Below are 51,893 nucleotides of genomic sequence, written 5' to 3'. Positions count from 1 at the left end.
CTCGAAGTTCTTTACCGAGTCTGGCTCGAGTGAAAAGAACCAATCAAGAGCGCCATCTTTCAAGCTGGCAGGAAACAGACGGCAGTGGATATGAATATATGATCAAACTCTTGGGCACTATAGAGTACGAGGCTCTGAATGTAGCGAGCCACGTGTTGACTGGGATATGTGCTGCCATCGTACATTGCAAAGTTCGGTTGGACAAAATCCGGAGGGGAAGATTTACTAAGTACCTTAGTAGTAAAAGGGGACGCCGGTACGTCTTTAACATCTTCTGAACAATCTGAGTGGCGTCCTTCTTGACTGCACTCTAATCGATTATTTGTGATAGCTCATTAATCTGCTGATTAACTTCGTTGATACCGTCCTCTGCTATGGCACCAGGTGGATTTTGAGCGACCATTTGTGCTCATAATGCAACATTCTCCTACCTGAGCAGGGTGATGTGCTCGTTCATTATACCTAGTTGACTTGTTAAGCCTTGGATTTGAGCTTCGAGGCTTGCCATGCTTTGTGAGCTTGAAGATTTTTGTTTATGTAAAGTGGTTTCTTAAGAAATTAAGACCACGTAAAATGGCGCCAATGTAAAGGTGTGGTTTAGTTCTTCCTTACAAATGTAACAAAAAGGAGAATGGGTTTCGAGATGGAAAAGACCGAGTTCGTTTTGAGCGAACTGCCTACGTATCTATCTTTCACTTCTGGGGGGAGAGTAGAATCAGGTCTGACGTAGTTCATGTAGGGGGTATTTATAGTTGTTGATTGTGAGGATCCACGTAACACGTATACTGACAAGCATAGATGTATGGTTGAGATTGAGAAGGAGTGTGTGAATGGTGTTGGTAGGAATTCTGTAATGATGGGAAGTGGTTACAGTGGTTCGTAATTTGTGGTAATGGATTATGTAAGTATGGCTTCGATAATGATTGCATCTAGAAGATGGATGATGTCATAAGATGAAGCGTTCTGCGTAAGTTCATCCATGCAACCTTATGGAGCGAGCTGGCAGGTCGAACATCTTAGATCGGGAGATGATGTCGTTGCTTGTAGTACGAGCTAAAGTGGACCACCTACATGAGGCGAGTTGCTTATGAAACGAGCTTGGAGGACGAGGACATGAGGTTGATAGGATATTTCTGCTTATGCTGGACGCGCGCCTGATCTTCATTAGATGTGAATATTAGTCCCTCACAACAGGGTTATCAGTTATGTTGCATACTTGTTTGTTCGCTTTCCTTCCCTTGATTTGGCTTATATGGCCACTTGACTCCTGATGCATGTAGTCAGTACTCACTAAGTCAGTAGAGTTGGTTGTGAGCCTGAGCTTGCAGCAATGGCAAAAGGTGCTAAGTATTTAGGACTGAACTGTTTTGTAATACCAAACGGAACTATCTTCTTGAGAAGCCCACAAGCCATAGGGTAGCTAAATATCTTCTTGATCAATCTTTTTAGCTTTTAGATGATAAACACTTTGATTATGCCTCACAGGCCTCACTAGCTATAAGGTCCCCCCCCCCTCCCCCCCGCCCAGATAATTACTAGCTATAAGGTATCAAGGTCATGGTGATTGATCTTTTCACGAGAAACACTACAATGTTTATGTTGGGGTCCCTCACCATAGCTGGAACGACCTCATGGGATCGGCTATCTAAAGCTTAACCGATCTGCACACATCGGTTGAAGAAATTCTCCTGGAATTTAAGCCTCTAATCGATCTGCCTACATTAAACCGAAAAGAAATAGCTCAACACCACTGCGTTGAATGGAAGCCGATATCTTGACACGACCATGTCGGTTGGAACTAAAATTTTGCAAATGCGTCGAAATTTTAGAACACTATAAAACCAAAGTTTGGTTTTGGTGTAACAGAAGTTTTTTTAGAGAAACCAATTTTGAGAGCAACCAAAATTGATAGAAAACACTTACAAAGAGATAAAACTTGTAAGGAGATATTAGTGAAGAAATATCTAGTAAGTTTGGAGAGACTTGAGATGACTGTTGTAATCTTTCTTTCCACACTTATTAAATGATTTGCTCTTGTAGAAGTAGGCATCATTAGCCAACCATGTTACATCTTGTGTCTCATTATGGTAAGTTACATTACATTGCTATTGTTTGTTTGTGATAGTTAATTCCATAGCTTAGGTTGTAGTGAATTAAAAGCTTAGATTTTTCATTGGAGTAGTAGATTGTCCAAGTGCAAACCATCTTAGTGGGATCGATTGGTATTGGTTTCCCCAATAGTTTCAATAATTCTGTTACATCAAGACCAGTTAGACAGATATATGTCAGCTTGGGACTTTTATTGCATTAATTTCATCACCATTTTCATCAAAATATGGAGCTCTAAGCTATTTACAACCCAAAGTCCCAAAAGAAAATAATTAAAAAAAACATAGAAAAGTGGTGATGGTGGTTCCAATCACTTACTTGTTCTTCTGCAAAAAAATAGTCACTTGTTTTCTCTTTGTAGAGAAAAAAGACGTTTTTTTTCTCTTTGGTGTTAGGCACGCCTACGCCCTATGTATGCTTGGACAAGGGCACGCACGCACTCCTCTCTTTGGCGACTTCCAGTATTTTAGGCGCGCCCGCGCTCCACCGTTTTCAACACAAATTTGACTATTTCGGAAGTTTTCATAAACAGTATAAATATAAGTTATTTATGTAAAAACTTAACCAAAACCAAGAAAGAGAGAGATTGTAAGAGAACAATTCTTAGTGAGTTGAGTGTTCATTCTTTGTGAGTGAATTGAGAGATCTTGTAATATGTTACTCTGGACATCTAGTAAAGCTTGGAACTCGTAGTGTGGACGTAGACAAATTGCCGAACCACGATATATCTCGTTTTGTGGTTTGTTCTTCTTTTACATTAATTGTTCTACTTTATATGTTTGTTTATTGACATTAAAAAGTGTTGAGATATTACTTGGAGGGTGTTGAAGTCTTGTTTAGTGAGAAAGATCAATCCTTGTGTAGAATTAATTTATTTGTTGTGGATAATGTTGTTTTGTATTGTTTTATTCACAACAGTTTTCTTTTAGTATTAAGAAGAATTTATAATGCATGAAGTAGAACGAAATCATCCCCCCTTCCCACCACTGCGAACACATTAGTACATTACACACTCAAAAGAAGAAGGAATGAAAGAAAAACTAGTCCATCCAACAAAAAACAACTAGATCGTTGCCATCCATTTATGGTTTGAGACTTTCAAAATACCACGTTCTCTGAAAGAAAAGTAAGAAAGGCCACCATCCTCTTTTGACGTTGCAAACTTGCAATAACCATGCGGTCCTGTGAAATAATTTCAATTAATTAGTGTCTAGTGATCTGTCTTAGTGTTGTGATCAGGCCACCTCTGTTTGTGAGAGATTTAACCTGCACGTATTTTGTAATTAAGACGAATAATGTAATTCCATATACTTGTAACAGCAGAAATTTGCTCATTTATTATTTGTAGCAGTATTTGAGTATGCTTCAATATTTATAAATTTTGTGTTAAAATTTGTTCTTCACTTGCGATTCTGGAATCTGGAGTATCCACATGGATGTACTTAAATCAGGCTTATCAACCAACCACTAATTCCTTATCTACATGCAACTGTACAGTCTACACCAACGAATATAATTAACATCAAGGAACTCCAAGTGCAGTGCTGACAAATATTTGTTAGTTGAAAATGGCATTTTGAATGTTTGGAACTTGATCAAATATTAACTCTTGCAGGCGGGATATGCGGAAAGGAACTTTTCTATGTCAAAGTTTTCATATTCGCTCTTGACGAATTGAATCTCATTTGCTGCATATAAGTATTCAGCCTCGAGTAGATGAGCAAATGAAAATGTCCGAGTTAATGAAAATGCGTGCTCATGGCTAGCATCTGATCCAGTCGTTTCTGTGTTTTCAACATATGAAGCCTTTGTTCCTTCATTTCTTCCCAAATGTCCTTTCTTGTAGATCCTGCAGAGGACCCAGTCATCCAACTGAAACATGCACACAAACATAAGCATACGATCGAGAACATCAAGAACTAGCTAGGTACGCATACTAAATGATTAGATGAGTATGACTAAGAACCATATATATAATTAAGACTTACTCTCATGGATCCATTGTTCAGATTGGTTGGCTGAATTCTTGACTCACCCAACCGATATTCATTCATAATCCAATCTGTTTTAACACCTTTGGGTGGCCGACCCTCATAAAACACAAGAGTTTTCCTCACCCCTACATATTTATTCCCACTATGAATAGCCTTATCTGTGCCTGTGGCTTTCCAATAACCAGATGTAGTTGCTCGATTAGGACGCGCACCATTTGGGTATTTACGATCGCGTGGAGTGAAAAAATACCATTCATTTTCACCAAATTCCGCCTTATCTACAAGGCATGCATAGACAATAATATGAACAATACGCTCAATTTTCGTATTAATTTATTTAAAACAAAATCCAATCGATCATGCATGACTATTGGAAAATATCACACTTACCAGGTAACTCCCACGGGTCGAATTTATAGATATCAACTTCAGATATAACTGAAACCGGACAGGACCTTGTTGTCGACTGGTTTTTGAGATAGTACATGATTAACTCTTCATCAGTGGGATGGAACCTAAACCCAGGAGGAAGATCGTATGTCTTTTTCTTTTTTCCCTCCATTGAAATGTTTGGCAAACAAGCTAGGGAATTATTAGTCCTTATATCATGGCAGCTCTTTATTATCCTCTTCCAAACTTTTGGAAGATGCTAATTGGTTGTTATGATGGTTTTTTTTAATAATATATAGTCCTAGGATTGGAACAGAAGAGCAATTGGTGTGTACAACTTCTAACGTAACTATCAAGACTTATGAGAGCACGTAGCATGCTAAGATTGGGATAAGCTAATAAAATGGAGATAAACATAGAGCATTAATTAATTAATTAATTAGAAAGAATCATTTCAAGGGTTCTTATCTTAACTATTATTACCAAGTGTCAGACGACGCCTTATTCTTTGGGCTTGTGTTAAATTAATATTGGGCCTCCACTTAAGCGGCCCATTTTGACTTGATATTAAAATAGGTCTGGCGTTGTTCATTTCTTTTTAGGGTTTATCTGACTTTCTGTCTATCAAAATTTCAAGGTAATTAATTTAAATCTGAATTGTTTATTTATTTGAATAGAATAATTGCAATGTGGGGGTTGGTTTTGGTTTTTCAGAGAAGGAAACGAATGTATTCTAGAGGGAGTAATAATTCATATGGGCAGCAGGCGTATGCAGGGCAACAGGCATATGGGCAAAGTGTAAGCATAAACTCAATATTCTTTTAAAAATTTGATTGATTTATTATTTGACATGTGATTGCTTTTTTGATTTTGTAGTCTGCAGCTGGTTACTCTGGAACTTCTATTGGAGAGTCTCAGCTTTCGTTGCCTTCTAGGCATTCGTCTATGTTAGCTACTTCTCAAGACACTGATATTGGTAGCTATAGAGCATCAAATGCTCAATATGGAGGCCAATATGGGTCTGTTTATGGATCTGGTACTTTAAGCAGCGCTCAGCAGGTTAGCAGTATGCTGCCTTTTTGTGCTTTTCGGAACTCTTAATAACTTTCACTCGTTAAGTCATGCAGTTTTTTACATCCTTTGTTCTTTATAGTACCCTCATTTGTCTGAGTGCTTTTAACAGCTTCTCATGCATGACCTAGGATTTTTATTCAGGGTATTCAAGACGGTGTTGAATTAATTATACACTTTGTAGAAATCTTTGCGACTTTTTTTTAATCTTATAAGCTTTTTGTAAATAAAAATAATTAGTAATGACCATATTTAACAAATTTACTTGTTGGTAAGTAACACACAAAATTTGTACATATCATACACGTAAATTGGTAAATGACACTAAAAAAATAGATATTCCTCGGTACAATATTTGCATGGTGACATTTGGTGTTTTGAGTGGAAAACGAGTGTTCAGCATGAAATTTGGTGGTATATATGATAGCAAATCACAACCACGAACCACGTTCTCGTTGAGTGCTAGCTATGGTAATGGCCTAATTGTATGAAATGGATTATGGGGTAAGTGATTGAAATCAATACTGGGCCAAGTACTACAGTTTTTATTACAATCTTTTCTTTTGTCAACTTTTTGCAAGTAATTGATGATAACATATGACCTTGATCGTTGAGTTGAGTGGGCTATTTGATAACAAGTTGATTTTATTTTTGCAAAACTTGAGGTATTCAATTGAATTCCTTCAGCACTACCTAGGTCCGTCCCTGCTTGCAACCCACCCCCTCTCCCCTTTTTTATTACTTTGTTCCACTTCTCTTCCTCATTATTTCTTTCTTTCGTCTTCTCTTCCCGCTCCCCATCCCTGCCATCTTCTTATCCTATCTTCTCTTTCTCTCTCCTGTTCCACCCACTGCTTTTTTCGTCAGCAAATATAAATGTGTAACTAATGCTGAATGATGAGACTTTGTGCTTCACCTTCTTTTTTCATTATTAGTGCACTACATTCTCTTCAGATATTGGTGAGATATGATAGGCCAGAAGCATTTCCACTACATTACTAGAATATATTTGCTGTTAAAAATGTTCATTCCTGAATTTGATCTTAAGTGTGAAGCAAAGTTTCTCTTCATCCGTTCATCTCACTCTTAGCATGGTTTGGTCAATGATTTTGATACTCTCCTAGCCTTCCTTGAACTGTTTAAGTATTAAGTTTCAACCCTCAATTTTCTCCCCAGATCTTTTTGCGTATCTAATTATTTAAACTCTTAATCTGAGCCACCCTTAATAACACTTATGTGTGAACTTGTTATTACTTTTCCCTATTCAAAGATTGTCTTTGTCAAATTTCTGCCCCACTCAAGAGAAACATTTTTTCTCAATGAGTGTTAGCAATTTACCTTCATTGTTTCTACATAGCATTTCAACATCTACCCCTCATCTGTGTATTATATTTGTAATCCATCCTTCTTCCTCAAAAATATCTTCTGCTTTGCCCAAATATCTTCTGACATTATCCTATTCAATTTTTTATTTGTAATTGCTCCATTCGTCTTCCTGGAAGTTATCCATTTACTTTTGTTTGGTTTACTTGAGATGCATGTCTGTTAGTAACTTGACCATCTGTTGCTCCTAAAAACACTTCTTTGACAAGATCCAATCAGTTATTTATTTTGGTTTCGAGCTTTCCTTTTTTCCTTACATTGCTTTTACAGTTGTAAACTTTTGACTGCAACTCTTCGCTATTTTGTTGTATAAGTCCAAAATTCTTGAACGGAGGGGTTTTCATTTTCCATCACTGTTGAAGTTCCTTTTGAGTATTTTGTTAATTGCATGTGTAAATTACAGGAGAATCAAATATATTACTGTAATGATAAGCATTTGATAGAATGAACTTTACAACTGGAACACATTTATATTACAGGCCGCCAGCGCAATGAGTAGCAAGGTGGCAGGTTCCTCATCCCTTCAAGGCCGTGCTTTGTATGCCTCAACTGTACCAGAGTCCTCAAACTTTGCTTCTGGTGATTATGTTTCATCTTTGGAAAGAAGAAACTATGCTGATCATCAGAGTGCTTATATAGGGAGGGATTTGCAAAGTGAACCTTCCAGACGTTATACTGATTCTGTGGGTCTGGGTTCTCAACATCAGGTATGGTTATTTCCCTCCTTTTTTTTCTCTTGTTTTTAATTAATTAATTAATTTCAATGCCTACTGTTATTTCATTGACTTGCGTTATTATTGGCCTGACAGTTTGACGTGACTCTGTTTTATTTTGTAACAGCCTGAGATATATGATCACATGGATCAGGTATTTGGTTAAGCACACTTTCTGTCACACTTTCATAATTTATAATGTACTAGTATTTGCCCGTGCCGTACGGCACAGATACACGCGCCTTTGGCCCCCCGACGCATCCGCCTCCCGTACGGCACAGATACGCGCCTTCGACTCTCCCGACGTGCATCCGCCCCCGGTACGGCACAGATACGCGTGCCTTCGGTGCCCCCAACGCGCATCCGCCCCCTGTACAACACAGATACGCGCACCTTAGGCGCATCCAGGCCCCCCCCCCCACTACTCATGTTTCCATAGCCCAACAGCCCAAAAACAGTCCACACTTTTTTTGGGTGGGGTGGGTGAGGTGAGAAAATGTTTTAAACTCACCCCAAAAAACTTGTTAACTCACCCCAGGAAAACAATCTAGTGGCTATGGTGAGGGGGTGGCACGACCAAATATCACCTTATGTGGTGGAATTTGTCGTCCCACCCCACCCTTCCTATTTATATAGATTTTTGTTGCTCGAAGTTATCATTTACATTTATTCTACTCTTCTAACAGGCTTCATTACTTCGTCAACAACAACTGCTTAAGTCTCAATCTTTGCAATCTGTTTCTCTAGATGGCAGTGCTAGGTACGTCTCTAATTTTATACCCAAATTAATGGTCTTGTCTGATAGCATGTTTGCCTTGCGAATAATCTTGTTCTTAAGGCTTAGTTCCTTTTTGCAAGACATTTTTACATGCATAATCATTTGTGTTTGATATGATAGACGGCAACAGTAGGAAATAGTTTTGGGCCTTTGCAAAATTGTATAAGATATCCTATATATCTTAATACACTGAGAAGCAAAATTGTATAAGAGACCCTATATATCATATTACACTGAGAAGCATTCACATTTCTGGCAGACAAGGTGATTATCTTGCAGCAAGAGGTGCTGCTATTCGTCATACAAACCAAGATCTTACTTCCTATGGTGGAAGAATAGATGCCGATCCTCGCAATTTGTCGATGATCAGTGGTGGCTCCTATGCACAACATCAAGCCTCTATACTAGGAGCTGTACCTCGAAGAAATGTTGAGGACCTCATGTATGCCCAAGGTTCTTCTACTGCAGGTTATGGGGTAAGCCTGCCTCCTGGTCGAGACTATGCCGCTGGAAAGGGGCTTCGTGGCACATCACGTGAAAATGACTATCGTGGTGGACATCCAAGTGTCGGGGGATCCAGGATTGATGAACGGAAGGAAGATAGGGGTGGGTTTCGTCGGGAGCTGGATAAAAGAGACGAGGAGCGTCGCCGAGAGCATTTGCGTGAGAGAGAAAAGGAACGAGAAAGGGAGAAGGATCGAGAACGAGAAAGAGAAAGAAAGCGCGAAAGGGAACGCCGAGACAAGGAAAGAGAACGGGAACGTAAGCGCATGCCTGATATTAGGCGTGAGCTGACTCCACCAAGAATTTCCAGAGACCTCCATGGGTCTTCATTGTTGAAGGAGGACAAATCCTTACGTCGAGATTCTCCACGCCGTGATGTTTTGCATAGGTGGATCTTGATTTTCCTTTGTTTTGCGTCCTATACTTCTGAATGGATTGCTGCTTCTGAATGGAGCCCTCTTAACTAACTGTGTATTCTTCTATGCTGAAGGCGGCACTCACCTGTTAGAGAAAAAAGAAGAGAATACATCTGCAAGGTAAAACCATAAAAGAAAAAAGGTCATTGATTGATATTGGAACTGCTTGAGAGGCTTGGACTGGTGGCCTGTCCCATGGAAATATTGTTTCCTTAACTCATCCAAACCTTTCGCTCTGTGATGCAAGATTTCTTCTTTCAATCAATTTTCTTTATCTCTCTTGGTTTTGGTTCAATTTGGGAGGGTAGTACCTCTTTGGACATGTTATTCGGGGTTCACCAAAGTGACCTGATCTAAACCACCATGATGTTTTGTATACTTCTATATCTAGGTTTCTAGATTTTGTAGCTTTGCAGTCCATTGGATATGACTCTGTCGTAATATTAGTTTCTATAGTTTGTTTTCTAATTTCTATAGATGTTGAATGCCATCATTGATTGGAGCTTTCTTCACAAAAGTTCTTTGGAATGAGAAACTGATCAAGGACTTGAAAAATGGAGGAATGGGATTATAATTGTGAAAAATATTAATCCAATATGTTATGAGTACTAATTTAAGTCCCTAGGTTACTTCATTCTTCACCCTTTTTCCGTTTTTTCCAGAAGTTATTGACATAAAATGTCTGTTTTCTTGCAGGTTTATCCATCATCTTTGGTGGAAGTTGAACGAGATTATCTCTCATTAAGTAAACGATATCCGAATCTGTCAATCTCCCCTGAATTCTCTAAGGCATGGCGTTCTGTGTTTCAGAATTGCTAATTATAGCAGTGTTTACCTTAATTTGTTATTGTATTCAGTGGCGTTTTTATTATTTTCAGGTTGTCTTGAACTGGCCAAAGGATAACTTGAAGCTTTCTTTTCACACTCCTGTCAGGTAATTGCTTAGGGTGGTGGTTGTTGTTGTTGTTGTTGTTGTTGTCGTGGATTTTTATTTTATTTTTATATAAATGACCTTTGAAGTTTGACTTCATTTTAGTTTGTGTACTGCGCTAACTTTCCTGTACGCCTATTGGCTACAGGTTTCTACCGTGTTCACAAAAAAATAAATTTTGCTGCAATCTTATTCATAATATTGCCTGGTGTAACAGCTTTGAGCATGATGTTTCTGAGTTAGAGATGAGGGTTGAGCCTGAAGGACCATCCTCTAAACCTTCGTCTGAGGAATCAGGGCCCACAAAAAATGTTGTATGGAATGCAAAGGTAACAAAAAATTCAATTATAGATCATGTTTCTGCTCAAGGGTAAATATTGGTGATGCTACCTCTATGGTGTGGAATTACCTCGACACAGTAAATATATTGACGGGAGTGGGGACTCAATCTCTACATAAAGAATGTTTCTATTCACCAATCTATTCCTTTTGGTGCCATGATAGAGTGATATTTCTGATATATGCCTTAATTATACTTGTGAATGCTTCACACTTCATATGCTTTAGGTGCTCATTGTGGGACTGGGCATTACATGGAAGAAATATGATGGAAATTTAGAGAAGTTTGAAACCTGTCAAATTCTTCAATGTCCATGTGTACGCACTGGGGGGGGGTTATTCTGGATCTGAGGAGAGTGTATCTCTATCTATTTGCAAATTAATCTTTGATTTCCCTTTCTTATTAGCTTATTCCTAGAGGTCCTAACCTATTGTTTTACTTTTTTTTATCTAATTTAACTTATTATAACTTATACTCTGTATTAATAGCTCACTAGTCCTTTTTTTGAAATTTAGAAATTCGCCGTCATCAGTTTTATGTTACAAGTTTTGTTGGGCGCGCTATTGGTCGATCAAGCGTGAAGTCTCTGCTGACTCTCTGAACTTGTGTATCTATGAAGGAATTTGTATAGTGATTATTGTGAATTTAGTAGTCCGCTTTTTATGTGATAGTCCTGCCTAAACCCTCGTTTTTAACCTTTTTTAATCGATAAAATTGAGTTTTACTGGTGAGAAGGAAAATTACAAAATATTTAAGAAGGAAGGGGTCTAGAGACATCTGCTCCGCAGATGATAAGACGCTCACAGCTTAATTGGATGGCTGAGTTACCAAGCAGATGTGTGTGGTTCAATCTCAGCATTTGGTAACTTATCCCCAACATTTACTTGTCTAAAAAACTCTATAGTTTAGTTTCATTTATTGTATTAAACACATTTATATGGGCTTGCATTGTGTTTGCACATCTAATATCATGACAGACTAGACCCAAATATGAAAGTTGTTACTTAGATTATGACATTCATCCTGAATATGTCACTAATTTATTACATTTTTTTTGGAGATCTAATTTGTTTGTGATGTTTAGCTAAGCATGTGCTGGTTGTTATTTCAGGTGATTTTGATGAGTGGAATCAGTAAGAATTCTCATGAAGAGCTTTCCTCTGAGAAAACCTTTGATGATCGCATACCACATATCAACAATATTTTGAGGTTTGCTTTCCTCCGGAAAGATCGGTCTCTTATAGCAATTGGAGGTCCATGGGATGCTGTTGATGGTGGAGATCCATCTGTTGATGATTCCTCATTGCTTCAAACAGCTCTTCGGTAAGTGTTGCTTTATACTTGAGCACTTAATTAACATTTTATTTTTAGCTGACCCAAATTGAAGTTGATATTTTGATTGTTACAGACATGCTAAAGACTTGGTCCGACTTGATTTACGCAGTTGCCAGCAGTGGAATCGTTTCCTTGAGGTAATTCTTTTCATTTCCTAACACTAGGCTATGTCAGTTCTTTTCATTTCCTGTTCAGTAGTTTGAAGTTGTATGGTCCTGTTGATGGACTTAGGCCATGCCAGTAATATCACTTTATTTCTCAGAGGGTCGAAGTTTGCGACTAGTTTGCTCCTAATATTTATTATGCTGTTTATTAAAATGGTGTTGTAGGAGCCATTGTTTCCTTCTGTTCATTATAGAACCGAACAATTATTTGTTTTGCGCAATTGTTTTTCTTCTATTCTTTCCCCTCCTGCTAAGAAGTTAAAGTGGCTATTTCTAAATTCTGAAAAATAATTCATGGCCTTTCTTGTTCTGTGTAGATACACTATGATAGAGTCGGTAAGGATGGACTCTTTAGCCATAAGGAGATCACTGTACTGTTTATCCCTGATTTGTCTGAATGTCTTCCTTCATTAAGTGAATGGAGAGACCAATGGGTTGCACATAGGAAGTCTGTGATTGAGAAAGAGCGGCTAATATCTTTAAAGACGGAGGTTAGTTGCTGACAGTGTTCAGCAATGTTTTTTCCACCAGTTTTTCCTTTAGGTCAGGTTTTAATCTTATCTAACAATTCTCTGTTCATTTATGCAGAAATCTGTTGAGAAAAATACTGCTGTAAAAGGTAACATTTGAAGTTTGATAGATGAAGTACTTTAGTAATTGATTTTAGTTACCAAACGGTTTCTGTTGGGTTATTTTATAGGTGAGCAAAGTAATACCAAGGCTGATAAAGTTGAATCCTTGAAAGATGTTAAAGTGGAAGGGAAGCATGTGAAGATGGAAAAAGAACCACATGGTAAATCCTCTGATCAGACAGTTGATAGTAAAAAGACGGTAAAAGAGCGTGGCAATGAAATTCAGGACAATGGATCTGAGAAACAAATGATTAAGGATGAGATAGAAAGGAGTGTGGATGAGAAAGATGCTGTTGGCAAAGAGGCAAGTGAATCAATTCCTCATGTAACTGAAGCTCAGAAGCCTGGAAAAAGGAAAATCATGAAGAAGGTTCTGAAGCAGAAGGTTGTTGATAAAAAATCTGGTGGAGAGGATTCAGTGAGCAAAGATAATAAGCAGGACAAAACGGATGCTGGAGAAAAACAAGGTCAGGCAGAAAGTAATGTTCAACAGACTGAGGCCTCTGTTGAACCTCCTAGTGCTAAAACATTTGTGAGAAAGAAAATTGTAAAGAAGGTACCTGCGGGAAAGTCAGCTAAGAAAGCAAGCAACGCTGTACAATCTGAGGACATCCAAACTGAGGGAAAACCTGAGGATCAAGAAGATAAAGTAAAGGATAAAAGTGATACTACAACTGCTGTCATTCCAGAAGGTGGTATGAAGACAACTACAAAGAAGAAAGTTATAAAAAGGGTACCGAAAAAGAAGGTTACTGATATTGAGAGCAAAGGTGAACAAGCAGACAGCAAGAACAGTTTAGTTAAAGATGGCAATGGATGTGAAATTGAAAAGACAAAGGAACAATCTGGAGATACGGGTACGCCTGTGCTTGATGTAAAGAAAACGGCGAAAAAGGAAAGTCCCGGGACAGAATCAAAAGTGATGAAAGTGGAGAAGCAAGATGATGGAACCAACAAAAGTGGAGGTACCAAAGATGTAAAGGGCAAGGGGGCCGATGGTAAAAAGGACTCCGAAACTAAATTAGAGACTGAGGCTGCCAAGGGAAAAGGTTCAAACAAGGACAGTCACGATGGCAAGAAAGAAAGGACAAATGATGAGAAAGATAACAAGGACAAGAAAGATGAATCTAAATACAGATCCAGTAAGGATGCAAGAGACAAAGGAAAGTCTGACGAACTTCCACATCACCCTGGCTTTATTTTGCAAACAAAACGAACAAAGGAATCTAAAGTAGGTTCCAACAAGCTTAACTTTAGATGTTAAAACTACATTGCATTTTATCATATGAATCACAAATGCTAGAGGGCCCTAATGTTGAAACATTATCCCTTGCAGATACGCTCTATGTCACTTTCCTTAGATTCGCTCTTGGACTACAATGACAAGGATATTGAAGAATCGACCTTTGAGGTTTGTTTTCGTGTTTATCTATTGCAACTTTATTACATGAGTGATACCAACAAATATGGAGCATATATTACTATTTAGATATTGTTCATTTATGGATTATGTGCAAGTCTCTAGTTCCTTCTATTTCTAACCATACTCCACTATTTGCAGCTCTCTTTATTTGCAGAATCGATGTATGAGTTGCTTCAGTATCAAATGGGATGTCGCCTCCTATCATTTCTTCAGGTTGGTTCCATAATTTCTTTTGACCTGTATATAGCATTCTTTTTCCGGGTTTGCATGTCACTGACCAATTGCTTGCTGCAGAATATACGCATAAGTTTCGTGAACAAAAGAAATCAGCGTAAAAGACAACGTGAAGAAAACCCTAAGAAGGAGATCGAGAAGGAAGACTCTCCAAGGAAGCGTTTGAAGACAAACGAGGAATTGCTGGAGGGAAATGAATCAGCCAAAGCTGAATTGCCTGACACTGCTAATAAAAATCAAGAAGATGCTATGACCAAGGATGACTCAGATCCAGATGAAGATGATGATGATGACTCCAAGATGGGCAATGAAACGGATGATTATGATCCCGAGGAAGAAGTGGATGAAGATCAGGAAATGGATGACGCAAGCAATGAGGGTGATGCATCTAATGAGGCATGGCTTCTTTGTTTTGTTCTTGTCGCTCTTATTTTTAACATCTTACACTTCCCTGACTGTACTTTGAACCAACGCATTTTGGGAGTCATTCTGTTAGATCCTAAAAGTCAGGTCCTAGTACTAGTGAACTTGGTAAATGACCTACAGATAAGATCTGATAGCTAGTGTGTAGTAATTGGCATGATTAGGTGATGAATGTTTTAGGAATCTATTGATTGTTGTTTGTATAGTAGTTCTGGGGGCATATCACGATGTAGTAGGTTAACTCAATATTTTGAATAAAAAGGATGAAATCAAATGATTAGGAGTATGTTTCTCTATGAAATGACACTGGTCTAGACTAATGATCCCATGCAGAAATTAAGTTCTACCTTACTATAAGTCTATAAGCACTGTACATAGGCTTGCGCTGAACATCAAATGATACTTTTGTTGCCCAAGGCTGGACCTATGCACCCATTAGCCACTAGATGATGTAATATTATTAGCTTTACTGTATTGTAGATCTCTAGCAATCTCTAATTATTAAAGTTGCAGGCTGGGAATGATGATAAAGTGACTGGGGAAGAAGCAACGTCAGAAAAGGAAACAACTGATCAGAAGAATACAACAGAAGTTATCACTGAGGCGAAAGAAAGTTCCAATGTGGAAGAGGCCAACAATAAGGCAGCAGAAGTGGAGGTCAAAGACGAACCGAAGTCATCTGTGAAAGATCTTACTGTTGACAAGGAACTATTACAGGTATGCTCAAAGTTTCACTGGATTGTTGCAACTCTGCATTTTATTGAGTGAATGTAGTTCTATGATTTCTTCCTTTGCTAGTAACATTTTTTTTTTATCTGAAATAGGCATTTAGGTTTTTTGATCGAAATCGCGTGGGCTACATCAAGGTACATTTCTATTCTTCTTTTTTTTTGGTCATCTTCTCCTTAACATTTTGTTTTTTTTATTTGTTCACATTTCCTTGTCATCTCATGTCGGAGTATGAGTTTGTACATTTGTTACTGTGCTTGCTTTTGCAGGTGGAAGATATGAGGGTGATTCTTCATAACTTGGGGAAATTTATTTCTCACAGGGATGTCAAGGTATTTTTGTAATATCTAGTTTTCCAATTGTCTGTGGCTTTTGCCTTAAGAAATCGCTTCACTCTTCAAATTGTTTTATGGAACAGGAACTTGTGCAAAGTGCTCTGTTGGAAAGTAACACAGCAAGAGATAATCGTATATTGTATAATAAGCTTGTCAGGTCATGATGAGGCATTGATGTTTTGATTGAGGGTTCTGGTGGGTGTTAACCAAGTTTTCTTTGTTCTAGGTTGCTTTACTCCGGAGATATTTAGTTCTGTTTAGAAAAGCTTGGGACTTGGAATTGTGTGTAAGACAGATTTTTTTTGTTACTGCAACAAATTAAAAGTTACCTTTTCCCTTGTTCTTTTTTGTTGTTCTTCATTTTTTTTCGTTTGGAAATACTTCACACCCTTCATAAGTTCATATATGACATTATGACAAGCTGTGGGTAGGCCAAATACATAGGTCCTAGGTTTGAGTGTGACTCGTCAGTTTATTGATAATATGTAGTTTGTTTAGCTGGGTAGGTCAAATTCCTGGGTCGTAGGTTCCATCCATCAGTTTATTAAATAAATAAATAAATCTGTTTTTGGCAAGTTGTGTACTAGAGTTATTTCACAACTAAGTAGTTTACTATAATTCCGAATTTTCAATTGGGTATATCAATTCAAGTGCTTTATCTAAATCTGCTGGACGTGTTCCGTTGTCTGCAATCCCTATCTCTTATGGACTCACCGAGTGCAAGAAGCCTACAACATTTCCTACATTAGTATCAGTATTCACGAGGTGCCAATCAGTATTTTTCTGATCAAACTGCCAAGTTTAGGGATGTCCCATGTTTCATTGTGGACTCACAAGGTCTGCACTCCCCATCTCTCATTGATTCAGTATTCCACTGGCATGGCTAGAGACTTGCTTTGTAAACTATACACTGTAGCCTGTTACTGTCTACAGAGCACAGCTGGGAGTGCATATTTTCTACTCTGCAAGGAACCCAGCATATATCGTGAGTGCTGCCAGCGTTGCATTAATTTGCTGATTTGTAGGAATTAGGAAACCTCTTTAAGCATTATACAGGAAACCCCTTTGAGCGTTATAGTTCCTTCTGTTAATTCTCCAACAGTCTCCCAAACTAATAACAGTTACAAGATTGCTGAAGACGACATACAGTTACGCAAACGATAATTGAACCATTGAATTTTTGTCTAGAATATTAGCATCCCATGTCAGAAAATGAATTTTGATGAATTATAATCAACAATGTAAGGCGCTAAGCTAGTCCTAATGGCTTTGATGATGACTGCAGAGCTCAAATAGAGCTCTCAATGCTTGTTTCTTCACCACTTTCCCATAAACACCTCGACCCAACTTCATTGCTCTCTCCATTTCCACAATTCCGCCACCACCATTCTTCTTCAACACCTCTAACACCACTTTCAACACCCTCTCGTCCCCACCAACTGCCTGATTGATACTCTCTGCTATAGAGTCCATCGACGGTATCCGCCTTCCCCACTTCCTCATCACCTTTTCTGATCTGAAAGATTCCGAATACAGACTCCAAAACGACGCTCTCAAGTAACCTTTTTCCTTGCCTTTCAACATCCATTTTCTCATTCCTTCCTCTAGTCTGAACACCATATTACCATTATCTAAGCCAAACTCAAGAGCCAATTCAATCTCTTTCAACTCCTCTCTACAACCAAACACCTCCTCAAACCTGCACCTCTTACAGTTGCAATGAAACCCCCATGTCTTACACATCTCTCTTCGCTTCTTCAATGGCAACAGCACGTCGAAATAAGCAAATGTTATCTCTTCTCCTGCCTTAACATCTCCTGAAGTATGGACTAGCACGTGATCACCAATATGCAGCCGCCTTGCATTAGGACTACATGAATGATTAATGAATGAAGCCAATATCCATAACCCAACGCCGTAGTAATCGCCATTTTTTCCAAGAACTTTAGCTGAAATCGCATCTTCGGTTAGAGAGTTCACATCCAAGATGTTTAGAATTCTATCCATTTCAGGTTTCTCCATCATAAAGAATCCCCCCTCAGCTTCAGGCCTAAAAAGTCTAATATCTGAAACTTCTAGGCTCTCTTCATTTGCTCCGGATGATAATGTAGATATCAATCTATGAGTTTTGCTACATTTTGTGCTGGCATCAAAAACTTTATCTACAAAGTCTTTCCACATTACTAATCTCGCAGTTTCACTCGAATCTTCATCTGGTTCTGGCAATATACCTCTACCAGTTGCAATTGCCTTGGTAACCAGCAATACTGTACCAGCTTCCATGTTCTTCGTCGCAAATAGCCCTCGCCCGCAATCCTCAGATTTCTTAATCTGAACTGAACCAATGTATTCAGCCAGTTCTGGCGACTTTCCTCGAAAACCATTCAAGACCCAATCTGACAAATCAAAAACTCCAGTTCTAGACTGAAACTCAAGTTTCTTACAGACTTCCAAATACCCACTAATGGATTCAGAATTCCCAATGTTCTGAATATCACAGAAAGCTAATGTAAAGCAATGCAAAGCATTTGAATACTGGTTAAGACTAAGCAATATTTTACCTTTGCAAACAATTGTCTTCAAATGGGCATTCTCAATTCCCAGTGCTTGATCACAATCTACAATAGCTTCAGTATAATCTCTTAATCTTAAACGTGCTTCAGCTCGATTAGAGTAAGCTAAACAAAGTGATTTTTGAAGCTTGGTTATTTGATCTGAATCAGCTTGTTCTTGGGTGTTGACTAGATATTCTTGGTAGAGAGAAATGAGGTGAGAGTAAACTTGAATGGATTCTTTCCATTCTTCTCTTAAAAGAAGCTCTGTGGCTTTCGATCTAAGTTGTTGTAGCACCTCTTCTTTCAACATTTGAGGTTGTTTCTCTTCTTCCATTTTGATTCTTGTAGACTTGTTTTGTGCTGAAGTAGCTAGAGTAAAGTTTGAAAATGAAGAGTGTAACGGTCAGATTTCTTGCCAATTTTAAGTCTTGTGTTTGTAACTGCAACGGCTACTTTGGGGGGTTGTTTATCAGCTAAATTGTAGATTCAAATAAAGTAATGAAAACTTCGTTTAAAAACACACAAATAAACATAAATAAAATCACAAAATAAAAGCCTTCGGCTAGTGACAAGGATGCTCCTATGATAGGTGGATCAAGAAGCGAGAACAAGTCTTCATAAACAAAATGGAGGCGCATCTGCAAGTGCATTCGGGATATATTCCAATATAAGTGTAAGCCTTCGAGACAGTGTCCCTTCTAGGTTGATGAGCCTTCAGGCTAGGGTCTCTCAATGTAACCGGTGTGGGTCTGCCTTAACCCCTAAAATATTTCAAATTAAAAATGAAAATAAAAATAAAAATGAAACATTTTTTTTTTTTTTCACACGCATTTCATATGTAAAGTCCAATGTAGAAATGAAACAAAAATGCATTCAATATGTTGAAAATACATGAGATGACTCCCAAAATCCACACCAATCTGCAGGTACGGTTACACAAAATATAAAAATGAAACAATTAGAGAAACTGCTTCAAAAACTCAGTGGCCACAAGTTTCCCTCTTGTGTTAACAGACAACTTCAACTCATTAATCTCCTTGTCAATATCCTCCATGAACTGCACAATAAAATCTATAAGTTTATGCTTGTGCATATCCTCACAATGATAATTTGTAACAAGGAAACTAATGTCATAACCCTGCACAGGCTTTCTCCTCAATACTTGAAACGCTTCTGCCCTCATGGACAAAAAGCGTAGAAACCTTTTCGTCAATATGTTCTCCAGCTCATTTGTCTGCTTCACCTTGATACTTATACGAATGGAATTGATAGATGTTTCTATCAAACATTTTTCTGCCTCGTTTCGACAAATAAGGACCGGGTTCAGTAAAAGCTCTGGGGAAGTCTTGAGTTCGACCTCGGGCTTGTTATGCCTTTCAACTTCTTGACATGGAAAATTCTGTAAACACATTGCAGCTTCTAGTGTGTTCCTTATGCATGTCAAATATGAACGCTGTGTGTTGGCCATCTTCAATATTCTACTGTGCCCAACACAATCAAATAAAATTAAAACTAGAAAATGGGGAAAAATAGGATGATGATACCTGTTGACAGTTGCAAAAGAATGTTATATCTGATGTGAAGGTGTTAAAGCCTCCTAGTGAAGAGATCAGCAACTGCTTCAGCTAAGCAAAATATCAATCTCCAGAAGAGAAATAAAATTCCAACAAAGGTTGTTAAAGACGGCATATGCCCTTTTACAATTTTTTTTCCTTTAAAAGCCTTTTTTGTCACACCTACCTCTTTCTATTTCTCTGCTTCCCTTGTTTTAAACAAAAACAGAGAAAATATATTCCTCATTACTTCCAGATGTTGACTGCTTCATCAGGATATTATAATGTGAGATCATGATTAATTTGTTTGATGCTGAGTTGGACTCTTTCTTATCACTTAACAATTGATTTTTCAATTCCAACAGGCACAAGACTTTGGCCACATTTTTATATTGGATTATTAAGATAAGTCTAATACACAGTGGTAGGAATATCAAACTTGACTTTCTCAAGTCTTAACTTGAGTCTTGAATCTTTGATACGTATATTGCAAGGGAAGTATCATTTTTATTAACATGTAGCCTGAGAAACAGTCAGCATAAATCAGTGGAGACGTGCTCCATGCGCCACCACACTAGGCATTGGATGCGATCACCACAACAGTTGCTTTGAGTATAACTTTGACTTCTAGGCTCATCAGCATCGGATTTTTTTTCCCTCTTAATCTGAAGAGTAGTACATAGATACAACCACCGGATGCTACTTTATTTTCAGAGCATGAGACCGAGCTGGAGAATGAAGGTGTGCAGTGAAGAACATCCGTGGCAAAGCTTTAAAGAACTAAATGGACAAAAATTGAAACTGATAAATAATTTTTGGATCATATACACCATTTCCCACATCATAAACTTCATGTCTTCTAGTACAGCTAACACACACAGAGAACATTCCCTTGGATACACCAACATCATTTACAATGATTACAAATAGTACAGGCCAGTCGTTTATATGTTAAAGATGCCCTCCGGATTCATGACCCTTCCCGGAGATGTGTTGAAACTTGAAAGTAAATATGTTCATATAAATACCTCACTTTCTGCAATATTCAAGGAATACAGTAGAAGTACCCGCTGAAAACTGCCTCAGATTTGTTCTTCATAGCATCACACAGTATTTCAATGCAACTCAGCCAAATTATACGGTTCCAGAAATCCAAAAGCAGTAGGATTAAAGGAACTTACAATTGCCAAAGAAGATTATCTCTATCGTAGTCACTAATGATTGGATGGATGATGGTGAGTACATTGATGCCAGTAGGTCAACTTAATCCTGTCATACATGGAAAAGCATGTCTGATCAGGATGAGCTAAAAGAAAACATATTGGAAAAAGACATGACTGGCACATCGGTATAGAATTACTTAAAATCAAGCATCTCTTGCAGTATAGAAGAACTAACTAGATCCATTTCTGAGTGGTCGCTCCTTATATGAGCAATTATCACCTACACATCTTTTGCTACTTTCTCAGATAGTACATTCCATCTCTAATCTCCAACTTCTCTTCTGATACAGGACCGGACAAGAAGCTTTGAAGTTGTTGGAGTGACTTGTCATATGCAGGATCTGCTGAACAGAACATCTGCGATAAAACACTGCTTCTAGTTAGTAATGGTCAACGTAACTTCCTTACACTAACAATAATGAAAGCGTCATTTTACCTTAAGGGTATTGTGAATTTTCTCCAGTGACATGCTTCCAAAATTAGTGAGCATCCCCATGATAAATTTCTGCGAACGAACCAACTTTTAGTTAACACTGAATATATTGATATAAAATGGTTGCTTGCACAAAGTTCACAGACTTCTCATTGCACCGAGAAATTGCCACAAACTATGACTTCCAGTCTGATGTAGTCTTGAGTTTTGACATTTGAACTTCTTCTGCCCACTGCACGGACTTCTAAATTCATGGGGAAATGACAGATAAAGGGGATGGGGGAAGTTATATTGGAGAATTCTCCATGAAAGCTCTTGAAGGTGGTGAAAAGTTCTCTTGTATGCTTCTATATATGTCATGAAGATTTTCCACTAAAATGAGTTTACCATGAAAAGATTCCTTGTGCAATCAAAACATATTTGGTCAATCATAACAACTAGTGGAGTTTTCACAAAGGTCATTAGAAATTTCCAAAACGATGCAGAATTAGCAAGCAGTTGACATGACACTAATCTAATTAGACAACAAGGAGCCCAATCAAAGGATGCTGCTAGACATGCCTTATGATAGCTAAACATAGGAGCATGTTCATTCAACCAAACCTAAACATTTGGGTAAGGTCTTGTTGACGTTCATGACATGAAGCAACAAAAGAGGGAAGGCAATACAAACCTCATACACCGTCATCTCTTTCCTTAGTTGCTCCTCAAGAGACGCAACAGATGTCTCTCCCTCCTCATCAGCTGCTAGGTCTTCAAAGGGAGAATTGGTAACACCATTCCGACTATCAACCATACCATCCACAAGGGAAAATATGTGGTTATCAGCTTCTGTACCAACTGATTCCACAATAACACCCTGGTAACACCGCAGATATATGAATACAATAGACAACTTAAGTATCTTATATAACAAGAGTGGCAGCTAAGTTATGACCTTTGTGAGCGTGTTCTAAAGTCTGCCAAATGAAACTAGAAGACAAATGAACCACCTATATCTGTCTGATTAAATGAAATACAACAATTATGCAAATGAAAGTGTAATGTTCCTAAGTTATGGTCTCTCCCAAAATTTATTGTACCAAGGAAAACATAATACTATGTCAACCGATTATGACAAGCAAATAAAAATATATCTCAGATCTCCTTTTACCAATCAAAAAATTCTATAGCATACTTTACTTATCCAGAAGTTTATCCTCCGATTTAGCACATCTAAGGGAACACCAATGGCAGCTGCAAGGTCCTTTGAGCTCCAACTGAAATTAGAAAAGGAAGACATAGTCATAACCTAATGGATTGGCATTCATGTGGTCAGAATGGTGACATATCCCTTTCAACCTACCCTGCTTGATCTTGAAATTGCATTATGATAGCTGCGTGCACTGGAGCAACTGTAAACTCCACTGCTCGATCTCCGAGCTCTAACTCCAACTGAAACAGAATAAATTGCAATAATTATGGTCAAGCAAACAGAAGGCGACTTTCTGGGAATTTGGCCATAACCAACCATATCGGAGAGGAATCTTGACCACACAGTATAATAGCTATTGTATAAAAGCAGACACCGTGTGATGCCATCACGTTTTGCAAGTGTATCACCTTGACTGTACCGAGGTTTTTCTTCCACAACAACTTGCGCGGAGTCTTAATTTCATTGTATCTTTTCGCATAATCAGAAAGCAATTGATCCATAGCCTCGGGTATGTTGACTGACTCATCCTGCATTTCCAAGTCATTGTAAGAAACATCTCTTTATATTTAGATTGGAAAAGCAACAAGAAAATTTCTCCAGACATTTACAAAAAGCCTAATATGAAGCTTTGAATTGATATTAAAAGCCTAAAGAAATATCACTTTGGGAAAATTTATTGAAACTCGATGGTACCACAGCCAACTTGAGTTCACTCAGATGACATTTATAGCGATCAAGCCTTGGAAGGTAGGGTACAATGTCTTGGGTTCGATTCCCACCTTCACCAGGTAAAATGGAACTTCAGGGATTAGGGAAAAAAGTTCCTATTTAAAATACGTTCTCTCAAAGAAAAAATTGAAAGCCAATATCATAGTATCATCAATTATGAAGAATAAATTTCTCCTTTTCCAATAAAACATTCTTCTCCGAGAACTTTTTGGAAATTCCAAGTATCAGAGTTTAGTAGTTTAGGTCAGTTTATTATGGGTAGTAGCGTTTATGTTGGTTTAGGACTTTGGCCTATAAAAAGTGACATTTATGATTGATTGCACAATAATAAAGTAGCGAATATTCTGGAATACATGGTATCAGTTATCTACACAGTTAAAGGCGTTGGTGCTACCTAGGCAGGAGCGAGGCACTAGGAGTGAACCTAGACAATAGGCCTATGCTATCTTTTGATTTCATCACATTGTAGCAGAGTTGTAATTGGTAACCAATCACTCTTTACTTTTCCCTGAAAGCCAAATCCCTTGAACTTGTATTAGTGGCCAAAAAAATGAACATAAAGATGTCCATTGTTGAGACAGCTAAAATCCATTCATATTTTCAGAAAGTTTCACTACCCTCTGTCCCGTATTAACAATTTCGAGACTTTTATTATATTTTTATCATGAACTACCGGTGCCAATATTGTTCTTATTACCTGTATGGGTGGCCAAAAATTGGAAGAAATGATTGTAGCATCAAGAAGATCTAGAGAAACTCCAGTCTCCCCTTCATCCGCACCTGAAAAATGCATAAATCAAGTAAGACTGTTGAAACCTGCTATAGAAGACTTTTAGAAAAGTTTGCAGGCACAACTGCACAAGCATCTGCATGCACACATAGATATGTATAGAAGAAGTACCTCTCTGAGATGGATGAGCAATTGATACTTTTATATTGGTATTTATCCTTTTGGAATTAATGAGATCATTAAGCATGATTTCACACCTCTGCATACTGCTCTCTCCAAAGTGTATCTGAAAGGTGATAGAAGAAATACATGCATCAAACATAAATGTCTGCCGAAATAAAACAACAGATGTAAAGAGTCCAAACTGATTACTGCAAACAGCATGCCCAGTTAAGACAGCAGCATCACCAAGCAGAGCAAACAATAATAATTATTATTATTATTATAATAATAATAATAATAAAAGGGTCAACAGATGTAGTGCCAATAGTTCAGTACGCTACCTTGAGGAGTTCTAAAGTGCGTATCTCAGAGTCGATGTCATAATCAGATTTGTTGAGAAGCTTTTCTGCAAGCATAACACGATATTCATTAACGAGCTGATCCTTTGAGCCAATTATGCCAACAATCATCCCAAGTATGTCAATTTTCCTTCTATTCCTGCTACCCTTCAATGGGTCAGCCTCTACAGGATCAGGTTCCCAGCTGCAAAAATGACAGCACCAAGTAAAGAAATATTTTCCTTTAAGCAAGAAATATATATCTGAACTCCACTAGGCACACTACTGAAAGCTCGTGACTGACATTAATTTAATTTATTGATCAAATAAATATTTGAAATATATGTACATACCGTTCAGCATTTATCCATGCTTGCTTGTCGTCAGAATTAAAATCATCATCACAACCAGAATTCTCTTGGTTTTCCTCATCTCTATTTAACTCTTCAAGAAGGCTATCCCCAGTGTTTCCAGGTCCATTGGGACTTCCACCTGGTCCATCAGTAAGCATGGTAACAATGCATTTTATAGTGTCTTTTCTCCCTTTCAGATAATCCCTTACTGGTTCGCCTACTGCTTCAAGGAAAACACCTGTTGGGTCTATAATCCTGAGTGCTTTGATAGTTGAAACGTATTGATGCAGTATGTCATTGGTTGAGGCACCAGCAGTTAGCAAACGATAACGCAGAGAAGATATGAATGAATCAACAAGCTTTGAATGTTGCCCAGTATATTCAAGACACTGCTTTAGATCTTGAATAGCAGGAGAACTGCAAGAGTCATAGTGTTCACGTGCAAGCATTTTTTGATATGCGCTTCTCAAAAAAAAAATTATATACATAGATAGATACATATAAAGAAGTGGAAAGGTTCAGAACGAAAACTTTCATGCTTTATTTACAACAATGAACTATATTGTTGGCTCCAAGGGGATGTTGTTTTGTAACAACCCATTCCATACAACTCGTCAACATTATCCCCACTTAGCTACCTAAAGGTCCCAAATCTCATTATGGGTGTGGGGTTTTCCTCAAAAGGCCTCAACTCTCTGGTCAATCACTTATGAAGTCTTGGATGTTCCTATCACATGTAGGACTAAACTCCTGGACTCCTGGCGCAACTTTCACCCTACTGGGCTAGGTGACTTTCCAACAATAACCCCCTTGGGCAATAACAAAGGGGAATCACCTTCTCAGTAGGGTAGTTCATTACAAGATTGCTAGGGAAAGAAAAAACAAGAAATGATTTTGCATATAACTTTCACAAGTTGATTATTCCCATGAAGATGCACATTAAATTCTGATTTCTGAAAGTAACAGATTCTAACAATTTTATTCACAAGGAAACTTTACCTGTCAGGATAGTCGACAATTATCTCAAAGAGCTTGCCTATTCTTAGATCTTGCAATGTTTCATAAGCAAAATATTCAAGGCGCAATTTCCATCTCACAAGTCCTTCAGAGGGAGCATCCATCCCAGGATAGAATGAAGAGGGGCGTGAAGCCAATGGTGATTTGAGACCAGATGAAGGGCTATCATAGCTGACTGATTCACCAAGATAGGCTAGAAGTGCGTATAAGAACTGGAGGGGAACAGCCTATAGAAGCACAAGTATTAGAAAGCATTTTCAAGCATCACTTTGTGTTGCAATTCAAAACAAGATGCAATAACCAGCATCATAGCATTGCGCTTGTTCACATGGTTCTCACAGATCATTATAAAGTACGACTTTTTACAAGTTAAACGCAGATAAAACTAAATGAGACTACTTGTACGGTTTGATGCAAATTTAATGTCTTGGGTAACCAAAGATTCATCCCAACAACAAAGAACCGACTGAATGAGCATATTGCAGTGGTTCAATCTGGAAGGTTCCAGGGTCGTTCCTCTGTGAATGAATATACCCTCAATCCTTCTCAATACTATGATTGATATAGGGTCTTATTTACCTTCCTCAGATTTTCAAAAGACTGTTATCTCCATTCTTAAGTTTATCCTCCTACTACTTCAAGTGATCAAAACAAGTTCCTATTGTGCAACAAGGAGGCCACATTACAAGGATCATCCGTGTCAACTTATATTTTCATCATTAGATATAGTTGATACAAATTCAATTACTTCAAGCCAACAAGAGTCTCTAGGCTAAGAAAATATGTATTTCGAAATCAACATTGGCCATTGAGCCTATATAGGATAAGTACCCAAGAAATTTCAGCATGGACAAAACATTAGAATATATATATATATATATAGTCATTCTCTAAAAAGTAACTACTTAAGTTAACTTAAAATAAGTATGCAAGTAAAATTTCACCTATAAAATGAATTCAAATTTTTTGTGGTTATGATGCACTCACCATAAAGATCATCTCTACAAAATTTCAGCTCATTTGGATACCTCCAACATAGATAAAAATTGTTGTAATCTTTAAAAAGAAATCTAACGGTCGAGAAATGTCGAGTTTTTGCTATAATTTTTTGCCAATGTTGGAGGTTTCCAAATTAGCTGAAATTTTATAGAGATGATTTTTATAGTGAGTATATCATATCCACAAAACATTGGAGTTGAATTCATTTTCTAGGTGAAGTTTTACCTACGTACTTATTTTAAGTTAACTTAAGTAGCTACTTTTTAGAGAAGGACTGTATATATATGTGTGTGTGTGTGCCATACTTCGATTTTTAGAACAAGGAAAAAGAAACTCTGAAGTTCAAGTGCTTCTGTCTAATACTCTAATGCGACATTAAAAGGAATAAAGATCCCTAAATGGACTTCTGTTTAAGGAGGAAGATCTCCATGGTGAATCCATTTATAAACTCCTTGTGTGCAATCAATTGCCAAGAGGGATTTTTGCTGCTGCCTTTTCATTCATCCTTTTAAAACAACAATTATCAACATATAGAAACGATGCACAGACTGACAGACGTGTCAATCTATAGACTTACTGAGATCAGTGTGTGTACTTCATGCTGTGGGCTATGTTTGTCCATGTCTTTCTCCAATACTTTCAAAAAGAAACTCTCCATTAATTTTTATTGCATATCATACAACAAAGTGAAATAAAAGGTAGAATCAAACATGTATGATGTAATGATGTCTCCTGTGGTAAGATACACAGTTGTATAACATGCATAATGAGAAAACAGATATCAATTTATTCATTTAATTACAAAATTAATAATATGCACGTAAACCACACATAATTTAATTATACACAGCAACCAACGCACAATAGTGTGTAGCGGGGTTCGAACCCCAGACCTCTGGTATCATCACCCAAATGTACAAGACAGCTGACGCTATTTGCATTTAACATCAATAATAAATTTTGATCACATGAAACCATGAACAAGCTACCCTTATTTCAACAGAAACCAAATGTTTACCTGAATCCACTCTTTTATGGACTCCAAAACCGAACTCCTGTAATCATCACCAGCCAATTCGTGAACTTCAGTCTGCCACAAAGTAAAGATGTTAAAAGAACTGTTGCAAAAGCGAGACATTAGTAAGAACAACTCATTGTATACAGCTATCATAATGGATAATATACCAGACTTACATTACATGAAATAATTTGGGTTTTAAATTCATCTACTAGGAAACACCAATAAAAGGTATGCTTGAAAAGAAGAGCGTAAGAGACATCCACTCTGTAAAGAAACTCATACCCTCAAAAGAACAAATATAGCAGAAGCATAGGCATCCTCGGTCATAGATGTAAACCCAAGACTTCTAAGATCACGAACGACTTTACCAATGTTTTTCACTAACTTATTGTTCTCTGAAAGTTTTCTTCCATGATAGCTTTCATCAATATCCATTCCATCCCTAGCTTGATATTCATTAACATCTTCATAACTTCCAGACATCATACTACTTAGCTCTTCCAACCTCTCCTTAAAATAAAAGCGGAGCATGTCTACAAAAATATGGTAAACAAGAATAAAACTCATGATTAGAATTCTAATAATGGAAAAGAGAAAAAGAACAAGAACTAGAAGAAAAAAAAAGTAGATGGATGACGTGACCAGTGGACTAAATCTTATTGAGCAACATAATAGGTATCGGGGATATGGTACTAGTGAAGTGGCGCATAACAGAAAGGACATAGTAGGAGCTAGGAAGCATGACTTCATTTCCACTACAAATGGATACATTTATTATCCAATCTTACATGGACAGGCCATAGTGCGATAATTTAAAATAATCTGTGTCGGACATGTGTCAACGTATCCGGCGGCACACACACATATTATAAAAGATGTACCTCAACCTTTGGTAGTTTGCCGTGTTGGACACTTTGTATCTGCTTGGATACGGACACATGTATCTGTGTCAGTGTAACTTAGCTATTATCTGGTAACACTCTCACGACTTCTGGAAGGACCTAGTCATTTGAAAATAAGTTCTAATAACATATGTAACCTATCTATATATAATTCTATGGTGGAACAGAATGCATAACATCTCAAAACAATATCAGCTCATCAGCATTAAAACAGAAGTACTATAATAGCTTATAAGACACAAGCAATGGCAACACATTAATCCAATAAAGTAACACACCAGAGAAATGGTGAGGAAGAGTAGTCATAAGAACCGAAGACACCATCAACCGGTACCTAGTAAACAAACCAACCCTTTCACATTTCCCCTCCGTGACGCTTTCATTATACGACTGTAAAGCATGTACCAGCATTAACAAACACTTTTCCTGATACTGTTTCTCCAAACATATCACTTCCAACGCTTCACACAACACTTCCTGTATATGTAACAAGAACAATTACACTTAGTACAAACATAAAAACACCATAACCGAAACAACAGTTGCTCACATTCAAACCGGAAACTGAAATATCAGTATACGTATCAAAATGCCGCCAAAATATCGTGGCTCCATTTTTCTGAAACGTCTCCTAGAAGAAAAACATGACGTCAGCAAAAAGTTATAACTTGAAAACAAGAGTGTGTAAAAGCTACCTGGAGTGATTTGAAGAAGTGGTCTTGAACGAGAGAAGTGAGACGGTGTTGAATGAGGACGTGGACATGAGAAATGAAATCGGACCCGACTGAAAGGTCACCTTTGTCTTTTAGTAATGATTCAGTGGTGGTACAGAAACCGCTCCAGCTGGTTAATATGTCTTGAATTGATTCGGTGCTTATGGAGTCTAGGATATTTAAGTTGTGGTAATTTGATGTTGCTGCTTCTGTAGACATTGGAAACCCTAACTGCTTACTGTGTTTTCAGTGAGACTTGAGCGGGAATTTTAGGTTGCTTCTATTAAGTGGTTTAGTGTGTTACCAGGTAATGTTTTGTTGATTTGATGAAAAACACCAATAGTATCTAAGTGAGAAAGAAAAAAGAAAAAGAATCAAAACTGTTAAAACTTTTCAACCAATCAGTTATTAAGTTGGATATGAAGTACTAAATATTTACATTTGTTTTAAATTGTAGACATGTGTAGGTTTCACCGAAAATTTGTTACCATCTGAATTGGTTATATTCTGAATTGGATTTTGAATCTGGATTAGAAGTTTGATTAATATTGTTCTAATACTAACAGTATAAACAATGAATAGTAAGAGGATAGACCATTATAACTAAAATAAACAATAAATAGTGAGATAATAGACTATTATAACTAAATATTTTTGGAAGGACCTGAAAATGATCTCCATGCTCATCTGTCTCCCCAGAACAGTCATTACTTCAAACTGTAAATCCCTTTTTAGGGTGTCTTATTGTCTAATGTAGTCAAATTCAAATAACAAGATAATTGGAGTCTCAAGAATAAATACGACAATGTTTTAAAACATATTAACGTTACATTGAGAAATGAAACAGGGAATTGGAGCCCGAGAATGAAATCTGTAATGCAACTTTTGCTATGTTTAAAGCCAATACACAACAGCTCTTGTAAGTATAGAACACTAAAATCATTTGTGATTATGCTGCCACAAGGCCAACAAGTGATACTACATTACTAATTATTAGGCTACTAAAGACCGTTCCCATTACCAACAAACTGGGCTGGAGACTTGATTGAAAGCATCACGGTAGAGAAGATTTGAGACGGTTCAGCCATTGCACCATTTCCATAGTCTCCACAAGCCAATGTCTTTGTGATGGGAGGTATTAGAGTAATACCTAGTCCACTAATTGAATCAAGATGTCGTGCAGTAAAAGGATTGCTCCACATAAACGTGTTCATAGCAGGGGCAACGAAGAGTGGCTTATCAAAGTCCCATGCTCGAACAATGCATGTCAGAAGGTTATCACACAATCCCCCAGCAATCTAGATGAGAACACAATATCAAAGACAAAGTCAGAAAGAAACCTAAAGGAAGCTCGAGCAAGAAGATCATTTATATAATGCAAAGGCCACTGGAGAAATAAACTTCAAAAGAAATGTAACATCTTCATTATCCTTTATTTTCCTTTTTATCTTCTTTGTTATTGTGAAAGTTACTTCAACTTATCCAGTTCAGTTTATAGCTTGGTACTACCATTAAGAATCACACTCCTTTTTGCCTCCCTTCATTTTCAATAATATTCCAGGTGATGTCGTTTCAGAGTTCAACAATCAACTCCTCGAAGGTGAAACTGAAATCAGTAATTCTGTACACTCTACGAAACTTCTAACTTGCCACTGTAACACCTATTGTTCTATCAAACAACACCATCTTCCAGATTCCTCTTATAGTTGATTCTATGACTTCATTATCAAATCTCAAAATCAACAAATCACATGTACATAAGATAAAAACAAAATCTAGACATTAGGTAGGAATACGTATTACATCACCTTACAATCCAAAATCATTAGAGTTGAACTAACGAAAGATTGATATTTAATCAGACTACAAAGACCTTAAGGTTCTTATATCTACACAATTCACAATTTTAAAAGACAGTCTTTTCATCCAATTAGATGTCGTGATTCCAACGGAAGTTATTGTCACTAGTGCATTGTTATCAATCAAACCAATCTAACATTTCTATATCCTCCCCCACCTAGCTTCAGCAGTTTCCATTACCATTTAACCTTGCCATCTACTATGTCAGAGAGACAGTACCTTGCCAAGAGTATTTGCAGAAAGCGGTGCAATGACCATGACATCAGCCCATTTACGAAGCTCAATATGAATCACACTATCTCCAATTTTCTTCCAACTGGACCATTCATCCTCATCAGTGTAAAGAACAACATCCCTAGGAAGAGATGTTTTGTCAATGAAATGTAGAGAAGACGACGTGGCAACGGCTTTAACTTGTGCCCATTCAGAAAAACTATGGCACAAATTCCCAAACTTAATAGCAGCTACACTTCCACTAGCTGCTAGCAGAATACGAGGTTTTCTTGGTGCTGTAACATTCTCTGTCTGCTCTTTTTCCAACTTAACTGACTCTGAATATGCCATATAACCTAATAATATCCAAGTTTAGAGCCAATCTTTATTACTTCTCTATAGGATTAAATTTTAACTGAATATTAAAAATCTTCAACAGTTTCAGACAATTACTCAACAACACATTGATTACAACAACAAATTTCGGCTTTAAAATAATAGATAATTTTTTTTTTTAAATAAATGAAATATCACTGATTAATATAAAGATATGGATCTCACCTGAGTAAAAGAAATCACACGTCTTGTATTCGGGTTCGGGTTGTGTAGTGGGAAGTGGGGTGAGACGATAGACTATTATAACTAAATATTTTTAGGTAAAACGGGCATATAAATAAAACTTTACGAATATTGAATAATCAATACCATACTAAATAGGGGTTAAGAATATCACTTAAAGAAGGCAACCCTTATATACATGGGGTATTGTGAGAAATGAGTTGGTTCAGGTACTTCAAAGTTACTATTTATCTGGCAGTTCAATTAGGTTGAACATTTGGTTAGATAAACGGCATGTTCCGAAATATACATTTCGAAATTCCGCGGCAACAAAAAGACCAATAACTAGTCTACTCCCGGGAGTACATTAGCGAGAGTCGTGTGAGTTTCCGCCATGAAAACAAGTACAGCAAAGAAAAATGAAAAAACAAGAACAAAAATCTTACTAACATCAGTATCCGCAATGTTAGCAGAATCGACAACATTCCCACTAGACATAACGAAAACAAGACTCCAACTCCACGGTGAATCATCATCAACTCGTGGTCCAACCAATGCATTTCGAGTTGCTTCAGAGATTGTTAAAACAGATGGCCTCTTTGGTCTTTACATGGGCTTATCTCCTGCTGTTCTACGTCATATGTTTTATACTCCTATAAGAATAGTTGGGTACGAGTATTTGAGAAATAATTATGTGGGAAATGATTCTGTTTTGGGTAAAGCTTTTATTGGTGGAACTTCTGGTGTTATTGCCCAGGTAAAGTTTATATATATATATTCATTTGATCTGTTTACAAACTCTTGAATGTTATGTTTTAGATATTCATTTGTTTCATGTTGTTTTGAAACATGGATATAAAAGAATAAAAGATAATGACATTTAGAAAGATGCTTGCAGTGGGAGGTCGTGTGCTGCCATTTAAGTCCACCTAGAATAATTGACAATCCGCCTACTATTACACTTACACCACCACTTGGTGGAAGCACCAGATGTTAAACTTATACATGAGCATCATACTAGAAAGATGATTGATTCCTATCACTGGAGACCCCTTTACTCCATATACTTTATTGTGTGGCTATATCTTGTTTCTGTTAAAATTAATTTTAAGCATTACATTTAGAAAAATGACAAAAATAAAAATAAATTAAGCATTACTAGTTCCAATTCTAATGTTTCTGAGCTTATCGTATATTATTAATATTAGTGATTCATCCTTTTTTCCTGCTGTTATCCCAGAAAATCCTCATTTCATCTAAATCATTCTGTGAATGTAATTCCCCGACCCACCTGATATGCACTTTTACTAAAAAAAATTCTTTCCCTCAAGATATAGGTTGTGGCGAGCCCTGCTGATCTGGTAAAGGTGAGGATGCAAGCGGATGGTCGCCTGGTTAGCAAAGGTTTCCGTCCCAGGTACACTGGACCATTTGATGCTTTAAAAAAGATTGTGAGAGTAGAAGGTCTTGTGGGCCTTTGGCAAGGGGTTCTTCCTAATGTCCAGAGAGCATTTTTGGTAAACATGGGGGAACTAGCTTGCTATGATCAAGCAAAGCGTTTTGTTGTTCAAAACCATGTTTGTGATGATAATGTTTATGCTCATACCTTAGCATCTATAATGTCCGGTCTATCAGCAACTGCTTTGAGTTGTCCTGCTGATGTGGTGAAAACAAGAATGATGAATCAGGCTTCAGGCCAAGAAGTTACTTATAGGAACTCTTATGACTGTCTGGTGAAGACAATCAGATATGAAGGTTTGAGGGCGTTGTGGAAGGGTTTCTTCCCTACATGGGCAAGACTTGGTCCTTGGCAGTTCGTGTTCTGGGTATCTTATGAGAAATTACGCAGAATAGTAGGTTTCTCTTCCTTCTGATTTATGTTATTCCTTCGCCGTCTTTGAGGTGGTCTAAAACTAATATACTCATATGCTTAGCATTTCTGAACTATAGATGGAACTTCTTCTGAAGCACAGACACTTATGACTTATTTTTAGTTACATTATGCAATTTAAGGACAAGTATTTTTATTATGATTAGTATTGTTGTTTGCTTGTTTGCTTGTTTTTTTATATTAAAGGACACGATGTGGTTTGTTGTAAGGAACCTGAGAAACACATTTTCAACAGTTATAATTGTCTTGTGATGGTTAGAGTTTCCGGGTTTCGGAAGAAAAAGAAATCTGCAGATTGAGCAGGCCTGATTTGATAGAACAAACTCATAAGAAGTTCTGACTGGAATTTGTTAGAACTTTGGTATGTTTTGTTTCCCTAAAAATCAAATTCAAAGATATATATGCTTCGAACTTGCTGCCAGTGCCAAACTGAAACCAGAATTGCTGTTCTTTTAAATGTGATATTTCTCCTCGGACTTGTGTTTAGTCCGAAAAAAGTAATGGGTTGATTTGGTTTCTCGGTTGGTTGGAACTTGGAAGACAATGGTTTGACTCCATGCAAATTGGCATATTTTCGACCATGTCTCAAGTCTCAAGACAAGGGCTGTAGAAGAGGTAGTGCAACGTCGTAGGAAACCGTTTAAGTGTTTACCTCAGAACATTTTAAGATCATACTTTGTTATTGTGTTTACATCAGAACACGTTAAGATCATACTTTGTTTTTGACAGTTTGATACTGATCAAAACTGCTCTGTCAATATGCCATACGTCCCTAAGTTTACTCAAACCTTAAGGAGTATAGATTGACTACAGCTCTACAACTAATATCCCTCACGGGCTTTATTAACTGAACTCTCTATATCTAAACATGAAATTAAAAGAAACCCAATCAAATTCCTCAGAAAGACCATGGAGCATAACGAGGTTAACTGGATTGACCTTCCAAGCCATATTCTACTTCTCATCGCCGAGAAGCTTGTTGACATCAAGGACTACATTCGGTTTGGCGTCGTGTGTTTGTTTTGGAGATCTGTTTATATTGAAAATCACAAGTTTAAGCACATCATACCCCGTCAACTTCCTTTGCTAATGCTGCCTGCTAAACATAACAATGATAAGCGTAGCTTTTACAGTCTGTCTGAGAAACGTGTGAGCAAATTCCAGCTGCGAATTCCCCATGATAGGTACTGCTACAGCTCCAGCCATGGATGGTTGGTTACTGGGCGCCAAACTTTGAAGTCTCTCTGTTTAATCCTTTTTTGTCAGTTGGCAATGAAATCCAACTCCCCCCTCTGACAACTTTTGAAGTAGCGGAAGGTGATAAAATTAGGGATGTTCACTACGTTTGCAAGGCGTTTCTATCTGCAAACCCGGCATTGAATCCCAATTACGCAGTCATAGCTGTTTATAGTTTTTATAGAAGATTGGCCTATTTTAAGCCTGGTGACCAAGTATGGACTTCCCTAGATCCCAAATACCAGGGGATTCTGAATGTTCTGTATTGTAATGACCAGTTTTATGCTCTAGACCACGTGGGAACAGTTTTTGCATTTGATCTAAATCATTATATTTTCCCCAAGGTATCAGTAGTCTCACCAACACCACCTAGAAGTAGTGCTGGTCATAGAAAGTACATCGCCGAACTGTCTGGGGACCTGTTGCAAATTGTAAGGAAACGCGATTGGAAGAAAGATGGGCCAGCTTTCTTCACTGTTGTATTCGAAGTCTTCAAGCTAGATCCCATTAGCGGTGAGTGGGTTGAGGTAAAGAGCTTAGACGGACGTACGCTGTTTCTTGGTAATAATTCAACGGTGACTCTCTTGGCTTCAGATTTTCCTGAATGCAAGCCAAACCGTATCTACTTTACAAACGACTACTTGGAAGCATATCCTTATCGAAAACCGGGTGATCCTGAACCACATGACATGGGAGTCTTCAACTTGGAAGATGGTAGTACTGAACTTCAATACTCAATGAAGGAATTTGAGTTGATCCATCCGCGTGCCATGTGGATCGAGCCATCAATATAGCACAGGCTATGACAATGGAAACACCTTTTCATCTCCACACCCGGCGGAGAACAAGTTGTATTTGGAAGATTTCTTATTAGTTTAATTCAACATCATGTGTTTATATACTGAATTCTTTAGTAGTTTTATACTCTAGCTAAAGTGAAGAATTGGATATTTTATCCGTCATGGTTTCTTCTTTCAAAAGTTTTATTTAGGCAAAATTGCAATAAGAACTACTTTTCGCCCAAGGAAAAATTCAGATGTTCTCTGTTCACAAAATAGAGAATTCAACAAAGGGTGGTGTACATACGCGTAGTTTGAACTTTGAACTAGTAATGGCAGATACTGATAAGCTGAGTAGCTGACACTACAAAGCTGAAAAATCAGCACACTGTTTCATATATATTTCAGATTTTCAGCAGAGTGATATTTGTGGCATTCTGTACTATAAATTCAGCATTCAGATTTCTGAAAATCTGAAACCACGGGACACGGGAGAACATTGCATGCGGAGGTTGAGCTCCACATCTCCACGCCGCAGAAGCAAGTTATCACATTCTCCTCCTCGTCAACAAATTCAAAACGCAGTGTTGCATGGTTTCTTCAAGTTCACTGATTATATATCCTCTGTTGGTATGTTGGCCTGTTGCTCCAGTTTCCACCGTTTGGGTGCTTTTATTTGAGATTCGTATTACTAGTGCTAGCTTTACTTCTGCTTGTATTACCTTATTTATTTATGTACTAAGTCTTGAGTAGGTCAGGAGCTATGGAGAATAAAGATGTCGACTGGCTGGAGACGTTCAGGATGCAGCATGTCCGGTGATCTGTTTATATTGAAAATCACAAGTTTAAGCACCTGATACCACCTCCATTCCTTCTCTATTACCAGACCCCAAGTTTATACAGTCAGTCGAAGCAAAGGATCTGCAGTTCCCAATTGCGCACAACAGATACTGCAAGGGTTTACCCCACGGATGGCTTCTTACAGCAGATGAAACAAATTATGACATCTTGCTCCCTACTAAATCTTTTCTTGTCATCCAAAAACAAAATTCAACTCCCCCCTCTGACAGTTTTTGACGTTGATGAAGATTATGAAATTAGTGATGTTAACTACCTCAACAAGGCATGTCTTTCTGCAAGTCAACGCCCATTTATGCAGCCTTGGCAATGTATGGCAGACGTGGGAGATTGACCTATTTCGTGTCCAACAACCGTTATAGATAACACAAAAACTTAAGTGCAAGAACTTCAGTAATCTTACCTGGTATATTATTTCTAAAGATTGAGGAGTAAAATCTCCAATAAATATGGCTAATACTTTGCGAGAGTCCCCAATGTCAGAAAGGTTGCAAAAACTGTTACATGGTTCTTTTTTGAATAAGAAGCTGATGAAAACGAAACTTTTCCAGTTCAAATGTACATATTTTTTCACTCCAAATGTCTAACCACTTGGAAGTCTAATTCAACTGTCAGCTTCCCGGAATTGAGTTGCCTCCGCCTTATCAAAACAATATCTATGAGCCCAGACCTAATCCACATTATTGCCTGCATTCAAATAGATTCACAGGGAGGTAATAAGTTTTCTTATAAAATGGAGTTTGCGCATGAGCTGTCAGTATTATACCATGCTATATTATAAATGAAATTCTAATTTTGTTAAAAAGAAATATACCATGAAGTTGCTTCATGTTTAACTGGAATTTACAGTGAGACAACAAAGACATGCTATATTCCCCAAAACTACGTAGTTAGGGACTATGATAATAGAACTTAACACAGTCTAACAAGTAACTTACTGTGCTCTCAAGGCTTTGATCCAATCCATTTCCAGTTTAAAATCACCAGGACCAGATTTAGCACCAGCAAAACCACCTCCGGCGTTCACAGAGAGAGACATGCCAACTATTCGTGACGGATTCATTTCCATCTTCGCATCTATAACGTTCCCTCTCCACGTTGGTAAATATCGCTCGAGAGGAATCTGATAGTTTTTGTATCAGCCAGCAAACAAAAATTGAAGCACATTACTTCACTCATAATGGACATTAATTAAAGGGTTAACTAGTATTACCCCTGCACTAGATGAGCCAAATAGGACTCTCCCCCCTACCCTACACATCCAACACATCCAAGTCAACTTGAGTGTGGAAGAGGATGATGTTGTCAATTTCAAACTTGTCTTTTCTCACAAACACCTTATGAGATGACAAGCTTTATTGTTTCCTGTCTAGTAACAAAATAAATAGTCACCTAAAACTCTGAAAGGCTAAGAGTGTTAAATGACTATGGCTAATTTTAGCACCAAAGAAACCATAGTTCATGATATCTTACTTACTTAGTTACTTAGTATAGATAACACGTAACAAAAGTGTAAGGATATAATGTCTGATGGCATCTTATAATTTGCAACTATTTACAAAGATGTTAGTAATTTAATGCATGTAACAAGTCATTGATCAGCAAAGTTTGGAGCTTGCCTTTGTAATATACCAGTTGTCTTTAGGTACAAAAACAAAAGCTTGCCATGAATTGTCTTCCTCCTGCCCCGGGGAATTTACCCAATTCTCTGTGTATATCTGCATTTTATGAAAGGTGCAAATATTTTAGAGCTTACAAGTTCCGCATTCTATACTGCGTATCTACCTTTCATTTTTTTTTTTATTAAGTCATGAAGAAAGAGGGCCGTGGAGATATCTGGAACTTACCATCTTTTCCTTTACTTATCCTTTCTACACTTGTTATTTTCTTTTCCCTCTTTTTTTTCTAATTTTCTTTTGCATTTCTTATTTGTTTAATATTCTTGTGACGAGAAAAGAAGCTCACTGTAGATATGTAGCATCTTCCATCTCCTTTAAGCTTTAATGCTATTGTATCATATGAATCCAAGTCAATGAAGCCATCGAACTGCACATAAGATACACACGAAAGAAGAAAGAAGATCTGTCATTTGTAATGATTATAGTACCATAATACATACTTAAATATATGGAGAGGCTGATGAAAATTATAGTACTATTCCAAATGCTACTCCATAATCAACATAATAGAGTGACAGACCCAAAGAACAATAGAGCATACAGCATACAGCATACAGCATACAGCATACAGCATACAACATCTATTTAGCGATGCCATCTAAAACACCTGCAACAACATTTGATGCACCACTTCATGCCCTCAAATAAGGGAGGGGTAAACTCAATCGACATTATTCTTCCCTATGCAGTTTCTATTTGCAACTCCCATGTGGGAAAATAAGTAGGACCTTTCCTATAAACACATTTACGTAAATAGAAAATAGAAAATAGAAGATATTAATGTAAATTTGCAGTAAACATTTAATGAAATCTAAGACAGCTTGGTCACTCGTTCAAGTCAAGACCACAATGAAGGTCTACCATCGCTTAGCAGTTTACATGACTCATATGTAGCGGGAGTCAGAACTCTAATTCCATATATCAAACCCAGATTTATATGTGAATCAGGTGAGTGAAACAATAAGGCTCACCCTCTTGGACCGCATTCCACAAAAGCCGCTACGGTTTATTCTCCATTTCGAATCCTCAGTTACATCCATAGAAAGGTTACCAGAGAAGATCCCTACAACGTAACATTTGTTTTCCCATGTGGAACACAAATTAGTTATAAACTAAATTTAGCTAACACTTGAGTTATAAAATTATATTACCTCTTGGTTCCCTCTCAGTATCATCAATCTCCAAGGACGCAGTTGACAACCCTGAAAAGAAAACAAATAAAACATTACAAAACTTTGACTTAAACAATAGGCAGAGGCAGTATATTTAAAACAATACCTCCGTACTCGGAATCAGAATAAAGATGCCACCTTTTAACCTCCTCCTTGGAATTAAAATTGAATATATATCTTTCACTTGGTGGCATTAAATCATCAACATTCCAAGTAAGAGCTACATGTAAATGTGAACAGCAACCCAACATTATAATAAATCAAATAAATAATCAAGGATGGGCTTCTTAAGAATACCTTTTTTAGTTGCATCAATTGTTGTTCGTAAGAGGGATCGAAACCTGGACATCTTTGTTTCTTTGCCCCTCAATTTTGGAAAGCTTGCAATTGAGTGACACAGAGAGACTGAAATGTCAGCTACTTGGGCTGTCTGAAGTAAAGCCCAATCCACTAACCCAGCCCAATATTTAGCCCATCCATCAACTGCTACTTATGGTTTTTGAAGATGGACCCTAAACAGTTAAAATCGGTTTTATATCCAATTAATCCGGGATTTAATCGGTTTTATATTAAAATATACAAATATATAATTATACCTTCAAAATATAAAATACCAACAACATAGAGTCTAATAATACTTTCAAAATACATCACAATATTTGTTTTGTGTTTATTTTTATTCTAGAGTAAAAAATGCATACAAATGGAAAAAATAAAATTAGAAGACTACCATTACCAGAAAGATGGGCTTTTCCTATTTGTTTTTCTATGTAAATATTTGATAACGTAGACCAGTACCAAAATTTATTGAATAGTTATGGACAACACAATTGCACAATAACAAAACTTCATGTGATAAAAATTGATGGGAGTTGGGTGAAGAACCAGCATATGATAAAGGAGCACATTGTGGATTATTACACTAACCTATACAAAGAAACAAACATTGAAAGGCCTACTCTTGATGGGCTTGAATTTTCTACCATTGGCACAGATTTGTCAACATGGATGGAGAAGGACTTAGGAGAAGATGAAGTGAAGGCTTGATTCATTGGCGGACCGTCAAGACCTGATGGTCTACCTATGATTGTTTATAAGAAATGTTGGTACTTCATGAAAGATGAGATTATGGCAGCAGTCAAGGAATTGCAAAATAATTCTTTCATCAATTGGCGGCATAACACGACATACATCACCTTGGCCCCAAAGGTAGATGGTGCATCCTCGTTATCAGACTATCGTCCTATTAGTTTGTTGGGTAGGATTTACAAGATTATGGCAAAAGTTGTAACCCTCAAATTAAAACTGGTGATGTATCTTTTAGTGGGTGTGTATCAAGGGTCATCTCTAGAGAATCGTCAAATTCAGGATGTTGCTCTTGTAGCAAACGAATTGATAGACTATAGAAGAAGAAGTGGACCTGGTCGGTCCGGTTTTGCAAACCGGATTTTGTGAAAGCCTTTGACAAAGGTGAGTTGGGCGTTTGTAAATTATCTTTTCGAGAGATATGGGTTTGCCGAAATGGCGATGGTGGATCAGGACTTGTCTCTCCACAGCCCACTTTTCGGTGCTCGTCAATGGAAGTCCTGCGGGCTTTTTCACTAGCTCAAAGGGCTTGCGGAAAGGGGATCCCCTATCTCCCCTCATCTTTGTGTTGGTGGCTAAAGCTCTTACTAGAATGGTTTTGAGAGCTCAAGATAGGGACTTGATTTCAGGTTTCAGTGCATCATCTTCTAGCTCTCTGATTCCTATACTCCAATATGCAGACGATACTCTTATTTTCATTGATGCAAAGGATGAGCAAGTATTGAACTTGCTGGCAATTCTAATGTGGTTTGAAGCGGTCTTTGGGCTCCATGTGAACTTTGGAAAAAGTATGATTTTCAGTGTGAATGAGAAACTTAATTTTCTTGATTTGGTAAACCTTATGGGTTGATGTAAGACCCCTATTTTATATTTACATTATCTGCGTACCAATATTTAATATTTTCTGTATTTGACTGTATTTTCTGGTCAACGTGCTAGCATGTGGAATACCAAATAGTTAAGGAGGGAATACTAAATAGAAATTTCGAATAATGATAAGATAGGAAACTAGCATTTTGAATTTTGAATGGGGGTAATTTATCTTTAATTTTTGGTAAGCTTTAAATAAAAAGGAAACAAGTTATTAACTTAAGGAACATAATATATATGATACTGTTAATAGAAATAATGTTTCCATAGTTAGGATATAAGAATACTTAGTAATTTGGAAGTTAAGGAGAATATAGGGTGTCTCCGGAGAAACTTGTTTTTCTGGAAAAACCACGCACAAAACACACACAAACTTAAAACGGAGAAGAACGGGGGATTTTTAAGCGAGCTAGCTGGGATTGGTTCTCTCTTCTTTCTTCGATATTTTTTTCTGTTGCCGATAACACGAAGGGTGAGTAGTTTATTTTTGGTTTTCCCCCGTTTATGGACACAATGGAATCGTCCAATATAAAAAAAACTGCTACTTCATATTTCGTTTTCATATTTGGTTTTACGCTCTGTTTTCTCTTCAAAGAGTATCCTTTATATGAATGTTTAAAACCTTAGTAGATTGGTATTACTTGTCAACACCATTAGGTGGTGGGGGAAGGGAGGCGCGAGCCCCTAACCTCCTCCTCTCAAAAAAAAAAAATTATTTCGCCATTACTTGCGTTCTTGAAAATTTTTGTTTGTGAATTTATTTTACGTGTTTGAACTGTTTTGTGGTATTGTGGGTTGTTGGGTTGAGGTATGGTGGTAGTAGAGAGTTTGTGGGGGTTGGAAAAGCTCCAAGAACACTAAGGGCGGTCGGATCTAAGAATTTTGAAGTGTTTTAAAACTGAAAATCGGTGGTTGAGTGGTGAAATAAAGTCGTGGGGGTTTTTCACCCACATAATTTTCATTGGGTTATTAATGGGTGGTGTGTGAAGGCTTTTGGGGGGCTGGAAGGAGCGGGCCGTTCTTGGAAGGGATGACAGCGAGAGCGATCCAGTGCTCCGTGTCACCAGTTTTTTAGTTTTGGGACTTAGGACTAATTAGTGGGCGGACCACATTAGTTTTGGTTGGGCGGTTTACAAGATTTAGGTGGGCTTTGGTCCTAAAATTTGAATTAGGTTGCATGGGATCTAGTTAGAATTGAGATTTCTAGTTGGGCGGATCGGTTATGGGCGGGTTAAACCGGGTCGGTTTAGCTAGTTGCTTAGGACCAAGGTTTGAACTCTTTTTAAATATGGGTTTGGGTGAGGACCGAGAAAATGACCACCGGTTAGGACCGTTATTTGTTGACCCGTTGACTTTTTCAAAAATGTTATAGATGGTATTTATGGACCCATCCGATGATAGGATGTGGGTGACTCTTGTATAAACTTGTTTGTCAGTATCTAATATAGATTTGACGTTGATCTTGTGTTAATATTGACACGTGAAGATAGAGAAATTTTAAGATGCATAGATATATACAATGGAATAAATTACGTAACGAAAATCCTAGAACCTGACTACCACAACTCATGTGATTTGCCTTGTGTGGGCGTATGTGATATGATTGACCCATGTGTTGGGTGTATATATAAGATGTGATTGACCCATGTGTTGGGCAATCGTAGCCGAATAGTGGCTTGATTATTCCGTTCGCAAAATAGAACGATGATGCGCAATATTTTATGCCGAATAGGGGCATTACTTACATAATTGCTTCCGTGTGAGGATTTACAGTGTCGCGGCATCCCGCTCGGGTAGTTACGCATACGGAGTGGTTCATTATGTAAGGGGAGGCATGTGGATGTACATGTTCGGCGTTGGGTAGCGATTGTGGTAGCCAGGAAAACTAGGTAAAACATAGAGACGACGTGTACTAGGGACACTTGATAAATGTTACTGACATGTTATTTTTCCCTTCGGTGTGGTTAGCAAGTTAAGTTTCTATTTATGCTATGTTTATCACAAATTGCTTTGCAGGAGAGTGGGTTAAACTAAATTATTCTTGCAGAGAGGACCCACTCTGCGATAGAGCATGCATAACGGTAAGTATTATGATGCAAGAAGTTTTTACTCATAGTTAGAAGCTAAGGTGCCTTTATGAAGGAACTAACTACCTTAAGCTAAGGCGCCTCGATGGAGGAACTACCTGCCCTGTAAAGAATGAAATGTTATGTATATCTATATGGTTTTTCTAAGGCTACTCATACCAACATTATTTATAATGTTGACCCGATTTGCATGTTTGCTAATCGGTGTGTTCTTATATGAACATAGTCGATCAGCCTGGACAGGGTTAGGCGATGTTCGGTAGAAGGTGGCCCGATTTTCGTGATTGATGTTAGCATTTATTTTCAATAAGATGTTGTTTCATTTTTCCTCAGAGATGTAGTGGAATTTGTTGGGGACATATGTTTAATTTATTATTTTTTTTTGGATTATTAAGTGAAGAAGTTTGTAACTTAATTCCGATCACAAATATTCATAATGATGAGTGGATGGTTTTGAGTATTTTATTGTATTAGTTTTCCGCATGTGTTATTATTCATTAGGGTTATGATATAGATTGGGTTTTGAGGTTGTTGTCACATCTCGGATATCGAGGAGTCGGATATCATTTATATTATCTGATGTATCGAAATTCGGGGTGTGACAGTTTGGTATCAGAGCATTTGGTTAGCTTAGATTGGGAATGTCTAAGTGATCCTCGGATGTGGATTATAGGTTATAGTGTTGAGTGTTTTGGGGTTTTACGTGAGTATTAATAAGAGTTTTGTTTGAACTGTAGATCATGGTTGAGACACGAGCTAGCAATGGTCTTTGAACACATGTAGGAACGCTCATCCGGATGACGGGGCCAGTTGATTTCGGCTCCCCGCAGTCGCGCAGACTAATCCGAGGAATCATAATGATCCGTTTGCTAAAAGCGTAATAAGGACTTTGCCAACTGGGTGGTAAGAGGTTCGCCGGAACCCTTGCCCCTCTTGTAGCCGAGGCTTGGCTTAAAGCTTCTTGAGATGATTTTCAAAGCGCGTGGATCGGCGAGAGGTTGAGAAGCGAGGAGTTGGCTGCCCATCGGTTGGACGATGCAAAGACAGTTAAGTGGATGTCTATTCTTCCACATGTTGATCTTGACATGATGTCTTGGTGAGTCCCGTGGGAGAAGTTTGAGGCTAGGTTTATTCCCGTGTGCGAGGGAACGAAAAGCGAAGAAGAGTTTATTGACTCAATGAGGCGAAATTCGGCAATGAGGTTGAACAAAGATGTTACCCGGTTTAATGAGTTGTCAAGGTTTGCTACTTATTTGGTGGATACTCCCGAAAGAAGAATAGAAAGTTTATCAAGGACCAACCCTTACTTGTCGAGGTCATTACTTCCTTTTGGCAAAGACACTTTTGACCGAAGTTTTGGATCTTGCTTTGATGTATGAGGAGCGAGAACAAGGAGTTTCGTGAAATCGAGACAAGGGTAAAGGGAGGAGCTAGTGATTCCAGACATTCCTCGGACCACATCGTGGTCATGGTGGGACGGATACAGTCGGGCTGGGCGTATGGTCGAGGAAACAGGGACCCCAACAGATCCAGTAGACCCCCCCAGCAGGGAAATGGTTTCGAGGCGGGAAATCAAGATGTCGAATCGTCGGTGGGAATCAATATCAGAATCGACCGGGAAATGGCAATCAGAGACAAGTTTACCAAGGTCAACCCCAGCAGAATGGACAGTTTAGGCCCCATATGGCAGCTCTTCCGGGTCCGAGAATTTTCGCCCCACTTTCAGGCAGATGCTATAAATGTGGACGACAGGGACACCAGGCTATTACCTGCCCACATGAGTTTAGGGCAGAGCAGGGACGACAAGGACAGGCACCACCAGCTCGTGCCTTCGCCAGTATTGCGGGGCCGGAAATGTAGCAGGTACTTTTGCTACACCTCATAACAGTCTTAGAGTTCTATTTGACACTGGTGCATCTCATTCTTTCATTTCTCGTCAGCTTGTTGAAAAAGAAAATGTTAGAACCACCCCACTCCCTAAACCTTTACGTGTTGAAACACCATTAGGAGGTTCAGTGACTTTGTATGATTACTGTAAGGGCTTTGAGATCTCTTTTATGGGTCGTGAGTTCATAGTAGACCTGGTAGTTTTGGGTTTCGAAGGTTTTCACTTCATATTAGGAATGGATTGGTTAAGTAAGAACTATGCTACTTTAGATTGTGCTGCGAGGTCCATTTCTTTTAGTAGCCCGGGATTACCATTTGCCACTTATGAGTGTGGTACTCGGGGAGATTCGGTGATGTCTAGTTTCACGTATTCAAATGGAAATACCGAAAAGGACATTAGTCGCGGTGGAAGTAGTGCTGCGATTATACCGACGTTTTTCAGAGATCCACGGACTGCCGCCTAAGCGAGAGGTAGAGTTCCGGATAGACTTGCTACCGGGGGCAGCTCAATTTCAAGTCAACAGCCATCTGGTGGCCAAAGCAGCTGGATGAGATGAAAGTTCAACTTGAGGAGTTGTTGCAGAAAGGGTAAGCCTTGTTGTTAGTGTTTGACTTTTGTTGTGGTGTGCTATGTGCTTATTATTTATTATTATGTGTTGATATAAGTATAAACCTTTTAAGGTGTGTATGAACTAGGTTTATACGTCCGAGTAACTCGCCGTGGGCTGCACCGACTATCTTAAATGTCCAAGAAGGATGGTACCTTGAGGATGTGCATTGACTATAGGGAGCTGAACAAGGCGACGATCAAGAACAAGTACCCATTGCCCAGGATAGATGACCTCCTAGATCAACTAAAAGGGGCAGTGATATTCTCGCAGTTTGACTTGAGGACTGGGTACTATCAGATGAGTGTGGAAGAGCAAAGTATTTCTCTCCAGCCTTTTTCAATTACTATATGGGTTGTCGAGTTTCTGTTATGCCATTTGGGCTGACTAATGCACCTGCATTCTTTATGGACTTGATGAATCGGGTGTTCCATCCGTATTTGGACAAGTTCGTTATTATTTTCATTGACGACATTCTCGTGTACTCCAAGAGTGTTGAGGAGCACAAGGAGCATCTGCGGTTAGTGTTCTGATTCTTAGGGAGCAAAATTATATGCAAAGTTCACAAAGTGCCATTTTGGGTGGCTGAAGTCAGATTTTTGGGGCATGTGATATCGAGTAAGGGGATAGCAAAGAGACCCCTTTGAAGGTTGTAGCTTGATTAAAGAGTGGAAGCAACCTACTAATGCCAATCGAAGTGAGGAGTTTCTTAGGATTGGCGGGTATTATAGGAGGTTCATAGAGAAGTTTTCTCTTATTGCTGCACCGATGACCACGGTTGACTTCGGAAGAATATTAAGTTCTTGTGGAATGATGATTGTGAACGAAAGCATTCCAAGAGTTGAAACAAAGATTGACTACAGCCGATCTTAGTTATTCCCATTAGAGGTGGGAAGTTGGTGGTTTTACCGATGCTAGCTGCATGCGGGTTTGGGATGTGTTTTGATCACGGAGGACCCGGAAAGGTGGTTTCTTACGATCTAGACAATTGAAACTCCATGAGAGGCGATACCCTACGATGATTTGGAACCGGGCGGTGGTATTTGCTCACGAAGGTATGGCGACACTACCTATATGGGGAGAGATTTGAGTTGTACACGGATCACAAAAGCTTGAAGTATTTGTACTCACAGAAGGAGTTGAACATGAGACAACAGAGGTGGATGGAGTACATTAGCAGTTATGACTTTGAGATTCTTTATCATCCCGTAAGGGAAATGTGGTAGGCGATGCTTTGAGTAGGCAACACAGTGTGATGACTTCACTTATGGTGCAAGAGTGGAAGTCACTCGAGATTTTAGCTTCAGTAGATTTGCATGTTGAGTCGGGGACGGCTAGAGCTTTTGTTGGTAGTTTGACTGTCCAGCCTTCCTTAGTGAGTAAGGTTTTGAACCTACAGATGTGTGATCTTTCTTTGGTACGGCGTTTGGGTGACTTAGTGGTGGATCTTCGGATGATTGCCCTACAGATTGGTCAGTGGATTCTGATGGTGCTTTGAGAGTCCGGAATAGACTTTGTGTTCCGAATAATGTTGAGTTGAAGAGAGAGATATTGAATGAGGCTCATAGGTCTCGGTTTACTATCCATCCCGGGGGTACGAAGATGTATCATGACTTGAAGAGGACTTTCTCTCGTGGGAAGGTATGAAGAGAGATGTGGGAGAGTATGTGTCTCGTTGTTTCACATGTCGGTGTGAAGCGCAGAGCATCAAAGGCCTTCGTGTTTGTTGCAACCTTTGGAGATTCCCACGTGGAAATGGGAACAAATCTCAATGGACTTCGTGGATGGATTACCTAAGTCCCTAAGGGAAATGAGTCTATCCGGGTTATTGTGGATCGATTGACCGAAATCTGCTCACTTTATTCCAATTGGGGTGCAGTAAAACACCGATAGTTTGGCGGTGAAGTACATTCGAGAGGTGGTGAGACTCCATGGCGCACCTATTTCCATTGTCTCGATAGAGATCCCCTTTTTGCATCGAGTTTTGGGGGAGCTTCCAAATGCTATGGGCACGGCTAAACTTGAGCCGATATCACCCTCGCATCGGACGGACAAACAGAGCGGGTGAATCGGATATTGGAGGACATGTTGCGGGCATGTGTCCTTGATTTCGAGGCGGTTGGGAGGAACATATTCCTTTGGTTGAGTTTTAGTGATAATAATAGTTTTCACTCTAGTATTGGCATGGCACCATTCGAGGCCCTTTATGGGAGGCCCCAGATCACCGGCGTGTTGGGCGAGGTGGGTGATGGTGTCTTACTTGGTCCGACATTGTTAGGGAGGCTACCGCAGAGAATGTTAGGGTGATCTGAGAACGGATTAAGGCGGCTCGAGTCGTGAAGAGCTATCTTGATCGGAAGAGGAAGGGAGTTGAGTTTGAAGTTGGGGATTTTGCCTTTTGAAGGTGTCCCCTATGCGTGGTGTGATGAGGTTTGGGAAAAAGGGCAAGTTGAGCCCTAGATTTATTGGACCGTTTGAGATTGTTGCTCGTGTTGGCGGGGGTGGCATATCAGCTCGCGTTACTGCTACTTTATCCTCGGTGCATGATGTTTTCCATATTTCCATGCTTGAAGTGTGTGAAAGACCGACACAGATTGTTGAGCGGTCGAGATCGAGATTAATGACGATTTGACACACTTTCGGTGAAACCTATCACCATCGTGGACCGTGGCGTGAAACAACTTCGGCGACAAGTGAACTTGGTGAAGGTGCAATGGAGTGAAGATGAAAAGGATGTTACGTGGGAGTTAGAGGACAAGGTTAGAGTCACAAGATCCGAGTTATTAAGCCTAGTGTCCTCTATCAATGAATCTCGGGGCGAGATCCCTTTAAAGGTGTGTATAGTCAGTAAGACCCTATTTTATATTTACATTATCTAGCATACCAATATTTAATATTTTCTGTATTTGACTGTATTTTCTGGTCAACGTGCTAGCATGTGGAATACCAAATAGTTAAGGAGGGAATACTAAATAGAAATTTCGAATAATGATAAGATAGGAAACTAGCATTTTGAATTTTGAATGGGGGTAATTTATCTTTAATTTTTGGTAAGCTTTAAATAAAAAGGAAACAAGTTATTAACTTAAGGAACATAATATATATGATACTGTTAATAGAAATAATGTTTCCATAGTTAGGATATAAGAATACTTAGTAATTTGGAAGTTAAGGAGAATATAGGGTGTCTCCGGAGAAACTTGTTTTTCTGGGAAAACCACAGACAACACACACAAACTTAAAACGGAGAAGAACGGGGATTTTTGCGAGCTAGCTGGGATTGGTTCTCTCTTCTTTCTTCGATATTTTTCTGTTGCCGATAACACGAGGTGAGTAGTTTATTTTTGGTTTTTCCCGTTTATGGACACAGTGAACTGTACGTCCAATATAAAAAAAAAACTGTTCTGTTCATATTTCGTTTTCATATTTGGTTTTACTCTCTTTTTCTCTTCAAAGAGTATCCTTTATATGAATGTTTAAAACCTTAGTAGATTGGTATTACTGTCAACACCATTAGGTGGTGGGGAAGGGAGCCTTGAGAGCCCCTAGCCTCCTCCTCAAAAAAAAAAAATTTTCGGCCATTACTGCGTTACTGAGAAATTTTTGTTTGTGAATTTATTTTCTGTGTTTGAACTGTTTTGTGGTATTGTGGGTTGTTGGGTTGAGGTATGGTGGTAGTAGAGAGTTTGTGGGGGTTGGAAAAGCTCCAAGAACACTAAGGGCGGTCGGATCTAAGAATTTTGAAGTGTTTTAAAAACTGAAAATCGGTGGTTGAGTGGTGAAATAAAGTCGTGGGGTTTTTCACCCACATAATTTTCGCTGGGTTATTAATGGGTGGTGTGTGAAGGCTTTTGGGGGTGGCTGGAAGGAGCGGCTGTTGCTGCGGAAGGGATGACCGCGAGAGCGATCCAGTGCTCCAGGTCACTGTTTAGTTTTTGGGACTTAGGACTAATTAGTGGGCCGGACCCTGTTAGTTTTGGTTGGGCCGGTTTACAAGATTTAGGTGGGCTGGTCCTAAAATTTGAATTGGGTTGCATGGGATCTAGTTAGAATTGAGATTTCTAGTTGGGCGGATCGGTTATGGGCGGGTAAACCGGTCGGTTTAGCTAGTTGCTTAGGACCAAGGTTTGAACTCTTTTTAAATATGGGTTTGGGTGAGGACCGAGAGAAATGACCACCGGTTAGGACCGTTATTTGCTTGACCCGCTGACTTTTTCCAAAAATGTTATAGATGGTATTTATGGACCCATCCGATGATAGGATGTGGGTGACTCTTGTATAAACTTGTTTGTCAGTATCTAATATAGATTTGACGTTGATCTTGTGTTAATATTGACACGTGAAGATAGAGAAATTTTAAGATGCATAGATATATACAATGGAATAAATTACGTAACGAAAATCCTAGAACCTGACTACCACAACTCATGTGATTTGCCTTGTGTGGGCGTATGTGATATGATTGACCCATGTGTTGGGTGTATATATAAGATGTGATTGACCCATGTGTTGGGCAATCGTAGCCGAATAGTGGCTTGATTATTCCGTTCGCAAAATAGAACGATGATGCGCAATATTTTATGCCGAATAGGGGCATTACTTACATAATTGCTTCCGTGTGAGGATTTACCTGGTGTGCGGCATCCCGCTCAGGGTAGTTACGCACGGAGTGGTTCATTATGTAAGGGGAGGCATGTGGATGTACATGTTCGGCGTTGGGTAGCGATTGTGGTAGCCAGGAAAACTAGGTAAAACATAGAGACGACGTGTACTAGGGACACTTGATAAATGTTACTGACATGTTATTTTTCCCTTCGGTGTGGTTAGCAAGTTAAGTTTCTATTTATGCTATGTTTATCACAAATTGCTTTGCAGGAGAGTGGGTTAAACTAAATTATTCTTGCAGAGAGGACCCACTCTGCGATAGAGCATGCATAACGGTAAGTATTATGATGCAAGAAGTTTTTACTCATAGTTAGAAGCTAAGGTGCCTTTATGAAGGAACTAACTACCTTAAGCTAAAAAATGGAGGAACTACCTGCCCTCAAAAAGAATGAAATGTTATGTATATCTATATGGTTTTCTAAGGCTACTCATACCAACATTATTTATAATGTTGACCCGATTTGCATGTTTGCTAATCGGTGTGTTCTTATATGAACACGCGGTCGATCGACTGGACGATGGGTTAGCTGATGTTCGAGAAGGTGGCGGACTGCTCGTGATTGATGTTAGCATTTATTTTCAATAAGATGTTGTTTCATTTTTCCTCAGAGATGTAG

General features: G+C 38.4%; 9 protein-coding genes across 16 annotated transcripts; 3 read left to right on the top strand and 6 right to left on the bottom strand.

The window, feature by feature from the left end:
• Positions 1-3,488: 3,488 nt before the first annotated feature.
• On the bottom strand, positions 3,489-4,854 carry LOC147522419 (NAC domain-containing protein 2-like). 2 transcript variants are annotated; one of them, XM_086593314.1, is made up of 3 exons: positions 4,494-4,854; positions 4,098-4,381; positions 3,489-3,981 (listed from the first exon to the last, which is right to left on the bottom strand). In XM_086593314.1, exons 1-3 carry the CDS (start codon positions 4,663-4,665, stop codon positions 3,712-3,714), a joined length of 726 nt encoding a protein of 241 aa, XP_086449440.1. In that variant the 5' UTR covers positions 4,666-4,854; the 3' UTR covers positions 3,489-3,711. The 2 variants fall into 2 exon arrangements, with proteins under 2 accessions (XP_086449440.1, XP_086449445.1); XM_086593319.1 differs by having other exon boundaries at positions 3,489-3,958; positions 4,494-4,785.
• A 208-nt stretch (positions 4,855-5,062) lies between these two features.
• Positions 5,063-16,247, top strand: LOC147522418 (protein SHORT ROOT IN SALT MEDIUM 1-like). 2 transcript variants are annotated; one of them, XM_086593287.1, is made up of 23 exons: positions 5,063-5,130; positions 5,208-5,291; positions 5,370-5,552; positions 7,427-7,654; positions 7,788-7,814; positions 8,347-8,420; positions 8,698-9,330; positions 9,433-9,478; positions 10,055-10,147; positions 10,237-10,292; positions 10,507-10,618; positions 11,741-11,952; positions 12,038-12,101; positions 12,446-12,619; positions 12,717-12,747; positions 12,829-13,991; positions 14,097-14,171; positions 14,322-14,396; positions 14,478-14,813; positions 15,354-15,557; positions 15,665-15,706; positions 15,839-15,901; positions 15,988-16,247. In XM_086593287.1, the coding sequence occupies exons 2-23, from the start codon at positions 5,220-5,222 to the stop codon at positions 16,066-16,068; spliced, it is 4,044 nt and encodes a 1,347-aa protein (XP_086449413.1). In that variant the 5' UTR covers positions 5,063-5,130; positions 5,208-5,219; the 3' UTR covers positions 16,069-16,247. The 2 variants fall into 2 exon arrangements, with proteins under 2 accessions (XP_086449413.1, XP_086449408.1); XM_086593282.1 differs by lacking the exon at positions 5,063-5,130 and having other exon boundaries at positions 5,140-5,291.
• An 810-nt stretch (positions 16,248-17,057) lies between these two features.
• On the bottom strand, positions 17,058-18,912 carry SDG35 (SET domain protein 35). The gene has a single exon (XM_086593306.1). The coding sequence runs from the start codon at positions 18,791-18,793 to the stop codon at positions 17,165-17,167; it is 1,629 nt and encodes a 542-aa protein (XP_086449432.1). The 5' UTR covers positions 18,794-18,912; the 3' UTR covers positions 17,058-17,164.
• Positions 18,913-19,312: 400 nt separating this feature from the next.
• On the bottom strand, positions 19,313-20,070 carry ARPC4 (binding protein). The gene has a single exon (XM_086593345.1). It carries the CDS (start codon positions 19,925-19,927, stop codon positions 19,418-19,420), a length of 510 nt encoding a protein of 169 aa, XP_086449471.1. The 5' UTR covers positions 19,928-20,070; the 3' UTR covers positions 19,313-19,417.
• Positions 20,071-20,807: 737 nt separating this feature from the next.
• Positions 20,808-30,209, bottom strand: APC2 (anaphase-promoting complex/cyclosome 2). Of its 5 annotated transcripts, XR_015213033.1 has the most exons (18): positions 29,810-30,209; positions 29,665-29,745; positions 29,393-29,591; positions 28,495-28,745; positions 28,210-28,281; positions 26,175-26,419; positions 25,176-25,592; positions 24,826-25,027; positions 24,494-24,608; positions 24,290-24,372; positions 23,271-23,390; positions 23,014-23,102; positions 22,846-22,927; positions 22,606-22,670; positions 22,342-22,527; positions 21,672-21,740; positions 21,373-21,592; positions 20,808-21,281 (listed from the first exon to the last, which is right to left on the bottom strand). XR_015213033.1 is itself a non-coding variant. In XM_086593298.1 (17 exons), the coding sequence occupies exons 1-16, from the start codon at positions 30,044-30,046 to the stop codon at positions 21,470-21,472; spliced, it is 2,571 nt and encodes an 856-aa protein (XP_086449424.1). In that variant the 5' UTR covers positions 30,047-30,209; the 3' UTR covers positions 20,808-21,281; positions 21,460-21,469. The 5 variants fall into 5 exon arrangements, 1 of the variants encoding a protein (XP_086449424.1); XR_015213030.1 differs by lacking the exon at positions 22,606-22,670; XR_015213031.1 differs by lacking the exon at positions 22,606-22,670 and having other exon boundaries at positions 21,411-21,592.
• Positions 30,210-30,606: 397 nt separating this feature from the next.
• LOC147522414 (phosphopantothenoylcysteine decarboxylase HAL3a-like) lies at positions 30,607-32,338 on the bottom strand. The gene is made up of 2 exons (XM_086593338.1): positions 31,907-32,338; positions 30,607-31,125 (listed from the first exon to the last, which is right to left on the bottom strand). Exons 1-2 carry the CDS (start codon positions 32,249-32,251, stop codon positions 30,829-30,831), a joined length of 642 nt encoding a protein of 213 aa, XP_086449464.1. The 5' UTR covers positions 32,252-32,338; the 3' UTR covers positions 30,607-30,828.
• Positions 32,339-32,724: 386 nt separating this feature from the next.
• On the top strand, positions 32,725-34,509 carry LOC147522413 (mitochondrial uncoupling protein 3-like). Its single transcript, XM_086593309.1, has 2 exons — positions 32,725-33,215; positions 33,796-34,509. Exons 1-2 carry the CDS (start codon positions 32,853-32,855, stop codon positions 34,330-34,332), a joined length of 900 nt encoding a protein of 299 aa, XP_086449435.1. The 5' UTR covers positions 32,725-32,852; the 3' UTR covers positions 34,333-34,509.
• A 1,048-nt stretch (positions 34,510-35,557) lies between these two features.
• Positions 35,558-36,379, top strand: LOC147522412 (putative F-box protein At5g55150). The gene has a single exon (XM_086567711.1). The coding sequence runs from the start codon at positions 35,558-35,560 to the stop codon at positions 36,377-36,379; it is 822 nt and encodes a 273-aa protein (XP_086423837.1).
• Positions 36,380-37,602: 1,223 nt separating this feature from the next.
• LOC147522411 (putative complex I intermediate-associated protein 30) lies at positions 37,603-40,529 on the bottom strand. 2 transcript variants are annotated; one of them, XM_086593327.1, is made up of 8 exons: positions 40,371-40,529; positions 40,180-40,293; positions 40,053-40,103; positions 39,873-39,964; positions 39,188-39,268; positions 38,842-38,940; positions 38,161-38,345; positions 37,603-37,909 (listed from the first exon to the last, which is right to left on the bottom strand). In XM_086593327.1, the coding sequence occupies exons 1-8, from the start codon at positions 40,420-40,422 to the stop codon at positions 37,903-37,905; spliced, it is 681 nt and encodes a 226-aa protein (XP_086449453.1). In that variant the 5' UTR covers positions 40,423-40,529; the 3' UTR covers positions 37,603-37,902. The 2 variants fall into 2 exon arrangements, with proteins under 2 accessions (XP_086449453.1, XP_086449460.1); XM_086593334.1 differs by lacking the exon at positions 37,603-37,909 and having other exon boundaries at positions 38,157-38,345; positions 40,371-40,518.
• Positions 40,530-51,893: the final 11,364 nt, after the last annotated feature.

Source organism: Coptis chinensis, chromosome 1 (assembly GCF_015680905.1).
Source record: "Coptis chinensis isolate HL-2020 chromosome 1, ASM1568090v1, whole genome shotgun sequence".
NCBI classification, from domain to species: Eukaryota; Viridiplantae; Streptophyta; class Magnoliopsida; order Ranunculales; family Ranunculaceae; genus Coptis; species Coptis chinensis.
The sequence above is the reverse complement of the archived record's forward strand: the minus strand, read 5'-3'. Positions and strand labels throughout refer to the sequence as shown.

Bases quoted from the DNA above. Each gene is read 5' to 3' on its own strand.
- LOC147522419 (XM_086593314.1), bottom strand. From the start codon at position 4,665: ATGGAGGGAAAAAAGAAAAAGACATACGATCTTCCTCCTGGGTTTAGG. The intron at 4,382-4,493 runs GTAAGTGTGATA...CATGCCTTGTAG, and splicing joins CGACCCGTGGGAGTTACCTG to ATAAGGCGGAATTTGGTGAA. The intron at 3,982-4,097 runs GTAAGTCTTAAT...TGCATGTTTCAG, and splicing joins TGAACAATGGATCCATGAGA to TTGGATGACTGGGTCCTCTG.
- LOC147522418 (XM_086593282.1), top strand. From the start codon at position 5,181: ATGTGGGGGTTGGTTTTGGTTTTTCAGAGAAGGAAACGAATGTATTCT. The intron at 10,293-10,506 runs GTAATTGCTTAG...CTGGTGTAACAG, and splicing joins TCTTTTCACACTCCTGTCAG to CTTTGAGCATGATGTTTCTG. The intron at 15,707-15,838 runs GTACATTTCTAT...TTGCTTTTGCAG, and splicing joins ATCGCGTGGGCTACATCAAG to GTGGAAGATATGAGGGTGAT.
- SDG35 (XM_086593306.1), bottom strand. From the start codon at position 18,793: ATGGAAGAAGAGAAACAACCTCAAATGTTGAAAGAAGAGGTGCTACAA.
- ARPC4 (XM_086593345.1), bottom strand. From the start codon at position 19,927: ATGGCCAACACACAGCGTTCATATTTGACATGCATAAGGAACACACTA.
- APC2 (XM_086593298.1), bottom strand. From the start codon at position 30,046: ATGTCTACAGAAGCAGCAACATCAAATTACCACAACTTAAATATCCTA. The intron at 28,282-28,494 runs GTATGAGTTTCT...ACTTTGTGGCAG, and splicing joins CTATATTTGTTCTTTTGAGG to ACTGAAGTTCACGAATTGGC. The intron at 22,528-22,845 runs GTATGCTATAGA...CGGTGTTACCAG, and splicing joins TAAACTTCTGGATAAGTAAA to GGTGTTATTGTGGAATCAGT.
- LOC147522414 (XM_086593338.1), bottom strand. From the start codon at position 32,251: ATGGCATATTCAGAGTCAGTTAAGTTGGAAAAAGAGCAGACAGAGAAT. The intron at 31,126-31,906 runs GTACTGTCTCTC...GTTCTCATCTAG, and splicing joins CTGCAAATACTCTTGGCAAG to ATTGCTGGGGGATTGTGTGA.
- LOC147522413 (XM_086593309.1), top strand. From the start codon at position 32,853: ATGAAAACAAGTACAGCAAAGAAAAATGAAAAAACAAGAACAAAAATC. The intron at 33,216-33,795 runs GTAAAGTTTATA...CTCAAGATATAG, and splicing joins CTTCTGGTGTTATTGCCCAG to GTTGTGGCGAGCCCTGCTGA.
- LOC147522412 (XM_086567711.1), top strand. From the start codon at position 35,558: ATGGTTGGTTACTGGGCGCCAAACTTTGAAGTCTCTCTGTTTAATCCT.
- LOC147522411 (XM_086593327.1), bottom strand. From the start codon at position 40,422: ATGTCCAGGTTTCGATCCCTCTTACGAACAACAATTGATGCAACTAAA. The intron at 40,104-40,179 runs GTATTGTTTTAA...TTTTCTTTTCAG, and splicing joins TTCTGATTCCGAGTACGGAG to GGTTGTCAACTGCGTCCTTG. The intron at 39,965-40,052 runs GTAATATAATTT...GTTACGTTGTAG, and splicing joins TACTGAGAGGGAACCAAGAG to GGATCTTCTCTGGTAACCTT.